General features: G+C 37.4%; 1 pseudogene; it reads left to right on the forward strand.

The window, feature by feature from the left end:
• The first annotated feature begins 11,431 nt into the window (after positions 1-11,431).
• Positions 11,432-53,611, forward strand: LOC110145321 (phosphatidylinositol transfer protein alpha isoform pseudogene; annotated as a pseudogene).
• Positions 53,612-72,089: the final 18,478 nt, after the last annotated feature.

Genomic DNA, 72,089 nt, shown 5'->3' on the forward strand with positions numbered 1-72,089 from the left:
ATGGAAAAGACTAGAGATCTCTTCAAGAAAATTAGAGATACCAAGGGAACACTTTATACAATGATAGGCTCAATAAAGGACAGAAAAGATATGGACCTAACAGAAGCAGAAGATATTAAGAAGAGGTGGCAAGAATATAGAGAAAAACTGTACAAAAAAAGATCTTCATGACCCAGATAATCATGATGATGTGTGGACATCCTGGAATGTGAAGTCAAGTGGACCTTAGAAAGCATCACTATGAACAAAGCTAATGGAGGTGATGGAATTCCAGTTGAACTATTTCATAACCTAATATATGATGCTGTGAAAGTGTTGCACTCAGTATACCAGCTAATTTGGAAAACTCAGCAGCGGACATGGGATTGAAAGAGGTCAGCTTTCATTCCAACCCTGAAGAAAGGCAAAGTCAAAGAATGATGAAATTACCACACAATTGCCCTTATCTCAAACACTAGTAAAGTAATGCTCAAAATTCTCCAAGCCAGGCTTCAACAATACATGAACCGTGAACTTCCAGAAGTTCAAGCTGATTTTAGAAAAGGCAGGGAAACCAGAGATCAAATTGCCAACATCTGCTGGATCATTGATGAAGCAAAAGAATTCCAGAAATCATCTACTTCTGCTTTATTGACTGTACCAAAACCTCTGACTCTTTGGATCACAACAAACTGTGGAAAATTCTGAAAGATATGTGAATACCAGACCGCCTAACCTGCCTCTTGAGAAACTTGAATGTAGGTCAGGAAGCAACAGTTAGAATTGGACATGGAACAACAGACTGGTTCCAAATAGGAAAATGAGTACATCAAGGCTACTATATTGTCACCCTGCTTATTTAACTAATATGCAGAATATATCATGAGAAACGCTGGGCTGGAGGAAGTACAAGCTGGAATCAATAATGCCGGGAGAAATATCAATAACCTCAGGTATGAAGATGGCAGTACTCTTATGCAGAAGGTGAAGAAGAACTAAAGAGCCTCTTGATGAAAGTGAAAGAGAAGAGTGAAAAAGTTCTTAAATTCCATATATATGTGTTAGTATACTGTAATGGTCTTTATCTTTCTGGCTTACTTCACTCTGTATAGTGGGCTCCAGTTTCATCCATCTCATTAGAACTGATTCAAATGAATTATTTTTAATGGCTGAGTAATATTCCATGGTGTATATGTACAACAGCTTCCTCATCTATTCGTCTGCAGATGGTAATGATAACCCTATATGCAAAACAGAAAAAGAGATTCAGAAGTATAGAACAGACTTGTGGACTCTGGGAGAAGGCGAGGGTGGGATGTTTCAAGAGAACAGCATCGAAACATGTATATTATCTAGGGTGAAACAGATCACCAGCCCAGGTTGGGTGCATGAGACAAGTGCTCGGGCCTGGTGCACTGGGAAGACCCAGGGGGATCGGGTGGAGAGGGAGGTGGGAGGGGGGGACCGGGATGGGGAATACATGTAAATCCATGGCTAATTCATTTCAATGTATGACAAAAACCACTGCAATGATGTAAAGTAATTAGCCTCCAACTAATAAAAATAAATGGAAAAAAAAAGAAAAAGTTTACTTAAAGCTCAACTCTCAGAAAACTAAGATCATGACATCAAGCCCCATCACTTCATGGCAAATAGATGAGGAAACAGTGGCTGACTTAATTTTTTTTAGCTCCAAAATTACTGCAGATGGTGATTGCAGCCATGAAATTAAAAGAAGCCTACTCCTTGGCAGGAAAGTTATGACAAACTTAGCATATTAAAAAACAGAGATAAAGCAGTTGACCTTGTCAACAAATGTCCATCTAGTTAAGGCTATGTTTCTCCCAGTAGTCATGTATGCATATGAAAGTTGGACTATAAAGAAAGCTGAGCACCAAGAAATTGATGCTTTTGAACTCTGATGTTGGAGAAGACTCTTGAGAATCCCTTGGGCTGCAAGGAGATCCAACTAGTCCATCTTAAGGAGATCAGTCTTAGGTGTTTATTGGAAGGACTGATGTTGAAGCTGAAACTACAATACTTTGGCCACCTGATGTGCAGAGGTGACTCACTGGAAAAAACCCTGATGCTAGGAAAGATAGAAGGTGGGAGAAGAAGGGGAAGACAGAGGATGAGATGGTTGGATGTCATCACTGCCTCAATGGACATGAGCTTGGGTTGAGTTGGTGGTGGCCAGGGAAACCTGGTATTTTACAGTCTTGAGATCTCAAAGAGTTGGACCCGACTGAGCGACTGAACAGATAGATTAGTCCAGAGGCTAAGTGTGTGGTCACAGAGTTGAGAAACTTAGCACTACACAGATTTATTTGAGGTTCTGCTCATGTTTTTCTATTAAAAAGTACTTCTAATACTTTTATTGAATTTACATGTGATCAAAGTTTCCATATTTTAAGTAAAGATTTTCCTAAGATTTTAGTAATGTATATACCTCTCTAACCATCACCTCAAATCATGATTTACAATAGTTACATAATCAGAGAAGCTTTATTTATTCCCTTTTACTCAGTCTTTTCCCAAACTGTCCAGAAGTAGTCACTGATTTCATTTCTATCATCATGAATTTGTCTATTCTAAAACTTCACAATTGTATGACAGCAACTCTTTGGTGTCAAACATTTTTTTTTTAATGCCATATTTTGAAAATTCATTTGTGCTGATGGATGTTAATTTTAAATATCTTATCAACTTTATTCAATAATACATGAATCAGGTAGCATTCAATCTAGCAAATATTAAGGAGATGCAAGAACTGTACAAAGACAATGGATAAGAATTTCAGTTGCTTCACATTCTAACTTTTAGTAGTGTCAATTTCTTTAAAAATCATTCTTGTAGTTTTGATATACTATCTCTTAAGAATTATGCTTTGTATTTCACTGATGCCCAATAAAAGTGTATATTATTTTATGCTATTTGTTCCTTCCTATATCTTTTGTGAAGTATTTATTTAATTACATTTTCTTAATGCTTGTCTTTAACATAAATCTCTATAAGTCTTTACATATTCTGCATGCAAATTCTTTGCCAGATATGTGTATTGTAATTTTTTTTTCAGTCTGTGACTTGCCTTTTAATTTACTAAATGGTTATTAGAAGAACAGAAGTTTTGCATTTTGATGAAATTATCTTTTTTATATTTTATTTTTTGCTTTTATTTCTATATTATACATAAAGAACAACAAAACTAATGAATTATAGAAAATTATGAAAATGAGATATTTCTTAAAAAGAAAAGACATTTAAAGATGCCATTGAACTCTGTATATTTTGTTAGACATACATTTAGCTTTCAATTTCCTCTAAAACAAAGCAAAGAGGGACTAGCTTACAGTGACTATTCAATAAGGAGAAACATGAGATAAGCAGAGTTATTTCTGATAATGAAACATATAGAAAATTATTCCCAGCAGACTTTCATAAAGATGATACTGTAGCATTATGGTGAGGAGTATTTGCAACAACATTCTTTAATAAATAGTATAACCCTTATATTCACTGTTTTAAGCCTGCTCTGTGCCTTTGAAGGGGCTTCCCTTGTGGCTCAGCTGGTAAAGGATCCACCTGCAATGCAGGAGACCTGGGTTGGATCCCTGGGTAGAGAAGATCCCCTGGAGATGGGAAAGGCTACCCACTTCGGTATTCTGGCCATGAAGAATTCCATAGACTAAGGGATAGACTGCTTGGGTTCCCTTTATAGAAAGCTGTTTCATTTAAAGTGAAATCAACAAAAGACTATGGACAGAGGAGAAATAGTTCAGTGTGTTTATTCATCTTGCTCACAGTGTTAGTGGAAGCACACTGATTGAAACCGCCCACCCTGGCCAGGCACCATAGTAGCCATTTGTATGAGTTGTTTTATGACAGGAGGTCCTGCTAAGGAACATGGAACTAATAAGACATGACCAACCAGAAGAGTTCGGGAAAGGTCAAAACAAGACATCACATGTCCGATCACCTCCCAGAATCCTTCTCTCTGGCATCCATCTTGGCTGAACAAGGTTTGCCCCATAAGGAAGGACTGAGTCAGAATGATTGGCTAAAGAGAACCCGGAAACTGATCCCATCACCATAAAACCCGAGACTGCAAGCCATGTGGCAGAGCTGTTCTCCTGGGTTCCCTTACCCTCCTGCTCTCCACCCAGGTGCCCTTTCCCAATAAAATCTCTTGCTTTGTCAGCACATGTGTCTCCTCAGACAACTCATTTCTGAGTGTTAGGCAAGAGTCCAGTTTCAGGCCCTTTTAGGGGTTACCCTTCCTGCAGCAAATGGTGACTCTGGTGGGAACTCTTCTTCACTGCAACTGACATCATGACCACTCGGGGTACTCAGGGTCCAGCTTGCCTGCCAATGGACCAGACCCAGTGGTGGCCTCAACTGGGACCCTTTTGTCCCTGTCTCCTCCTGACGTGGACAACTGGCCAGAGTCCCCTGACCGGTAAGGAACAAGAGACTTTATTGACCTCGCTCCTCTTCCCTCTCTCTTTCCTCTCCTTAACCCTTCCTATCCTTCCCCATTTTTCTCTGGTCCTGGACTCAGGAATCTGGTTGAAGCGCCTCAGCATGAACTGAGCATTGGAGACTGATCACCTCCTCTTGGCAGAGAGCTCAAATTCTGGTTCTGTTCTGGTCTGATATCTGGTAGGGCCGAGCTCCAGTCCTCCCTTCTCTGGAGGCCCAGGATAAAGGCCCATAATGACTGGATATCTGCAGGTGGCAGGAGACATCTGTAAGGCCACTCTTTTTGTCCCCCTCTCCTGCATCCTCCCCCTTCTTCTTTCAACCTGGCTTCTTCTCCTCCCTTTGAAATCTTTGAAGACCTGAGATATTTTCCTTTACTCTGTTAGTACTTGGATCTGAAGTTCTGTGTCTCTATAGGAGGTTTTCTGAGAGACTGTATTCTTGTATTTAAGGGAGTGCCTGATGAGGACTGCCAGGTTTATGTGTGTGTGTTTTAACTCTGTGTTCTGTGTTGTGATTTTTGATGGCCATTTTGTTTTGTCTGGCCACCATTTAGTTTAGGCCTGCCACCATTTTGTTAGACTTGATTTTCTGGCTCTGTTCTCAGGAACACTTATCTAGACCATCTCTAACTCCTGAGACTGAGGAAAAATGGGAAAAATCCTTTAAAGTTTTTATTCATTCCAACTGTTTTTTTATAATATATAAACTGGTAAATTTTATATTGTAATATCTAATCCATGACTAAACTTAGAAAATGAAGCTAGATCTTGCATTGTGTCTGTCTAAATATGTCTTGGTATGTCTTTGTCTCTGGATAATATTTTTGAGGTTAATTTGTAAATGAGATCTACTTAATTGGCTTAAAGAAAAGTAAGCACTTACAAATCAAATAATTCTAAATTAAACAATAAATTCCAGGTTCATGTTAACTGGAAAATATTCAGTATTAAATACCTGATATTAATGTTTGTCTGTTGACCTATCTAATACAGACACGTCTTAGAGTAATTAACATTAAGCAGAATATTTTCATTGTACCTAGTTTTAATATAAGTGAAATATTATCGTATCTGTTACAGGTTTGTCAACAAGGAAATTACCTCGAGTGAAGAAACTTCTAAAATTAAATAAATAAATGAGATATGAGCTTTTAGATAAGCTCTATTAAGAATAATTATGCATATCTGTCTAAAATAGTCTCTCCAGATTGGGGTAACTTGAATTTCTAAGGGTTGTGCTAAACTAAGTGTTGGAAGTCCATTGAATAGTTAGGTCAGTTCCAAATAAAATAAAATTTTGAAACACTTACTACTAAACACTAATTTCTTTTTACAGAGAAACTAAAGAGATTTGGGACCATAAATAAATAATGTTTGGTGCCATCCTAAAAGGTTCTAAGAAAGTAAGGGTTTTAGAAATTATCACTGGCATTTATGCTCACCAATCTATAAAATGATCATATAAAAGTTAGTTCTTAGTTGCTAAAGGAAAGTAGGGGGTGTGTTTTCAGTAGAAAAAATATATGAAAAATTAATGTGTTATGCATGATCAAGATTTTCTAAACTTGGATTACAATTAGTTAGACAAATGGATTTTGTTAGAAAAGACACAGCCATAAGAGAACTGGTTAGAGCCAACTAAGTCCAAGATGGCAGAGTCGGTTTTCACTAGACCTTGAGCCTCAGTATTTATGCCCATTGTGATATATCAACAAGCTAAATGATGCATCCATCAACATTGACTAAATCTGACCAAATGTTCTAAACTCTTTTAATTGATTTTTGTGACAAAACTTCCTAACTCGAATTCTTTTGAAGTTCTTTTGACCTCTAGCTAACTTTGGGGTGTTTCAGAGGGCCCCTGAAACATCCCAAAGAGATATATTAAATTAATTGTGTTTATTTGGTTGGTTAACTTATATGAAAAATATTATCAAATGAATAATAAATCCTCTCAAGTTATAATATACGGTAAAATTACTAATATAGATATCCTAGAAATTACATGGAGCTCTTAACATTCTCATATGTCCTGGTGTTCTAATAGAAAACCTAATGACTTCAAAAAGTTAACAAAGGGACTGAATGAACCAGCGAATCTGCTTGTAACTTTTATGGTTTCTATCTGAAAAGTTACGGATTTGAATCTTGTGTTTTCCTGGAGTAGGGAAAACCTTCTTCTTTGAGAAGAAAACCTTCTTCTCAAACTAATTTGATAATAGCTTGGTAAAATTATATGTTATAAACAAAATAATTATATTTTCTCTTTATCTGACTTCTCCAAAAATTGGAAACTCTTAGGTTTCCAGTAAGTTTATCAAATAAGCTAGGAAGGTTATCTCACTAAAAGGTACAAAAATCTCAAAGACTTTTTGAGACCTTAAAAAGGGAAGCATTCACCTAGATTTGTTAGGCAAAATCTGTGATAAGCCTTTGGTGTGAATTTCCCAGCCCTGCTTTATTTTAAAAGTTCAGTCTGAGACTCTATAAATGTTTCAGCAAAATAAAAAGTCTATGATCAATTATTGTTATATAAATCATCAGGCCAAAATTAGTGAGAGCAAACCTGTTTTGCAAACAAACTAGCCTTAATTTGGTTATATTTGATAAAAATGAGGGTAATTTTAGGGAGAAAAAATGTTTCAATAAGTGTTAAAACCCTGTTTGATAATGGAGGTCTGCATCTAGTAAGAGTCATTTCTTGGATAGTTCTTTGCTGTCATGTGATATTAATGTAAAATTTAATTGAATTTTTTTCATTTATTTTTATTAGTTGGAGGCTAATTACTTTACAATATTGTAGTGTTTTTTGTCATACATTAACATGAATCAGCCATGGATTTACATGTATTCCCCATCCCGATCCCCCCTCGCAACTCCCTCTCCACCCGATTCCTCTGGGTCTTCCCAGTGCATTCTTAAAGAACACCCTAAGTTTGTTTCTGAAGCTTATCTCAGTAATCTATCTTTGGATGAAGATCAGATGCTTCTTGGCCTGCAACAAGGACTGGAATAAAACAGTTTAAGAGACTGTCTCCAACCTGGATGGAAGGACTTTTTTACCATGTACTCATATCTGGATCATGTACAATGACTAAAGGAAAATTGACTCTTACATTAATTCCCACTTCCAAAGGCCCCTACACTGGACTGGTCTATAGAGAAGACAGCTGACCTGACCTCACCTTAAAATGATGCTCAAACAGAGGATAAACTACACTACACCAGGATGAGAAGAGGAGACATCAGAAGTAGATAGCTTGTCCAAGATGCTGGACCTGATTCATATAATCACATATCATGTTTTCTTGACTTCTTAGACCTTTGCATATAAATCAAATCCTTTTCTATCATAGGCCTGATCCTATGCTAGTTTTAGAAATCAATCCAATTATTGGGTTTGTGGCCAATTACCTGTGTCTAGTTCTGGGTTCAGTTCAGTTCAGTTCAGTCACTCAGTCGTGTCTGACTCTTTGCAACTGCATGAATCACAGCACGCCAGGCCTCCCTGTCCACCACGAACTCCCAGAGTCTACCCAAACCTATGTCCATCGAGTTGGTGATGCCATCCAGCCATCTCATCCTCTGTCGTCCCCTTCTCCTCCTGCCCCAATCCCTCCCAGCATCCGGGTCTTTTCCAATAAGTCAACTCTTCCCATCAGGTGGCCAAAGTATTAGTTTCAGCTTCAACATCAGTCCTTCCAATGAACACCCAAGACTGATCTCCTTTAGGATGGACTGGTTGAATCTTCTTGCAGCCCAAAGGGCTCTCAAGAGTCTTCTCCAACACCACAGTTCAAAAACATCAATTCTTCAGGGCTCAGCTTTCTTCACTGTCCAATTCTCACATCCATACATGACTACTGGAAAAATCATAGCCTTGGCCAGACAGACATTTGTTGGCAAAGTAATGTCTCTGCTTTTAAATATGCTATCTAGGTTGGTCAAAACTTTCCTTCCAAGGAGTCTTTTAATTTCATGGCTGCAATCACCATCTGCATTGATTTTGGAGCCCCCAAAAATAAAGTCTGACACTGTTTCCACTGTTTTCCCATCTATTTCCCACGAAGTGATCAGACCAGATGCCTTGATCTTAGTTTTCTGAATGCTGAGCTTTAAGTCAACTTTTTCACTCTCCTCCTTCACTTTTATCAAGAGGCTTTTTAGTTCATCTTCACTTTCTGCCATTAGGGTGGTGTCATCTGCATATCTGAGGTTACTGATATTTCTCCTGGCAATCTTGATTCCAGCTTGTGCTTCTTCCAGCCCAGCGTTTCTCATGATGTACTCTGCACATAAGTTAAATAAGCAGGGTGACAGTATAGATCCTTGACGTACTCCTTTTCATATTTGGAACCAGTCTGTTGTTCCATGTCCAGTTCTAACTGTTGCTTCCTGACCTGCATGCAGGTTTTTCAAGAGATAGATCAGATGGTCTGGTATTCCCATCTTTTTAAGAATTTTCCCCAGTTTATTGTGATCAACACAGTCAAAGGCTTTGGCATAGTCAATAAAGCAGAAATAGATGTTTTTCTGTTACCCTGTTAAATTTCTCTATTACAAGGCTCTAAGTGGTTGGCCCTGAGAAAATTTACTTTAAAATATATAATATATCTATATAGTCATATTCAGGTCACTATTGATATTACCAGATGGGGTCCCCTCACTGGGCCAATTAATAATGCCTGCTCTGACTCTGGCCATAAATCTAAGATTTCTTTATTACTCAAGCTCAATCAGAGCAACAAGCAAAGTTTCAACAAAGGAGGAAATATCTCCCACAATTATGGGATGGGTTTATATAGATAACACCAGACTGTGGTAATTTAGGTTTAAAGTCTCCTCTATGATGGAAGCAATTAAAACATACTAAGACTAATCATGGTGAAGGAAACGGCAACCCACTCCATTGTTCTTACCTGGAGAATCCCAGGGATGGGGGAGCCTGGTGGGCTGCCATCGATGGGGTCGCACAGAGCCGGACACGACTGAAGTGACTTAGCGGCAGCAGCAACAGCAGCAGCAGCAGCAGCAAGACTAATCAGTCTAGTATCACTAAAAAACTGGGCTTGTGCCTTACAGACAGTGCCAATATATAATTTCCGCTGAAAGATAAAGATTCGTACAGAGTAGACTAAGTCAGATGACCTGGGATATACTGTGCTACATCTAATCGAAGCTCTTAACTTAAATCTTACTTGTGACTTTACTAATACTGCTAGCTATGTTATTCGTATTACACCTGTTTTACAAAATTTCTGTTTCTTACACTGCCAAATGTGCGAGTGAGGTCCCTGATAAAATAATATATAGTTCCACGTGAGATTGATGATGGTAACAGTGTAATTCTAGATATTGAAAGAAGCAACAAGAGGGAATGCTTCCTTGGACCAAGAGGCTAGTAAGACAGGTGGTCCAGATAATCTTGGATACTGTTTTATGACCTAGCCCAGTAACAGCACATTGTCAACACAATCTTTGCCGAATCTGAGAATGGATATTCTCAGCACCATGGGATAAAATGGTCATGAAATGCCCCCCTCAAATCATGGTCAAGTTTATGAGCAAAAAGGAGCTCTGCAAACTGAAAACTGACACTTTCCATCTACGTTTACAAAGATTAAATCATAGCCACTGCCACTGCTGACCTTCAACTCCCCTGAAAGGAATTCAGGGTGAAAATCAGGAAAGAGGCACTCTGTGCTCTGGGAAAAACTGGTAAAACAGGGTTTCCTATAGTTAGATCTTTTCAGGAGAAGATTTTATGAGTTCCAATTCTTGCATCTTCTCATACCTAGAGAAACACTGATATCATTAATGGTGATATCTGCTTTGGCTATTAAGGACAACTTTACAATTAAAAGTCAAAATAAAGTAGCTATGGTTCAGACATTCTGGGAAATAACTAGGTGATACTATGGGTGTAATTTCAGACTAGACCTTCTATTGCTAAACACTTGAGTTTTCTGAGTTGTGTCAGGCTTAGATGCCACCATTCTCAAACAATGTCTGTTGGAAGCTACTAACTGCAACCTTGCTTTTTATAAAACTAGGCAACTGACTCCCTGACTACAAGTCTCCCTGAAGTGCCAGGTCCAGACTGGGCTTCAGGCCTATTCTTCTAAAAAGAAATGAGATTTATTTTGTCTATTAAAATTCTGATTATCCCTCCTTCAGCTACTTCTAATTTGGTCTGTTACAACAAAACGACAGACCATGGGATTGAGATTTTAATCCTACAAGGCTCAGATCTAGGACTTGGAACTCAGGAATACTTCCACTTCAGTGTCTATTCTCCAAGCAGAGGCAATCCTATGACCCGTTTTGAAAGGAAATTAACACAGTCATAGTTGTCCAGTTCCCTAAATTAATACTGAGCAGGACCCTGTGGGGCTTTGGAGTACAGATCTGTTCTGTGTTCTCCGTTTCTTTTCTGTAGGATATAGGCTTCCTTCCGCCTCCTTGATCTTCCCTGAGTTCCAAAGAGTGGATTCAAACAATTGCTAATCAGAGAAGGGAGGGGATACAGAAACAGAGGAGAAACAATCAAGTGGTGGTACAGCCTTGAGACAGGGTCCTGGTTCCTACTTTAAAAAAAAAAAAAAAAAAAAGCATAACAGTGACTTTGAGTTCTTCTATTGAACTGGGGTCCCCACCCAGGTAGAGGATGGTAACTTCAGACTGAGCACAAGATTCTTAGAGCACAGCTCTGTTGCCTCACCACCAACCAATCAAAGTCATAAACTCTACAGACCTCACTCCAAATGTTGCCTTCTGCTTCTGGGGACCAGTGATAACCATCCTGTTAGGTCTCCTATTTGGATTCTGTCTGTTTCATCTCTGAGAGGAGCCAACAGCTTCAAACTAAATTGCTGTTATTACAAGGGTGAATGCTGTTTTCAAGCAAAATAAATACCTTGACTTAGATCAGGTAAAGAGGGACTTCTGCTCTGCTAGGCAGGCCTACACCCATGTACAGCAGGAAGAAGTTACAGAAGAAAGAGACCTCCGCCCGAATTTCCAAGAAGTGAGTATGAAGCCTCTCAGGTGGGAGTTGTTAGTGGAAGCGCTGATTGAAACCGCCCACCCTGGCCAAGCACCATAGTAACCATTTGCATGAGTTGTTTTATGACAGGAGGTCCTGCTAAGGAACACAGAACTAATAAGCCACCACCAACCAGAAGAGTTTGGAAAAGGTCAAAACGAGACACCACATGTCCGAACACCTCCCAGAATCCTTCTCTCTGGCATCCATCTTGGCCGAACAAGATGTACACCATGAGGAAGGACTCTGAGTCAGAATGATTGGCTAAAGACAACTCAGAAACTAACCCCATCAACATAAAACCCGAGACTGCAAGCCATGTGACAGAGCAGTTCTCCTGGGTTCCCTTACCCTCCTGCTCTCCACCCAGGTGCCCTTTCCCAATAAAATCTCTTGCTTTGTCAGCACATGTGTCTCCTCAAACAACTCATTTCCGACTGTTAGACAAGAGCCCAGTTTTGGGCCGTGGAAGGGGTCCCCTTCCTGTAACAACACCATGCAGCGCTGATGGTTTCAGCATTGGTTACATGTCTTCACTTCATACAAGAGCTTCTGTCGGGTTGGTGTCTCCCACAGTTACAGCTGTGATTCTGATGACACCATTCCTCCTATTGCTTCTTCAGATCCAATGATGCATCACTGTTCTTTGTTGGTTCTTTTAACAACGACCACTCTTAATCATTTATTTTCCTGGCTGTCTTCCATTAACCCTTTGGATTTACCATTTCTTTTCTGTCAAAAGTAAGAGACAGCCATAAAAAAAGAGCCAGGACATTTCTCATAATGTGCTTCAGTGTACGGCAAGTGTAATTCACCAAAACCAAATCTTCAGTGTTATGCATGGATTTCTGATAGTTTGCATTAATCAGTGGATATAATTTACCTTATCTCTAAAAATGACTTGACTCCTCTTTTTCAAAGTAAATACAAACAAAACACAAAGCAATATTTCAGAGATTCAGATGCCACTGGACAACAAACTATTCCAAATATGTTCTCTCTCAAGTGTGTGTGTGTTTAAAATTTTTACATATCTTCAGCTATGTGTAGAGGTAAGCTATTTTTATATTTTCATGCTGTAATAACATTGGGAGTATCTTTTCTTTTTGGGACGTCCCTTGTGGCTCAGCTGGTAAAAAAAAAAAAAAAAAAAAAATCCACCTGCAATGTGAGAGACCTGGTTCAATCCCGGGTTTGGGAAGATCCCCTGGATCCAGAAAAGGCTACCCCCTCCAGTATTCTGGCCTGGAGAATTCCATGGACAGTATAGTTGCAAAAAGTCTGACATGACTAAGCGACTTTCACTTTCATTGTTGTTATAATTCAGAGGCGGTTACTGGAAATCTTTGTGCATTTGTATCATATGGAACCTGATTATCATTTTGATGATTAGTTCAGTTCAGTCGCTCAGTCGTGTCTGACTCTTTGCGACCCCATGAATCACAGTACACCAGGCCTCCCTGTCCATCACCAACTCCCGGAGTTTACTCAAATTCACGTCCATCGAGTCAGTAATGCCATCCAGCCGTCTCATCCTCTGTCGTCCCCTTCTCCTCCTGCCCCCAATCCCTCCCAGCATCAGGGTCTTTTCCAATTTGCATGAGGTGGCCAAGTTTTGGAGTTTCAACTTCAGCATCTGTCTTTCCAATGAACACTCAGGACTGATCTCCTTTAGAATGGACTGGTTGGACCTCCTTGTAGTCCAAGGGACTCTCAAGGGTCTTCTCCAACACCACAGTTCAAAAGCATCAATTATTCGGCACTCAGCTTTCTTCACAGTCCAACTCTCACATCCATACATGACTACTGGAAAAACCATAGCCTTGACTAGAAGGATCTTTGTTGGCAAAAAAAAAAAAAAAGTCTCTGCTATTAAATACACTATCTAGGTTAGTCTTAACTTTCCTTCCAAGGAATAAGCGTCTTTTAATTTCAAGGCTGCAATCACCATCTACAGTGACTTTGGAGCAATCAAAAATAAAGTCTGACACTGTTTCCACTGTTTCCCCATCTATTTCCCATGAAGTGATCAGACCAGATGCCATGATCTTAGTTTTCTGAATTTTGAGCTTTAAGCCAACTTTTTCAATCTCCTCTTTCACTTTCACCAAGAAGCTCTTTAGTTCCTCTTTACATTCTCCCATAAGAGTGGTGTCATTTGCATATCTGAAGTTATTGATATTTCTCTCGGCAATCTTGATTCCACCTTGTGCTTCTTCCAGTCCAGCATTTCTCATGTTAGTTTCAGTTTCAGCAATTGTTAGTTTCAGTTCAGTTCAGTTTAGTCACTTAGTCATATCCGACTCTTTGTGACCCCGTGGACTACAGCACGCCAGACCTCCCTGCCCGTCACCAACTCCCAGAGTTTACTCAAATTCATGTCCACTGAGTTGGTGATGCCATCCAAACACCTCATCCTCTGTAATCCTCTAATCCTCCTGCCTCAATCTTTCACAGAATTAGGGGCTTTTCCAATGAGACAGTTCTTTGCATCAGGTGGTCAAAGTATTGAAGTTTAACCTTCAGCATCAGTCCTTCCAATGAATATTGAGGACTGATTTCCTTTAGGATGGACTGCTTGGATCTCCTTGCTGTCCAAGTGACTCTCAAGAGTCTTTTCCAACACCACAATTCAAAAGCTTCAATTCTTTCATGCTCAACTTTCTTTATAGTCCAACTCTCACATCCATACATGACTATTGGAAAAACCATAGCTTTGACTAGATGAAGCTTTTCTTCTAAGAAGTAAGCTTCTATTAATTTTATGGCTTCAGTCACCGTCTGCATTGACTTTGGAGCCCCCCAAAATAAATATGTCACTGTTTCCATTGCTTCCCCATCTATTTGCCATGAAATAATGGGATCAGATACCATGATCTTAGGTTTCTGAATATTGAGTTTTAAGCCAACTTTTTCACTTTCCTCTTTCACTTTCATCAAGAGGCTCTTTAATTCTTCTTCACTTTCTGCCATTAGGGTGGTGTCAACTGCATATCTGAGGTTATTGATATTCCTCCTGGCAATCTTAATTCCAGCTTGTGCTTCACCCAGTCCAGTGTTTCTCATGATGTACTCTGCCGTTAAGTTAAATAAGCAGGTTAACAATATACAGCCTTGATGTACTTCTTTTCCCATTTGGAACCAGTCTGTCATTCCATGTCCAGTTCTAACTGTTGAGTCCTAACCTGCATACAGATTTCTCAGGGGGTAGGTCAGGTGGTCTCGTGTTCACATCTCTTTCAGAATTTTTCACAGTTTATTGTGATCCACACTGTCAAAGGCTTTGACATAGTCAATAAAGCAGAAATAGATGTTTTTCTGGAACTTCTTGATTTTTTGATTATCTATTGGATGTTGGCAATTTGGTCTCTAGCTCCTCTGTCCTTTCTAAATCCAGCTTGAACATCTGGATCTTCACAGTTCACGTACTGTTGAAGTCTGGCTTGGAGAATTTTGAGCATTACTTTGCTAGTGTTTGAGATAAGTGCAATTGCACTGTAGTTTGAGCAATCTTTGGCATTCCTTTTCTTTCAGATTGGAATGAAAACTGAACTTTTCCAGTCCTGTGGCCACTGAGTTTTCCAAATTTGCTGGTATATTGAGTGTAGTACTTTCACAGCATCATCTTTTAGGATTTGAAACAGCTCAAGTGGAATTCCATCACTTCCACTAGCTTCGTTCATAGTGATGCTTCCCAAAGCCCACTTGACTTTGCATTCCAAAATGTCTGCTTCTAGGTGAGTAATCACACCATCATGATTATATGGGTTGTGAAGATCTTTATTGTATAGTTCTTCTGTGTATTCTTACCACCTCTTCTTAATATCTTCTGCTTCTGTTAAGTCCGTACCATTTCTGTCCTTTATTGTACACCCTGCTTTTATTTTTTTTTTCCTCATTATTTTCCTCTTGTTCATTAAATGACTTCCTTATGTATAACAGGAATACAACTGAGTACCTGTCATAAAATATTGATATTTCATTAGTAACCTCCTGTAATATATGTGTTACTTTTTTCTTTTGCTGTCATGATAAGTATCACAAACTGAGAGGTTTAAATAATGCAAATTCGTTGTCTCAGAGTTCTACTATCTGTGAGACTGAGATCATGGTGTCAGCAAGACCATTTTCATCCTGAAAGATGTAGGCAAATATTTGTTCCAGACCTTTCTCCTTAGCTGTGACAGCATAACTTCATCTTAACATGGATTCCTACAGTGTGTGTGCATATATTCAAGTTTCCCCTTTTTATAAGTAATATTGGATTAGGACCCCCCCCATATCATTATGATCTCATTTCAACTAACTCTATATATCTGTAATAATCCTATTCTCATATAAAGACCCATTCTGAGATACCTCAAGTTAGAAATTCAACACATACATTTTGGTGGGATATAATTTAACTCAGAGTAGCAAAATATCAATTTAAACAATTTTATTTACACAATCTGTTCATATGGAACTATGCACTAATGAAATACTATTTGTATTTTATTTGCATTTGTTAGCTTTGAATGACAATATTGTGATACCTCTTAATTTTTTATAATACAGATATTTTAATGAAAAGATAATTTAGTCTTATTTAAATATTTGATAACTGTATCTTTTTTTGAAACTAGAAATGGAGATATTAGGTTTTGGGTTGCATAAAGCACAGTTATCTGTAATTTGCCTCAAGGAGCAATTAGCTATATCAAATGAATTATTTAAATAAATGGTATATCAATTTCTACTATCTTAAGTTTTATTTTGAGACTATGAAAATATTTAATGTTTCTTAAGTCATTAAGTTACTAGAAATAAATTAATAGTTCAGCACTCTAAATAACATCCTTCTCCTTTGTAAGAGTGTCTGATATCATTCCTAATGTGCCAGATGTATCCCGTTTGGAATCTATCAAGGCTTTATTTGCCTTTGAAGAAATTCTGAGAATAAATTAAAATTCCATGATCCCTTTGATTTTCTATTATAAAACTCGTGGTGATATGAGCTTTTCTGGGAAAAAAAAATAAATAAAAAGAAAAAAGAACAACCTAGGTCACTACAGTCTTTTACTTTTTGATTCTTTATTGAGCTAGCTGAAACAATGGTAGGTTATTTACTATTGTCCTTACTGCTTTTAAACAGAGTTTAAAATAATGGTTACTTTATTGAGTTTTTAGAAAACTGAAATAGGGTTATTTAGTAAGAATTTCAGCAAAACAGATGAACAAATTAAAAAATAAACAAATAAAAAAAATAAAACAAACAAAAAAGAAAATACAGGATGAAAGGAAAGAATACAGTAGATAGATGATGATAGATAAATAAGAAAGAAAGATATGGAGAAGAAACCATTGTATGTAGGGATTAATTAGACAAAGTCATCATTTAAAAATTAAAAGCAAAAGCCAATGCTGAACTCCAGATTGGCACCATTCCTTTTCATTTTGGAAAGGGCAATATTTATTATCTTTATCATTATATGGATAGACTTTTTTACTCTCCAGGTACAGATTTACTTTCCCCCTTCACAGCAAATAGTGTTGAAAATAGTGTTCTTACAATGCTGCAGGAAGGAAATCAGTGTTTAATTCTCACATTTTATTCTAAATCCAACTAAATATTGTCCTCAAGTGCTTGTAAAAATACTGAAACCTACCTCCTTCTCTTTATTTAATTAACTCATGCCTCCCATTTTCTTATATGATTCATATATTTAAAAAAAAATACTGCTCTAAATGTGCTTTAATTTATTTTTATTCTTATATGCATTAGTTTATGCCTGAGCCTGCCGGCAAATGAACCAGTCACGGGCGCAATTGCCGAAATACCTAAGAAATAAAGACTCGGAAAGATGGGGTTGAGAGGGACGGAGTCAGCTCTCGACTGAAACCGACAACTTTATTGAGGAGTAACATGCATATATATGCTAACAGGACTCACTAAATTTAGATCAAGGACATGTATACGTGCAGAATCGCAGGCATTAGTCTTCGCTCAGGAATTTTATCTCAACTCTTTAAGACTATCAGAGCAAGGGACTGGCGTCTTAGTATGATTACAATCAGTTAAAAGATTATCATGATTACAATCAATTAAAGATTATCTAAAGATTACCTAGATGTAAACCATACACAGGAGCCTGACAATTTCGTCAGGAAAATGGGTAAAAGGTCTCTACAGCAATTTCCTTGAGGGAGGTGAGAAAGGCCAACCTGCACTTTAATAAATCAGGGGTGGTGGGACAGAGAGGGACCTCTTGATCTCTCTCAGGGCCAAGAAGGAGCCTGAGCAGTCAGGCTGGCTCCCCACAAGTTTAACTCTGTTAAAATATAAACTGAGGTATAATAAGCATTTTGAGTTTATTTGAACAAAAATTGATTTGAATCAGACAACATTTGATATAACTGGTAGAAATAAGCTCCCAAGGCTTTCATGTGCAAAATGAAATGAATTTTATAGACAAAGGAGTAGGAATAAGGAAGTTCTATTAGGAAAAAAAATAGTGATTCCAAGTTTACTTTCATTTAGAGGATGTTAGGGGTATATCTGGTAGATTATCCAACTAATGTTGACCAGGCAATTCTTGACTAACTGCTTTAAGATTCCATTTTTTCTTGGAGATCCAAAGCTACAAATAAGTTATAAATAACTATAAATAAGCTTAGTGATGCAGTTCACTCTAAGCAACTCCATTTTGGACATGTTGTCTTGTTTTTTTTTTAAATTATTCTCTTTAGATCAAACTCTCAGCCTAACTGAAAGATATAAACTAAGAAACAAAAACAAAAATATAAGCACTACTCTCAACTACTATGCTGGAGTTCTCCCAATTTTAACTGAATCATTGTGTCATTCAAAGGTTGTGATATCAGAAGATAGTTGTTTTCAGACTTTAGCCTGCCATCTTTTCGGTCAGCCAGCTTTCCAAATAAAGCCCTATTCCTTGTCTCAACACCTTGTCTCTCAGTCAGTCGGCCTGTCATGTGACAAGCAGATGGAGTCTGAACGTGGTAATAAATTTGATAAGCTAGCCACAGCTAGCCCTACTGCTTGTGGTTAGCTGGCCCTGGTCATGGAACAATGAAGCAAGGTCCTAGCAGCTTCTGGAAGCATTTGTTCTGAGGATACTTTCATTCAAGATTGCCTGACATGGCATCAGCTGCTCCAGCACTTGGCAGTTAAAGCAAGTGACCAACAAATTATGAGTCAATGGATTCAAGTTTAAAGGCAAGTCTGTGTGTTCTTTTGTGTTGTGAGTCAATAGGGACTCAATTTCATAGGGTAAGTCACTCCAGTTTGTGTAACAGGAACATATCCCTCCTTTGATTTGTGGAGAAGGGAATCATTGAACTCTACCTGGGTTGGAACTAGTTCATTGGAAGAACTAGTTTTTGTAGGGGTAGGCTATCTAGTTGGAATTAGTTTATTTGTTTTGTAGGGTAAACTTTATTTACCTGAATTGGGAACTGGTTTATCTGTAGTGTGTGTTATTTTTGTTGTGAATCTACAGACTTGATTTTGTAAGGTAAATTGCTCTGGTGTGCACCAGGAATGTATCCCCTCCTCAATTTGGGCTTTTTTTTTACGGGACAAGCCATATTTGGGGTACCTTTTGAAAATGGGAATTACTGTTGGACTCTGAGTAGGGACTGGTTCTTTCGGGAACTAATTGTTGTGGGTGTAAGCCTATCCTAGTTGGAATTAGTTCATTTGTTTTGTGGGGGAAAGTTTATTTGCCTGAGTTGGGAACTCGTTATTGTTGCATCAATGCTGGAATTTGTTTGTGCTGTTTCTAATGGAATTTGTCTACATCTTTTGTGTTCTGGAGGGATTAAGCTTATAAAAATGGAAATTACCCCCATCAATCCCAACGGAGAGCCTTGCGGAGCATAGATTAGATAAATGGGCAAAATATAGCTGCTAGCTTATGACTAGACTATTGCAAAAGGTTGTGGACCCAAAATACGTTAAGATGAGAAGAACAATGGATCCTGAATGGCTCACTCAACTAATATACAATCCCACAGTAGAAGTGCTTTGCAAAAGAGTAAGAAAGACATGAAATTCCATACATGGAAATATTTATGCTATTGCATCAGGAGGAAAGGGAGTCAGAGAACTATCACGTTATGGTGCAGATGTCTGAGAGAAAATCCAAGGAGGTATAGAGACAAAGGAATTTACAAAATGAAAACTAAATGTGTGCTCATTAGAGTTTCTAGAAAGGATTTATCAAACTTATAGGCACTACATGAATACAGACACTGAGGATTCTGAGAATATCAGGATAATAAATATGACTTTCATCAAGCAAAGCATCCTAGAGATTAAAAAAAAAATACAGAAATTAGGTGATGTATTTGAAAAGAACAATTCCTAATAAGTAGATATTGCTTCTAAAGCATTCAACAACAAGGAACAATGACAGAAGAAAGGGGATGTGAAACAAGATGCATTTTTTTTTTCTTTTCCTGGCAGCAATATTGAAAGTGAGTAATCTAAAGGAAGATAGGCTATCACTGGGGAAGGAAAAATGTGCTTACTGAAAGGATGAAGGAAATTGGAGAAGAGCTTGGTCTAAACTCAAAGAAAAATAGAAGGAAGGCAGGAGTCCTGAGTAACTTTGACAATGGTAAGCAAATTAATTGACTTTCTAATAAATATGCATGCCACAGGTGCTACAAATACTGTGGTAAATACCAACGTGGCACAGTAAACATCCCAGTTTATTCCAGTTATGGGAGTTTCTGGAGAAATGCAAAACTTTATTCTTACAGCTTCTAGAATGGCAGCCAGGGGACTTCACTCTGAAATATAGCTTTGATATGCCAGAGTGTCAAATCTCCCTTTGTGGTTAAGATCTCCTTTGCAACTAAATGTTCAAGCAATCTTTTTGTCAGAATAGCTTGACATCAGGGTTCCATGGGGACCTTTCTATCTTGTCCATTTGGGCACATGGCCCCAGGTGGGGAGTTTTCAGCCCCATTTGGGGTGGGGGGGGCACTGTGGCTCTAATTTGGGATCCTTTCCCTGTGAATGGAAACACCATGTATAAGGTGCTTTGGAAAAAAGTCAGGTCTAGTGGGACTGGGAAGTCACATTGGGCAGTTTTGCCATTTGACTTTGAATGTAACATTCTGGATGGTGAGGTTTTGGTTTGATTTGATTATTTTATTTGAGCATACAGACATCTAATACTAACTGTTCAAGCTAAAAAAAAAAAAAAAAAAAAAAGGAAACTCTTCCTCTAAGATTTCATCCCCACCTAGGAGCCCCTTGGGAAATTTGAAATGACTGGCTGAAATTTAGGGAAGATCCTCAAAAGTGTTCATAAGTAATTACCAAAAGGGAGGCCATGGATCTGGCTAAACTAGTCAGAGCTGATATTCAGAGCTTAATGTGAATTTTGGAAGAAACCTTCTCCCCTAAGCATCCAATGCCCACCAATCCTTTTACCATTTCCAAAAGCTTCCCTGTTTATCTTGACATCTATAAGTATTAAAAGAAGGGGAAGCAAAGTCATCCTAGGAAAAATTGCCAGTGACTTTGAGTTGCAAATGTTCTACCTGATCTTCTAAGGAACCTTTATCTCCACCATCTTTTAAAATACAAATTTTGAAAAGGAGGGTAAAATAATTTAGAACTTAACTTGTTTCCCATATACATTAGTAAAAAGGGCTTAACCTTTTAGACAAGTGAGCTTGATTTATTCCATCTGCTAGAAACCCAACTTTAATCCAATAAACTAATGTGTTTTTACATTACTGTACCTGTTCCAAAAGCTAAGGTCATGACATCCAGTCCCATCACTTGATGACAAATAGATGGGGAGACAGTGGGAACAGTGACAGACTTTATTTTCATGGGCACCAAAATCACTGCAGATGGTGACTGCAGCCATGGAATTAAAAGACACCTGCTCCCTGGAAGAAAAGCTATAACAAACCTAGACAGTGTATTAAAAAGCAGAGACATTACTTTGCCAACAAATATCTGTATAGTCAAAGCTATGGTTTTTCTAGTAAGCATGTATGGATGAGAGAGTTGGGCCATAAAGAAAGCTGAACACTGAAGAATCAATGCTTTTAAACTTTCAAAATTTTCAAGACTCTTGAGAGTCCCTTGGACTGCAAGGATACCAAATCAGTCAACCCTAAAGGAAATTAACCTTGACGATTTATTGAAAGGACTGGTGCTGAAGCTGAAGGTCCATTACTTTGGCCACGTGATGTGAAGGGCTGACTAAATGGAAAAGGCGTAGATGCTGGGAAAGATTGAATGCAGGAGGAGAAGGGGTGACAGAGGATGAGATGGTTGGATGGCATCACCAACTTAATGGACATGAGTTTGAGCAAACTCTGGGAGATGGAGAAGGACAGCAAAACCTGGCATACTGCGGTTCATGGAGTTTCACAGTCAGACATGACTGAGCAACTAACTGAACAGCAGCAACCAGTTTCTAGGGCTGGAATCTTGGAATGGGAACTGAGGCCTTTCTGTTTGTTTGTGTATTTATTTATTTATTTTTTTTGTCCCTGGATAACATTGCCAAACATTTGACTTGTAAAAGACCTTTATATTAATTGGCATAAAGAAAAGTAAACTGGAGAAGCTTGGCTTACTGCAGTCCATGGGGGTCCCAAAGAATCAGACATGACTGAGGGACTGAACGACAACAAAAAAAGTAAGTGCTTACAAACAAAACAATTATAAATAAAAGAGAAATTAAGCTAAAATATGTTCCAGGTTCATGTGAACTGCAAAATACTTAATATTAAATAGCTGGTATTACTGTTTATTTGTTGTTACAAATTTGACAGCAAAGGAAATAACTTGATGTGAATAAAATAAAGGAAAAAAATGCAAATTAGATAAGAGCTTTCTGTAAACTTTTAGAAATAATCATATTTTAAGATCTCTCCAGGTAGTCTACAACTTGAAATGTAAAAATTGTGCTAAAGTAAGTTTAGCACAGGATTGTCAGCATCAGTCAGGATTGACTGAGCTTAAAATAAGTAATTGAGTGAATGAACTTAGAAGTTTGTTCATGCAAAACTTAAAGTTGGCTTTACTTTCTCTTACAAAGATGGTTTTCTTAAGATGCCTTTGATAACAGATTTTAAGGTTATTTACCCTTTAAGTGACCTGTTCAACATTTGCCTTTGAAAATCTTTTTTTTTTTTTCCTTTGAAATCTTTTATTTTCACTTTGGTTAAGTGTATAACTATGATTTCATAGTGACCTATGATTTGATGTTCTTTTGACAAAACTTCCCAAATCAAATTGTAATAAAATTTATTTGACCTTTATTTAACTAACTTGACGATGCTTCAAAGGGCCCTTGAAACACTCCGAGTTAAGTGAGTTCAGTCATTCAGTCATGTCCAACTCTGCGACCCCATGGAATGCAGCACATCAGGCTTCCCTGTCCATCACCGACTACTGGAGCTTGCTCAAATTCACGCCCATCAAATTGGTGATGCCATCCAACCATCTCATTCTCTGTCACCCACTTCTCCTCCTGCCTTCTATCTTTCCCAACACAGAGTCTTTCAAATGAGTCAGTTCTTCACATCAGGTGGCCAAACTATTGGAGTTGCAGCTTCAGCATCAGCCCTTCAAATGAATATTCAGGGCTAATTTTCTTTAGGATGGACTGGTTGGATCTCCTTGCAGTCCAAGGGACTCTCAAGAGTCTTCTCCAACACCACAGTTCAAAAGCATCGATTCTTCAGAGCTCAGCTTTCTTCATAGTCCAGGTCTCACATCCATACATGATTACTGGAAAAACCATAGCTTTGATTAGATGAACCTTTGTTGGTGAAGTAATGTCTCTGCTTTAGACACACCCCAAAGAGGCATATTAAACTAACTAGGTTCATTTGGCATGTTAAATTATATGTGAAGTTTTATTGAATGAATAATAATACTTCTTGCTTTATATTATATGGTAAAGAAAAGATATTCTAGAGATTATATGGGATTTTGATGTGTCCTGATAAAATATTATTGGCCATAATTGTATTAATAGTTATTATCTGAAACTCTTGTGTATCAAAGCAGTAACTGGGCTGCTTTGTTAATTGCATTGCAACCAGATTTAAGCATGTTTTGTTAAATCTTTCATCATTTGCAAAAATGTCTCCCCTTGAAGAAGGCATTAATCATTGTTTTAATCTGTTCTTTGTTTTCAAATTATTTGTGGTTTGTGCCTCTCTTCTGCACAATGTTTTTGTCAATGTCACTAGCTGCATTACTTGTATCTTTTCTAATTTATAAGATTGTTGTCTCTTTCAATACCTAATGTGTAACCAGGCCTTCAACAAAACTTATATGCCTAAAAATATTAAATAATTCTAATGGTGTAATACTAGGTATAGAAAGAAGCAACAAGGGAAAAATGTCTCTTGAATCATAATTACAAACAAGATTCAGAGAATCTTTAATTATTGATAGGGATCTAATCCAAACTTCGGCACCTGTAATGGAATATCAAGAATTTTCTTCTAAACCGGGATGGGCCTCCCAGCACCATGGGGCAAAGTTTAATCATGAAATGCCCCCCAAATATTGCTCAAATTCCTGACCACCAGTGGGGAATCTGAGAAATCACATATTTCCTGCCATACAGCCATCAGCGATTGCAGCCCTTCGACATGAGGCTTCAACAGTCTGTGAAACATGAACTTCCAGATGTACCAGCTAGACTTAGAAAAGACAGAGGAACCAAAGGTCAAATTGTCAATATTCGCTGAATCATAGAAAGAGCAAGGAAATTCTAGAAAAGCATCTACTTCGGCTTCATTGACTATGCTAAAGCCTTTGACTGTGTGGATCACACTATACTGTGGAAAATTCTTAAAGAAACATGAATACCAGACCATCTTAGCTGCCTCTTGACAAACCTATATGCAGGTCAAAAAGCAGCAGTTAGAACTGGAACATAGAATATCAACTGGTTCAAATTTGGAAAGGATTGCATCAAAGCTTTATAATGTAACCCTGCTTGTTTAACATATGCAGATTGCATCATGCAAAATGTTAGGTTGGATGAAGCTGAATCAAGATTGCTGGAAGAAATATCAATAACCTCAGATATGCAGATGACCCCACCCTTATGGCAGAAAGCAAAGAAGTAAAGAGCCTCTTGATGAAATTGGAAGTGGACAGTGAAAATGTTGGCTTAAAATTCAGCATTCAAAAAATGACAATCATGGCATCTGGTCCCATCACTTTATGGTGCATAAATGGGGAAACAATAGAAACAGTGATAGACTTTATTTTCTTGGGCATCATTATCACTGCGGGTGGTGACTGCAACCATGAAATTAAGATGCTTGTTCCTTGGAAGGAAAGATATGACACACTAGAGAGTGTATTAAAAATCAAAGACATTACTTTGCTGATAAAGGTCTGTCTAGTCAAAGCTATGTTGTTGTTGTTGTTGTTGTTTTCATTCTCCATGTATGGATATGAGAGTTGGACCATAAAGAAGGCTGAACTCCAAAGAATTAATGTTTTCAAACTGTGGTGCTGGGGAAGACTCTTGGAAGTCCCTTGGACCACAAGGAGATGAAATCAGTCTATCCTAAAGGAAATCAGTCCTCAATATTCATTGGAGAGGTTTATGCTGAAGCTGAATCTTCAATACTTTGACCACCTGATGCAAAAAGTCGACTCATTGGAAAAGACACTGATCCTGGGAAAGATTGAGGGCAGGAGAAGAAGGGGACAGTAGAGAATGAGATGACTGTGTGGCATCACTGACTCAATGGACATGAGTTTGGGCCAAGTCCAGGAGACAGTGAAGGGCAGGGAAGTCTGGCATGCTGCAGTACATGGGGCTGTGAAGAGTTGCAAAAGGCTGAGTGCTTGAACATCATTACCATCATGAGCTGCTGAGCCCTGAGGAAACTTAAGAAGCTAAATAGCTGCCCTCATGCATCCGTGGGACTGCAGCCACTCTGTACGGTGACTCCTGAGGATGAAACAAGATTACAGGCCCCAGATAGATGAGGTACATGTCAAGGAAATAATACTAACAAGCCTTGACTCTTGCATCTTCCCATACCTAGAAAAGCAGTGAAATCCTTAAGCTGCATCCTGGGTTTAAAGTTAAATATTTCTAAGTCTACAGGTAAAGTAGACACTTTCTCAAGAGGAGCAAAGGAAGAAAAATCTCAGTATTGGGAACATTGGAACCACAGTAAACACTCTTGGAAAGATCCATCTGATGAAGCAGGTAGAATGGTCATAACTCACTTTCCCCACAAGATTATGGAATGGATATTGGCAGTGGGGAGTTGTTGCAGGGAAGAGCCAATTCTGACTCCATGGATCTGTTTTTTTTTTTTTTTTTTTTTCTTTTTTCCCATTGTGTTTGCTTTGTTCATACATAATGACCTGCCTTGGGATTCTTCTCCTCTGCCTGAAAAGATTAGCATACTCCTTTCCTAGTTATCTGCCTTAGGGAACCCTGCTCCTCTGCTTGAGAAGATTAACATATCCCCTTCCAGAGGTTGGCCATTACAGGAAATATTTGCAAGATAATGTTTTTACTTCCTCAATTCCTCACCCTCTCTGTCCAACAAGAGAACTTGGCATTCAGACCCCAACAAAACTTATTTTGAGATGTTTATCTGCCTTCTTCTCAATCAGCTGGCTATCCAAATAAAGTCTTATTCCTTGCCTCCAAAAAGAAAAAAAAAAAAAAAAAAAAAACCTTGTAATGCAAGGTTCACTTTCTTTAAGCTGATCTTCCTCTTCATTTCTTTTCTGAGATTCTATTTTTAGGGACATTATTTGTTGGTGAGTAGAGACTGCAAACATGCATTTAATGCCATATAGATTATATAAAGCATACCACTATGCTTATGGATGATTATGTATAATCAGGATAATCTCAATGTCTGGAATGTATTTCAGAGCCATGGTCTTGTTGACTAATGTGTGTGTGTGTGTGTGTGTGTGTGTGCACATACATATATACATATATACATATATATACACAACTGGAGAGTTTCAAGTTGATTTATTTGGGGACAAAATGAGGACTGCAGCACAAGAGGCAGTACCTCAGATAGCTCTGAGAGACTGTTCCAAAGCAACAGTGGGGGAAGGTCAATATAGAAGGTTTTGGTGAAGGAGGAGTTCAATACCATTAAACATTCATTTTACAAAAGGTTTTTTGTTAGTCATGAGGATCTGACGTCACCATGAAGGATTTAATACTTTTCTAGATATGAGGAAATGCAAGGATTAAGATAATAAAATCTGTTCCTAAAAACACCCCATTCTCTAAAGACCTGTCCCACCCGATTCCCTGGAGCACAGAGTGCCTCATCCCACACTGAACTCCCTCAGTGGTTGCTGAAGTTCAACAGCTATAGCAGCATCCTGTTTAATCTTCATAGAGGCAGATGGCAAATGCCTTTGTTGTTCAGTCGTTGGCAATGCTCTTGGTAAGTGCCAATCTGTAGTTGACAGTCTCCAAGATCCAAACCAAACAGAATCAAATATGTCAGAAAAAGAGTCCATTGAAAGAGTCACTTTCTTAAGCCAACTGTCCTATGTAGTTAAGTCTCAGCTCCATAAGAAGTGTCAATCTAAGTGTAGCAAGCGATTTTGGCCATAGCATACACCTCTTCTTGTTCACCTAAAAGATAATCAAGAGCTATCTTATTATCAAAGACAACTTTGGACAGAGAGTCTAAGGATTATTGTTGGGCAAGTGTTTCTTCAGTAGCAAATTCTGAAATACTTTCAATAGTTGAGGAGAGGTTTCAGATTATAGCTTCATTTGCACTTACTACTAGCTAGGGGGTAGGGATATGCCAAAAGAAGTGAATTTTGAATAACAAATGCCTTTTGGTAATTCCTGTTTGAGCCTATGGCTCAGAACTGGAAAGATAATAGCCATAGAGGTCAGTAAAATTTAAATTCTGTAGATTGCTCAGGCAGCTTTATTCTTGTTACATGTGACTCATGTCCTTTTCTTTGTCCAGATGCAACTTTCTTTGGGTTTGGAGTTATTAACCAGAAATAGGAAAATGGATCCCTAAGGTTGGGGAGCCAGATGATAGATGGTTGAGTTTATTTTATAATAACTGAAGCATTAGATATTAAGGAGATGTTTATGATGGGCAGAACTGCATGATTAACAGCATCATGGCAAATCCAACCATTATCTGGAGGTTTGGAAATAATAGCTTTGCACTGGCCTGAGACAAGTGGCAGAACAGAGCAAAACAAAACAAAACAAAAATATTAATAAATATCTTCATAACATAAGAATTAGTAAAAGTATAATGAATGGAAAGGAGGAATGGAAATAAATGTCAATTTGATATCTTGTAAGATAGTGCTCTATTTTAATGTCAACTACATCTTTTACTAGGAGATTTGATTTTGATGACTCTAGGATTTGCACAGGATCTGCTGTTTTGTAGAACCTTCTTCAGTTGTGAAATATTCACTCAGGTTTCAATACCTTGTAATTTGGCAGCCATGTGAGTACTCAAGAGTACTTAATAGAGTCCTTTTCATGAATTAGACTTTTGGAAATGAATCAGAGGGGGAAAAAAAGAAAAAAAAAAACTGTCTATAAATGACAAAAAACTTAAAAATGCCCATTGTTAGAGATATGTTGAGAGTTAACTATAAAGAAATTGACAGGGACATTTGGTTGTTTCTGTGACATATAATATTTTAAGATGAAAACTAGAATTACAACTCATAATAAATATGACTGAGATACCAGTACCTAGAAGAAATTTTAGAAATTTCATGTGACTTCTACAATACTTATATTAATAATATGTATCTACACATGTATTTAAGTATATTGCCAAGTATTTGACAATACTCATATGTAATTCAATATGTCAAATAAATCTAATTAGTTTAATATCACTATTGTACAAAGTGAGACAAATATCCTTTCAAATTTTCCAAGGTCCCTCTGGGAAATCTCAAAGTCATTTTAAGGTCAAGAAGATACCATTTAGATTTTGATTTCAGGAAGTTATCACAACATCAAAAGTTTTAAATATTTGATAACAGATCATTATGAAATAATACTGAAGTATTTGTGTAACTAAAGTGACAACAGAAAACGTTACTGGTAAATATGGATGTTATGTAGTTATAAAGAAAACTTAGTTGTTTAAATATTGAGAAGACCTGGTTTTCTATAGTATTCAAAGGCCTAATAAAGACAATATAAAGCACAGTAAATTATTTTGCTATGGCATGAAATCTTTGCTGTCCAGGAATCCTAGATACAAAGTAGAGAAAACCTTTGTTTATAATTTCTTATTAAAAGTAGTCTAAAAATTTTTAAACTTTGTCTTTTTAACAGAGAGAAAGAGAATTTTGAATTTTTCACCAGTGTACAGTTGATTTTAAAACATTAAAAAAAACACAAAAAAACCCTGAAATAAAGCCATTCCAATCTCAACCAGATTGAGCACAAATAAAATTCCTTTCCCAAGTTTTCATTTTTACAAAGTTAGAGTTTTGTTTTTGTTTTTTTTTTTTTAATATCAATTCAGATTTTTTTTCCCCATGCTTGATTCTCTTTCTCATTCTGGATCAATCATTTTACTTTCCTTACCTACTTTTCATACACAGTGAGAGAGTTGCCTTTCACTCTTATTATGTCCAAGAAGTTTTAATTACTTATACTGAATAGAATTCTTAACACTTATGATCCTTTATTCTTAGTGGAAATTACGAAGGAAGCAATTGTGGATTGACCATTATATCAACATTCTGTGGACTGGCAAAATTATAAACACATTTCATAGTTTTTGCAAGTGTAAACTTATTTTTAATAAACTTTTCAATGTGACACTGAGGCACATGTTTTCTAATATGCCCAAAACTCTTTGTTCCTTTGTAATTAAAAAAAAAAGTGATTAAACTTGTGTTCAATAATTCATATTTTAGTACTTTATCTTAATTGAAAATGATCTAGGTATTCAATGAATATGTACCTTTTAACTTAGTATAGCCTTGACATTTCATATTACTAAAAAGATTTTGGAAACTATGTTTAATTAAATATACCATAAACATAATTGTTTTTGTAAAGTTTATAAAATTTGATCATGTATCTGTTAAATTTACTTGTTAACAATCATCTTTGGATTACTCATGAGAAGTGAAACAGACATTAGACAATTGACTATAATCTTTAGTTATCTTTCTTGCTGATAAACTCTGCAATAGATAAAATATGAGCTTATATGACTTAAAACTTGGTAGATTAACATTTGCATATATACAGTACATTTTATATTAATATTTAAATATACACTTGTTTTAAATAACCAACAGACTTAAACTAGCTTTATTTACTGGAGATTATCTTCATTTCAGTTCAGTCGCTCAGTCCTGTCCAACTCTTGGCGACTCCATGGACTGCAGCACGCCAGGCCTCGCTACTCATCACTAACTCCCTGAGTTTACTCAAACTCATGCCCACTGAGTCTGTGATGCCATCCAGCCATCTCATCCTCTGTAGTCCCCTTCTCCTCCAACTTTCAGTCTTTCCCCGCATCAGGGTCTTTCAAATGAGTCGGTTCTTAATATCAGGTGATTACAGTATTGGGAGTTTCAGCTTCAGCATTACTCCCTCCAGTGAATATTCAGAACTGATTTCCTTTAGGATGGACTGGTTGAATTTCTTTGCAGTCTCAGGGACTCTTAAGAGTCTTCTCCAACAACACAGTTCAAAGCATCAATTATTTGGTGCTCAGCTTTCTTTATACTCCAATCTCATGTTCATACGTGACTACTGGAAAGACCATAGATTTGGCAAAACAGACTTTTGCTGGTAAAGTAATGTCTCTGCTTTTTAATATGCTGTCTTGGTGGTTTTAAAGCTTCGTTCCAAGGAGTAAGTGTCTTTTAATATCATGGCTGCAATCACCATCTGCAGTGATTTTGGAGCCCAAAAAAATAAAGTCTGTCACTGTTTTCATTGTTTCCCAATCTATTTGCCATGAAGTGATGCGACCAGAAGCCATGATCTTAGTTTTCTGAATGTTGAGTTTTAAGACAAACTTTTCACTCTCCTCTTTCACTTTCATCAAGATGCTCTTTAGTTCTTCTTCAGTTTCTGCCATAAGAGTGATGTCATCTGCATATCTGAGATTATTGACATTTCTACTGGCAATCTTGATTTCAGCTTGTGCTTCATCCACCCCAGCGTTTCTCATGATGTACTCTGCATAGAAGTTAAATAAGTACGGTGACAATACAGAGCCATGACGTGCTCCTTTCCCTATTTGGAAACAGTCTGTTGTTCCATTTCCAGTTCTAACTGTTCTTTCCTGACCTGCATACAGGTTTCTCAAGAGGCAGGTCAGGTGGTCTGGTATTCCCATCTCTTTAAGAATTTTCCACAGTTTATTGTGATCCACACAGTCAGAGGCTTTGGCATAGTTAATAAAGCAGAAGTAGATGTTTTTCAGGAGCTCTCTTGTTTTCTTGATGATCCAAAAGATATTGGCACTTTGATCTCTGGTCCCTCTGCCTTTCCAAATCCAGACTGAACATCTGGAAGTTCAAGGTTCACTTGAAGCCTGACTTGGAGGATTTTAAACATTACTTTACTAGCATGTGAGATGAGTGAAATGTGTGGTAGTCTGAGCATTTTTTTGACATTGCCTTTCTTTGGGATTAGAAAGAAAACTGACCTTTTCCAATCCTGTGGCCACTGCTGAGTTTTCCAAATTGGCTGGCATATTGAGTACAGCACTTTCACTGCATCATCCTATAGGATTTCAAATAGCTTAAGCGGAATTCCATGACCTCCACTAGCTTTGTTCATAGTGATGCTTCCTAAGGCCCACTTGACTTCACACTCCAGGATGTTTGGCTCTAGGTGAATGATCACACGATTGTGGTTTTCTGTGTCATGAAGATCTTTTCTGTATATTTCTTCTGTGTATCCTTGTTACCTCTTCTTAATATCTTCTGCTTCTGTTAGGTCCATACCATTTCTGTCCTTTACTGTGCCCATCTTTGCATGAAATATTACCATGGTATCTCTTATTTTCTTGAGGCGATCTCTAGTTTTTCCCATTCTATTGTTTTCCTCTATTTTTTTGCATTGATCACTAAGAAAGGTTTTCTTTTCTCTCCTTGCTATTCTTTGGAAGTCTGCATTCAATTGGGTATATCTTTCCTTTTCTCCTTTGTTTTCATTTCTCTTCTTTTCAAAGATATTTGTAAAACCTCCTCAGACCGCCATTTTGCTTTTTTGCATTTCCTTTTCTTGGGGATGGTCTTGATTCCTGTCTCCTGTACAATGTCACAAACCTCCCTCCATAGTTCATCAGGCATTCTGACTATAAGATCTCATCTCTTAAATCTATTTCTCACTTTCACTGTATAGTCATAAGGGATTTGATTTAGATCATACCTGAATGGTCTAGTGGTTTTCTCCACTTTCTTCAATCTAAGTCTTAATTTGACAATAATGAGTTCATGATCTGAGCCATAGTCAGTTCCCGGTCTTGTTTTTGCTGACTGTATAGAGCTCTTCCATCTTTGGCTGCAGAGAATATAATCAATCTGAGCCAGACTAATCTCACTGGAATCGTGTTATGAAAATGGAATCTTTCAGAAGTTAGCATTAACAGAGTTATATACATTAAATGTATGAAGCAAAAAACTTGCTATCATATTTTCCTTTTCTCTTCAAATAGGCTCTTAGTCCCTTTAAGCACTGAGCAAAACGTGGAGGCTGCAACCTAAATTTTTTATATATTCAAACACAAATGAACAAGCCTGTTTCCTTGCTTTCGTACATCTTTTTATCACAAATTATTATCTGTACATAGAGAAATTTCTGCTTTAGGGAGATGATTCATATCTTTTCAACTTTGTGATAGATGCTGCTAACCCTAACCCAACCTTCTCTCTGCTATGCCTAGCCCTAAATATGTCTTTGACTTCTCCCAAATACTTAGCCTCCTTATTTAACTTTTATGAATAGTACATCATGTGAAATGCCAGGCAGGATGAAGCACAAGCTGGAATCAAGTGTGCCAGGAGAAATATCAATAACCTCAAATACATAATAACACCACCCTTATGGCAGAAAATGAAGGAGAACTAAAGAGCCTCTTGATGAAAGTGATAGAGGACAGTGAAAAAGTTGGCTTAAAGCTCCACATTCAGAAAACTAAGATCATGTCATCTGGTCCCATCACTTCATGGCAAATACATGGGGAAACAAAGGAAATGGTGAGGGACTTAATTTGGGGAGCTCCAAAATCACTGCAGATGGTGACTCACACTTGCTCCTTGGAAGAAAAGCTATGACCAACCTAGACAGCGTATTAAAAAGCAGAGACTTTACCACCAAAGGTCCGTCTAGTCAAAGCTATGGTTTTTCCAGCAGTCATGTATGGATGTGAGAGCTGGTCTGTGAAGAAAGCTGAGTCCCAAATAATTGATGCTTTTGAACTGCGGTGTTGGAGACGACTCTTGAGACTCCCTTGGACTGCAAGGAAATCCAAGAAGTCAATCCTAAAGGAAATCAATCCTGAATATTCAGTGGAAGGACTGTTGCTAAGCTGAAACTCTAATACTTTGGTCCACCTGATGCGAATAACTGACTCATTTGAAAAGACCCCGATGCTGGGAAAGATTGAAGATGGGAGGAGAAGGGGATGACAGACGATGAGATGGCTGGATGGCATCACTGTCTCAATCGACATAAATTTGGGTAGGCTCCAGGAGTTGGTGATGGACAGGGAAGCCTGGCGTTCTGCAGTCCACGGGGCTGCAAAGAGGCAGACATGACTGAGGGACTGAACTGAACAGAAATACACAAAAAGAAGCAGAATAGAACTCACCGGAAAGTTTAAGACTTTGGCCCACCCCTTCAACCACATGATCCTCCATCCTAACAAACAGAGAGGGGTCCCAGGACTCTAGGGAATTTGATTCACTTTTCTATGTGTTTTTCAAAGGTGAATTGCAGTACTTATACACTGTTTGCATTTTACTTCCCTTATTGCTTCTCAATTTCCAAATACCCATTCTGTTACTAATAACAGTATATAGATGGGGGCAACAGAGGATGATATGGTTAGATAAGCATCCTGCCTCAATAAACATGATTTTGAGCAAACTTCAGGAGACAGTGGAGGACAAAAGAGCATGGTAGGTGAGAATACATCAAGCCACAAAGAGTTGGATACAACTTAGTGACTGAACAACAACAAAATGAGTGGCAATGGCAGAGCCTTGTGGATGAGAATGAAGTATACAGGGTCAAAGGCCAACTAATTTCCTGCTCTAGCCTTCATTAGCCGTGTAACACTGAGGATATTAATTTACTTCTCTAAGCTTCAGGTTTATCATATAGAAAATAATGAGAAGCAATTAGAATCACACCATAGAATTTATGTGAGCATTAAACATGATAATGCACATAAAATACTTACCACAGTGCATGGAAATAGTAAATTCTCAACAAAAGGTAACTATTGTAAGTCCCAGCTTGGTATATCAGTAGATAAACATTTCTGGACTTGAGCCCTATCCACACTATTTTCTTCACTTTTCCCGTCTGTTAAATTAGAATGATAAAGTTGACAAATTAAGATTTTTAGGTGAAATATTTAGTCTGACACTCAAAATATCAGAATTCATAAGGTTAGGGATGGAAAAGATAAGACATCCTTAAATATTTTTCTTTGACCATACTTAATAAATTCAACTTACATTATCCTTTCAAATATATAAGCAATTTCATTTTTTTCATAACTCTGGAATTGAAGTCCTACTAGTAACCTTGTTTCTTAATGTTTAATGCCTAAATCTGCAAGTTATTGTTTGGATTACAAAAGAGCTGAGACTTACTACTTGGGCCCCAGTCATAGAAAAATAATAAGAGACTTTCAGTGGGGAAAGAGGTAGTTGAGGAAACCTGTGTATATTCTTTTCTCAATTCAGTTGACTTTGTAATTAATTTCAAAATCAATTTTCAATTAGTGGTTGTTTGGCATTTTATATTAGTTGTTAAAATTATGAGAAAAGGTAGAAAGAAAAGCACATGACTTAGAAATTGCTTTTGGCTACATCAAAGGCCTTCTTCCCAGGTGACCCAGTTGGCGAAGAATTCGCCTGCAATGCAGAAAAGCCAAGTTCAATCCCTGGGTGGGGAAGATCCCCTACAGATATAAATGACAACCCACTCCAATATTTTTGCCTGGGAAATTCCATGGAGAGAGAGCCTGGGGGGCTATAGTCCATGGGGTGGCAAAGATTCAGACACAACTTTGTGACTAAATCATACCAAAGATACATTGAAAGCTAAAAGTTGGACACTGTGACTGCTAAAATGATACAATGCTTTGAAGAAACACCAAGGATTGGGATAGATTCACCTGCAGGTAGCATGATATCAGCTGATAAGCCCTGATAGTTACTAATTCCTTCCTTGTGTTTATTTTCTCCCATTCCTCAGCATTTCAGTTCATAACATTGTCTCTTGCTTTTATCCTAAAATTCTTGAGGGGGGGTGGAAGGAGAAGGTATTTTAAAAAGACTCCTAGGTTTTCAAGATATAGTAAGATATATTTGTCTTTAAAAACATCCTTCACACTTTCAGCCATTTTATCACAAAATGCTTGTTCCAACACATGCCTCTAAAGCAGAATAAAGATCCACCTCTCTTTCAGAAGAAGAGCTACCATGTCTGCATATTCAGGCACCATGTTGGTTTTAATCTTAGCAATTTTGCAAAATACTAACAGTGTTGTAGTTTGTATGCCAGATCTTAATCTAACAGATGTGTTTCAGATCAGAGGGATCATGGGAAGTTAGAGGGAATTCCACAGTAACAGTAACTGGACCTTAGATCAAAAAATCTGTTCCTCATGACATCTTTATTTATATGTTGACAGGTTCAGTCCTGACTGGCTGATGAAAAATATAGAAAAAATTATTATGATAAATAAACAAATAAATAAATAAGTATATAACACATATGTATAAACTAAATATTTAAATTAGTAAAGTTTCCCTGTACTTTATATAATAAATATACATTTATCTATATACAGTAAATTATTTCTGTATATATATGTATTATTTATACAAATGCACAAACATATATATGGGATATAAACATACATCTATATGTATATACTTAGTGGAAGAACTGTAGAAAATCACTCCTTACATTGTTTTAAATCTACTCTTTCTTATCTTTCTTTTCCTTCACTTCCAAGCAAGTAAAATTGTGATCATGATAAGCAAAAATTCATCTCACAAAAATTTTAAGCAAAAGCTTCAGTAAACAAAAGAATTGTTTTAGATATTTTTGAAAGGGCAGTTAATTTCTTATGTTATGTTATTTAGAAAACATTATATAGCATCTGACAGTAGATGCTAATTCTCATCAATGAATGAGTAAATTAGTGGATGAATGAAAGTGATATTTAAAGAATTATTGGATCCAACCATCTGTCCTTTGTTTCACTCCACTCATAAGCATATAAACACATTTTGTTTTTTCTATTTCTGGGGAAGGACACTTAGATTCAATACTATATGTCAGGTTTCATGGGCTAATTGTCATTGTGAGGAACATTTTAACTGCAAGCCAAACAGCATAAGCACTTAGCTAAGGACATATCAAACAAGCTCACATTCATGAACATTGAAAAGAGAAATGTGTTTCATGGCTTATGGTCTACCAGTGATTTTATCGTTTTGCACACTATGCTGACCACTCATTCTATACTGGACAGTAGATGGAATTTATGAGAGCTAATGTGTGTTTTGTTGAAACTTTGTGCCAATTTAGTCCATTAAGTGTTCATAGTGGATCATGATCTTGAGAACTAAAAGGATTAGATATGTATGTATATTAATTTTGACAAGCTTGCCACCATATTTTTAAAAATTCAATCACAATATTTCCATTATACAAAGAAAAAATTACCGAGTTAAATAAAAGAAAATACTGAGAAACATTTAACGAGAAAAGCTTATTGAGTTAAATAAGCCCCTTATTGCAAAATTCAGGCCAAGATTGAAGAAAGTAGGGAAAACCACTAGGCCATTCAGGTATGACCTAAATCATATCCCTTATGATTGATACCCCTTATGACTTAAATCATATCCCCTTATACAGGGGAGGTGACAAACAGATTGAAGGGACTGATGTGATAGGCAGAGTGCCTGAAGAAATATGGACAAAGGTTCATAACAGTACATGAGGCAGTGATCAAAATCTTTTCAAAGAAGAAGAAATGCAAGAAGGCAAAGTAGTTGTCTGAGCAGGCTTTATGTATAGCTGAGGAAAGAAGTGAAAAGCAAGGGAAAAAGAAAAGCTATACCCAGCTAAATACAGAGTTCCAGAGATGAGAAAGGACATATAAGACAGCCTTCTTAAATGAATAATGCAAAGAAATAGAGGAAAACAACAGAATAAGAAAATCTAGAGATCTCTTCAAGAAAATTGGAGATCTCAAGGGAACATTTCATACATGGATGGGTATGATACAGGACAGACATGGTAAAGACCTAACAGAAGTAGAAGAGATTGAGAAGAGGAGGCAAGAATACACAGAATAACTGTACAAAAAAGATCTTTTGACCAAGATAGCCACGATGGTGTAGTCAATCACCTAAAGTCAGACATTCTGGGGTGTGAAGTCAAGGGACCTCAGGAAGCATTACTACAAACACAGCAAGTGGAGGTGATGGAATTTCAGCTGAGCTGTTTAAAATCCTAGAAGATTTAAAATCGTAAAAGCTATTTAAATCCTATTAAAGTCCTACACTCAATATGTCAAAAAATTTGGAAAGCTCAGCAGTGGCCACAGGACTGCAAAAGGTCAGCTTTCATTCCAATCTGAGAGAATGGTAATGCCAAAGAATGTTCAACCACCACACAGTTGTGTTCATTTCTCATGTTTAGGAAGGTTATGTTCAAAATCTTTCAAGCTAGGCTTTGGCAGTATGTGAGCCAAGAAATTCCAGATGTGCCAGCTGGGTTTGGAAAGGGCAGAGGGACCAGAGATCAAATTTCCAACATCCATTGGATCATACAGAAATCAAAAGAATTTTAAAAAAAAATCTATTTCTGCTTCATTGACTATGCTAAAGACTCTGTGGATCACAACATAACATGGAAAATTCTTAAAGAGATGAGGATACCTGACTACCTTACCTGCCTCCTGAGAAATCTGTATGCAGATCACAAAGCAATAGTTAGAACCAGACTAGGAACAACAGACTGGTTCCAAAATGGGAAAAAAGTACATCAAGGTTGCATATCGTCACCTGCTTATTTAGCTTATAAGCAGAGTACATCTCCCCAACCAAGGGATTGTGCAAAATTCCAGCCTAGATGAAGCAAAACTTGGAATCAAAGTTGTCAGGAGAAATATCAATAAGCTCAGATATGCAGATGACCCCACCCTTATGGCAGAAAGTGAAGAAGAACTAACTAAAGAGCATCTTGATGAAAGTGAAAGAGGAGAGTTAAAAAGTTGGATTTCAACTCAACATTAAAAAAAAAATTATGGCATCTGGTTCTATCACTTCATGGCAAATACGTGGGGAAACTGGAACCAGTGGCTGACTTTATTTTTCTGGGCCCAAAAATCACTGAAGATGGTGACTGCAGCCATGAAATTAAAAGACATTTACTCTTTGGAAGAAAAACTATGACCAACCTAGACAGCATATTAAAAGGGGGAGACATTATTTGCTGAAAAATGTCAATCTAGTCAAACCTGTTTTTTTTCCAGTAGTCATATATGGATGTGATAATTGGACTATAAAGAAAGCTGAATGCTGAAGAACTGATGCTTTTGAACTGTGGTGTTGGAGAAGACTCTTGAGTCCCCTGGACTGCAAGGGGATCAAACCAGTTAATCCCAAAGAAAAGCAAACCTGGGTTTTCATTGGAAGGACTGAAGCTAAAATGAAACTCCAGTACTTTGCCCACCTGATGCGAAGAACTGCCTCATTGGAAAAGATCCTGTTGCTGGGGAAGATTGAAGGCGGGAGGAGAAGGGGATGGCACGGGATGAGATGGTTGGATAGCATCAGCGACTTGATGGACATAAGTTGAGCAAGCTCCAGGAGTTGGTGATGGACAGGGAAGCCTGGCCTACTGCAATCCATGAGGTCACAGAGTTGGACATGACTGACTGACTGAACTTACTGAATGACTGCTCCTTGGAAGAAAAGTTTTGACAAATCTAGACAGTGTATTAAAAGGCAGGGACATCAAGTTGCTGACAAGGGTCTGAATACTCAAAGCTATGATTTCCCAATAGTCATGTATGGATTTGTACATTTGACCATAAAGAAGGCTGTGCCTGCAAAGAATTAATGCCTTTTAATTGCGAGTCTGGGGTCCCTTGGACTAAAAGGAAACCAAACCAGTCAATCTTAAAGGAATTCAACCCAGAATATTCATTGGAAAGACTGATGCTGAAGCTTCAATACTTTGACTACCTGATGCAAAGAGCTGTCTCATTGGAAAAGACCCTGATGCTGGGAAAGATTTAAGGCAAAAATAGCAGAGGGTAGCAGAGAATGAGATGGTTGGATGGCATCACCGACCCAATGGACGTGACTTTCAGCGAACTGTGGGATACAGTGAAGGACAGGGGAATGTGACATGCTGCAGTCCATGGGGTTGAGAAGAGTTGGAGATGACTTTAGCAAGTGAGCAACAACAAAGAGAAAATTAGTACAATAGAAATATCAATCTTTTTTTTTTTTTTTTTGCTGGGGATGATGCCATTAAATATTGTTCTAAAATTTGTTCAGTAAATATATTTAAGAATATTGAATATAAACCAATAAGATAATGAGTAATGAAGAGTCTTGGGAGATATTGAACTGTAAAGTAAAATCATAATCTCACTTTAACTATAAATATAAATGATTTTAAAGTCATGAGATTCTACCAGAAGGGCACAGGAGGCAAACAGCTTCACAAATTTACATGCATTTTATTTAGTATGTTGTTGTTATTCAGTCACTCAGTCATATCTGACTCTTTGCAACTTCATGGACTGCAGCATGCCTGGCTTCCCTGTCCGTTGCGATCTCCTGGAATTTGCTCAAACTCATGTCTGTTGAGTTGGTGATGCCATCCAAACATTTCATCCTCTGCCATACCCTTCTCCTCCTGCCTTCAAGCTTTCCAGCAGCATCAGGGTCTTTTACAATGAGTTGACTCTTCACACCAAGTGGCCAAACTACTGGAGCTTTAGCTTCACCAGCGGTCCTTCCAATGTTAATTCAGGGTTGATTTCCTTTAGGATTGACTAGCTTGATCCCTTTGCTGTCCAAGGGACTCTCAAGAGTTTTTTCCAGCTTCACAGCTCTAAAGCATCAATTTTTCAGTGTCCAGGCTTCTTTATCGTCCAACTCTCACACCCATACATGACTATTGGAAATACCATAGCTTTGACTGCAGATGTTTGTTGGCAAAGTGATGTCACTCTTCTTAATATGTTGTCTCTGTTTGTCATAGGTTTTTTCTTCCAGGGAGGAAGCATCTTTAAATTTCATGGCTTCAATTACCATCTGCAGTTATTTTGGAGCCCAAGAAAATAAAATGTCACTGTTTCCATTATTTCCCCATCTATGTGCTAGGAAGTGATGGAACCATATGCCATGATCTTAATTTTTGAATGTTGAGTTTGAAGCCAGATTTCTCATCCTCCTCTTTCAGCATCATCAGAAGGTTCTTTAGTTCTTCTTCACTTTCTGCCATTAGGATGGTGTCATCTACCTATCTGAGGTTATTGACATTTCTCCCAGAAATTTTGATTCCAGCTTGAGCTTCATCCAATCTGGGAGTTCAAATGATGTACTATGCATATTAGTTAAATGAGAAAGATTGCAATATACAATCTTGACATGGAACCCCCAAAGATTACCTTGCTATTGTTGAAAACAGCACATTGTTCTAGTTTTAAATTTGCTGAAAGAGACCATATCTTAATCCTACCAAATAAAATATAATAGGACCCTTAATACTTTCAACAGCTAAGTTTTAATCTTCACACAATTATGTAATTTAAGAATCAACATGGTCACATATTTTCAGATAAGATAACTGAGTTGCAGAAATTTTCATGAGCCTGCCAGCTGTGGTAAATTTTCTCATCAGCATCAGTTCACTCACTCAGTCATGTCCAACTCTTTGAGACCCCATAGACTTTAGGACAACTGTCTTCCCTGTCCATCACAAATTCCTGGAGTTTACTCAAACTCATGTCCATTGAGTTGGGGATGCCATCCAACCATCTCATCATCTGTCACCCCCTTCATCTACACCTTCAATGCTCGCCAGAATCAGACTTTTCCAATGAGCCATATCTTTGAATCAGGTTGCCAATGTATTGGAGTTTCAGCTTCAGCATAAGTCTTTCTAATGAATATTAAGGACAGATTTCCTTTAGGATTGACTGGTTGGGTCTCCTTGGAGTCCAAGAGACTCTCAAAATGTCTTCGGTGTTCAGCTTTATGTATAGTCCAACCCTCACATCTGTACATGACTCCTGGGAAAACAATTGCTTTGACTAGATGGGCCTTTGTTGGCAAAGTAACGGCTCTGCTTTTTAATAGGCTGTCTAGTTTGGTCATAGCTTTTCTTCCAAGGAACAAGCACCTTTTAATTTCATGGCTTCAGTTACCATCTGCAGTGATTTTGGTGCCCAATAAAATAAAGGCTCTCATTGTTTCCATTGTTTCCCCATCTATTTGCCATGAAGTGATGAGACTGGATGCCATGATCTTGGTTTTCTGAATGTTAAGCTTTAAGTCTGCTTTTTCACTCTACTCTTACAATTTATCAAGAAGCTCTTTAGTTCTTCTTCACTTTCTGCCATAAAGGTGGTGTCATCTGCATATCTGAGTTTATTGATATTTCTCCCAGCAATCTTGATTCCAGCTTGTGCTTCATCCAGCCTGGCATTTCACATGATGTACTCTGCATATGAGTTAAATAAACAGGGTGATAATATACAGCCTTGATGTATTCCTTTTCCAATTTGGAACCAGTCTGTTGTTCCATGTCCAGTTCTAACTATTGCTTCTTGACCTGCATACAGATTTCCCAGGAAGTATGTCAGGTGGTCTGGTATTCCCATCCCTTTAAGAATTCTCCACAGTTTGTTGTGATCCACACAGTCAAAATCTTTGTCATAGTAAATAAAAGAGAAGCAGATTTTTTTTTTTTTAACAGAACTCTCTTACTTTTTCTATGTTCCAACGGATATTGGCACTTTGATCTCTGATTTCTCTGCCTTTTCTAAATCTAGCTTGAACATCAGGAATTCCATGGTTCATGTACTGCTGAAGCCTGGCTTGGAGGATTTTGAGCATTACTTTGCTAGCATGTGAAATGACTGTAATTGCGTGGTAGCTTGAACATTCTTTGGCATTGCCTTTCTTTCAAATTGGAATAACAACTGATTTTTTCCAGTCTTGTGACTGCTGCTGAGTTCTCTAAATTTGATAGCATATTGAGTGCAGCACTTTCACAGCATCATCTTTTAGGTTTTGAAATAGCTTAACTGGAATTCCATCCCCCTCACTACCCTTGTTCATAGCGATGTTTCCTAGGGCCCTCTTGACTTTTCATTCCAGGATGGCTGGCTCTAGGTGAGTGATCACATCACCATGGTTATCTGGCTCATGAAGATCTTTTTTGTATAGTTCTTCTGTGCATTCTTGTCACCTCTTCTTAATATCTTCTGCTTCTGTTAGGTCCATATAATTTCTGTCTTTTATCGAGCCCATTTTTGCACAAAATGTTCCCATGGTATCTCTAGTTTTCTTGAAGAGATCTCTAGTCTTTCCCATTCTATTGTTTTCCTCTATTTCTTTGCATTGGTCACTGAGGAAATCTTTCTTATTTCTCCTTGCTATTTTTTGGAACTCTGCATTCAAATGGGTATATCTTCCCATTTATCCTTTGCCTTTAGCTTTTCTTCTTTTTTCAGCTGTTTGTGAATCCTCCACAGACAATCATTTTGCCATTTTACATTAGCCAGGATTCATTTTGCCATTTTACATTAGCCAGGATTCAAGTAGTTATATGCAGCAATCACAGATTTTTTCTTCATTTATTTATTTCTTCCTAACCAGTCCATCCTAAAAGAGATCAGTCCTGGGTGTTCATTGGAAGGACTGACGCTGTAGCTGAAACACCAGTACTTTGGCCACCTCATGCGAAGAGTTGACTCATTGGAAAAGACCCTGATGCTGGGAGGGATTGAGGGCAGGAGGAGAACAGGGTGACAGAGGATGAGATGGCTGTATGGCATCCCCGACTCCATGGTCATGAGTTTGAATAAACTCAAGGACTTTGTGATGGACAGGGAGGTCTGGAGTGCTGCGATTTATGGGGTTGCAAAGAGTCGGACACGACTGAGCGACTGAACTGAACTGAAAGTCATACAAACCTTGTCAGTAAGGAAGAAACCATACTGTTTCTTTTTGGGAAACATAGATTGATTAACACACTATTGAATTTTAATTTTAAAACTGTTGCACTGTATCTTTGAATTAGAATGTAGAGACCTAAGAGGAGAATTTCCAAAATGAGCCTTTCCACTAGTAACTGCTTTGAATTCTTTGCTTCTGTTTACTTAGGGAAGTCATTTCTCAATCAAGAGCAGTCTGTTCTAAGTGAAGACACTTAACATGACTATAATAGCCTGATGGGTGATAATCGTAAAATGAAATACTCAAGGCCATGTACATTTTGCTACATTAAATTAAAAACAGATTTCTACTTTATCCCCCAGTAAATAAAAAAGAATGCGGGAAGAATATAAACAAATATTTTTATTAAATAATGCATTGTTTATTGGTTTTCTAATGTTCATACAATTAATAGATATTTACTTTATAAATTTGCATAAAAAAGAAAAAAATTGTATAAATCTTGCCTAACATGCTATATAGAAGTAAGCATCATTTTCATGAATAATGCTTTACTGAAGTCTTCAAAAATTTTCAAAAATCTGAGGTTATACTAGATATGCTCTTTTGTAGTTTGTTTTATCCCAAGCACCAGTGAATTTTCCAATGAGTCAGCTGTTCACATCAGAAACCAAAATATTTCCCCTGATGATGGGAAAGATTGAGTGTGGAAGGAGAAGAGGGTGTCAGAGGATTAGATGGTTGGCTGGCATCACCGATGTAATGGACATAAACTTCGGCAAACTTCAGGAGATGGTGAGGGACAGAGAGGTCTGGCATTTGACAATCCATGGTGTCTCAAAGAGTTGAACACGACTGACTGAATAACAAAAGCTTTGGTTTTTAATTATTAATATAAATTGAGATCTTTGTTTTTCCTTTGTGTTGCATATGTTTTTAAAGAATTATTTCTAATATTTGTCTATTAAAGTACTATATGTATAATGTAATTTAACAATTTCTTCTTATTAGTCATTGTGATGACTAATATTTCATAAAATATCATGAAATTAAAACTGCAGTAAACAAACTTTTGATAAATGATAGATGAGGTATTCATCACCAAAAATGTTGAAGTCCTTTTCTGAAAGAGTTGTGACATATTTTGTCAGACACATAATACCTTCCAGACCTTATAAAGTAATGTCTGTTGCATGTGTGTGATAGCCTATATAGCCTTTCCAGTGCTAGATATTTTCATTAAAATAGTTTTGAAAAGGTGACAGCTGAAAATTCTACCTAATGTCTGAATATATTATATTCACTTAACATTGAGCCTGATTGTTATATGCCTATGTATATAAAATCACATTTAATCCCTTGACAAACACAGTTAAAAAAAGCAGAGACATCTATTTCCAAAAAAGGTCCATACAGTCAAAGCTATGGCCTTTCCAGTAGCCATGTACAAATGTGAGAGTTAGGCCATAAAGAAGACTGAGCACTGAAGAGTTTAGAATTTTGACTTGTGATGCTGGAGAAGATTTTTGAGAGTCCCTTGAACAGCAAGGATACCAACCCATTCCATCCTTTTTTAGTACTGCTTCAAAAAGCTGCTACCCCACATCCAAGGTCAGAAGCGGCAGCCAAGAGGAGATACCCCACGTCCAAGGTAAGAGAAACCCAAGTAAGAGAGCAGGCGCTGAGAAAGGGCACCAGAGGTCAGACAGACTGAAACCATAATCACAGAAAACTAACCAATCTGATCATATGGATCACAGCCTTGTTTAACTCAATGAAACTAAACCATGCCACGTAGGGTCACCCAATACAGACTGGTCTTGATGGAGAGTTCTGACTAAACGTGGTCCACTGGAGAAGGGAATGACAAACCACTTTAGTATATTTGCCTTGAGAAGCCCATGAACAGTATGAAAAAGCAGAAAAATAGGACACTGAAAGATGAGTTCCCCAGGTTGGCAGGTGCCCAATATGTTACTGGAGATCAGTGGAGAAATAATTTCAGAAAGAGTGAAGGGATGGAGCCAAAGCAAAAACAACACCCAACTGTGGATATGACTGGCGATGCTGTGGATGTGACTGGTGATGTAAGGTCCGATGCTGCAAAGAGCAAAATTACATAAGAATCTGGAATGTTAGATCCATGAATCAAGTCAATTTGAAAATGGTCAAACAGGAGATGGTAAGAGTGAACGTCAACATTGTAAGAATCAGCAAACTAAAATGGACTGGATTGGCTGTACTAATTTGCATTCCCACCAACAGTGTAAGTGGGTTCCCTTTTCTCCACACACTCTCCAGCATTTATTGCTTGTAGACTTTTGGATAGCAGCCATCCTGACTGGCGTGTAATGGTACCTCATTGTAGTTTTGATTTGCATTTCTCTGATAATGAGTGATGTTGAGCATTTTTTCATGTGTTTGTTAGCCATCTGTATGTCTTCCTTGGAGAAATGTCTGTTTAGTTCTTTGGCCCATTTTTTGATTGGGTCATTTATTTTTCTGGAGTTGGGCTGGAGGAGTTGCTTGTATATTTTTGAGATTAATCCTTTGTCTGTTGCTTCGTTTGCTATTATTTTCTCCCAATCTGAGGGCTGTCTTTCACCTTGCTTATAGTTTCCTTTGTTGTGCAAAAGCTTTTAAGTTTCATTAGGTCCCATTTGTTTATTTTTGCTTTTGTTTCTAAAATTCTGGGATGTGGCTCATAGAGGATCCTGCTGTGATTTATGTCGGAGAGTGTTTTGCCTATGTTCTCCTCTAGGAGTTTTATAGTTTCTGGTCTTACATTTAGATCTTTAATCCATTTTGAGTTTATTTTTGTGTATGGTGTTAGAAAGTGCTCTAGTTTCATTCTTTTACAGGTGGTTGACCAGTTTTCCCAGCACCACTTGTTAAAGAGGTTGTCTTTTTTCCATTGTATATCCTTGCCTCCTTTGTCGAAGATAAGGTGACCATAGGTTCGTGGATTCATCTCTGGGCTTTCTATTCTGTTCCATTGATCTATATTTCTGTCTTTGTGCCAGTACCATACTGTCTTGATGACTGTGGCTTTCTAGTAGTCTGAAGTCAGGCAGATTGATTCCTCCAGTTCCATTCTTCTTTCTCAGGGTTACTTTGGCTATTTGAGGTTTTTTGTATTTCCATACAAATTGTGAAATTATTTGTTCTAGGGAATGCAAATTAGTACAGCCACTATGGAAAAGAGTGTGGAGATTTCTTAAAAAGCTGGAAATAGAACTGCCATATGACCCAGCAATCCCACTTCTGGGCATACATACCAAGGAAACCAAATCTGAAAGAGACACATGCACCCCAATGTTCATCACAGCACTGTTTATAATAGCCAGGACATGGAAGCAACCTAGATGCCCATCAGCAGACGAATGGATGAGGAAGCTGTGGTACATATACACCATGGAATATTACTCAGCCATTAAAAGGAATTCATTTGAATTAGTTCTAATGAGATGGATGAAACTGGAGCCCATTATACAGAGAGAAGTAAGCCAGAAAGATAAAGACCATTACAGTATACTAACACATATATATGGAATTTAGAAAGATGGTAACGATAACCCTATATGCAAAACAGAAAAAGAGACTCAGACGTATAGAACAGACTTATGGACTCTGGGAGAAGGCGAGGGTGGGATGTTTCAAGAGAACAGCGTTGAAACATGTATATTATCTATAGTGAAACAGATCACCAGCCCAGGTTGGGTGCATTAGACAAGTGCTCGGGCCTGGTGCACTGGGAAGACCCAGAGGGATGGGGTGGAGAGGGAGGTGGGAGGGGGGACCGGGATGGGGAATACATGTAAATCCATGGCTAATTCATTTCAATGTATGACAAAAACTACTGCAATGATGTAAAGTAATTAGCCTCTAACTAATAAAAAATAAATGGGGAAAAAAAAGAAAATAAAATGGACTGGATTGGGTGAATTTAACTCAGATGACCATTATATCTAATACTTGGGCAGGAATTCTTAAGAAGAAATGGTGTAGGATTCATAGTCAACAAAAGAGTCCGAAATGCAGTACTTCGATGCAATCTCAAAAACAACAGAATGATTTCTGTTCATTTCCAAGGCAAACCATTCAATATCACGGTAATCCAAATCTATGCCTTGACCAGTAACACTGAAGAAGCTGAAGTTGAATGGTTCTATGAAGACCTACAAGGCCTTTTAAAACTAACACCCATAAAAGATGTCCTTTTCATTATAGGGGACTGGAATGTAAAAGTAGGAAGTCAAGAAACCCCTGGGAGTAACAGGCAGGTTTGCCTTGCAGTACAGGGTATAAAGCAGGGTGTGAAGCAGGGCAAAGGCTAATAGAGAACACATTGGCCATAGCAACCCCCCCCCCCTTCCAACAACACAAGAGAAGACTCTACACATGGGCATCACCAGATGGTCAACAGCGAAATCAGATTGATTATATTCTTTGCAGCCAAAGATGGACAAGCTCTATACAGTCAGCAAAAACAAGACCAGGATCTGACTGTGGCTCAGATCATGAACTCCATATTGCCAAATTCAGACTTAAATTGAAGAAAGTGGGGAAAACCATTAGACCATTCAGCTATGATGTAAATAAAATTCCTTATGATAATATAGTGGAAATGAGAAATAGATTTAAGGGTGTAGATATGATAGAGTGCCTGGGTGAGCTATGGACAGAGGTTTAGGACGTCATACAAGTGACAGGGAACAATAACATCTCCAAGAAAAAGAAATACAAAAAAAGCAAAATGGCTGCCTGAGGAGGCCTTGCAAATAGCTGTGAAGGAAGAGAAGCCAAAAGCAATGGAGAAAAGGAAAGATATACCCATTTGAATGCAGAGTTCCAAAGAATAGCAAAGAGAGATAAGAAAGCCTTTCTTAGTGGTCAGTGCAAAGAAATAGAGGAAAATAATAGAATGGGAAAGACTAGAAATTTCTTCAAGAAAATTAGAGATACTAAGGGAACATGTCATGCAAAGATGGGCTCAATAAAGTACAGAAATGGTATGGAACTAACAGAAGCAGAAGATATTAAGAAAAGATGGCAAGAATGCACAGAAGAACCATACAAAAAGGATCTTTACAACTCAAATAATCACAATGGTGTGATCACTCACCTAAAGACAGATATCCCGGAATGTGAAGTCAAGTGGGCCTTAGGAAGCATCACCACAAACAAAGCTAGTGGAGGTGATGGAATTCTAGTTAAGCTACTCAAAATCCTAAAAGATGATGCTGTGAAAGTGCTACACTCAATATGCCAACAAATTTGGAAACTCAGCAGTGGCCACAGCACTGGAAAAGATCAGTTTTCCTTCCAGTCCCAAAGAAAGGCAATGGCAAAAATTGCTCAAACTACCACACAATTACACTCATCTCACATGCTAGCAATGTAGTCCTCAAAATTCTCCAATCCAGGATTCAGCTATACATGAACCGTGAACTTCCAGATGTTCAAGCTGGCTTTAGAAAAGGCAGAGGAGCAGAGATCAAGTTGCCAATATCCGCTGGATCATCGAAAAAGCAAGAGAGTTCCAGGAAAAAAAAAAGAAATCTGCTTCTGCTTTATTGGCTATACCTATGCCAAAACTTTGACTGTGTGGATCACAATAAACTGTGGAAAATTCTGAAAGAGATGGGAATACAAGACCACCTGACCTGCCTCCTGAGAAATCTGTATGCAGGTCATGAAGCAAGAGTTAGAAGTGGACATGGAACAACAGAGTGGTTCCAAATTGGACTAGGAGTACTTCAAGGCTGTATATTTTCACCCGCCTTATTTAACTTATATGCAGAGTACATCATGAGAAATACTGGACTGGATGGAGGACAAGCAGAATCAAGATTGCTGGGAAAAATATCAATAACCTCAGATATGCAGATGATACCATCCTTATGGCAGAAAGTGAAGAACTAAAGAGCTTCTTGATGAAAGTAAAAGAGGAGAGTGAAAAAGTTGGCTTAAAGCTCAACATTCAGAAAACTCAGATCATGGCATCTGGTCCCATCACTTCATGGGAAATAGATGGGGAAACAGTGGAAACAGAGACTTACTTTATTTTTCTGGGCTCCAAAATCATTGCAGATGGTGATTGCAGCCATGAAAATAAAGATGCTTACTCCTTGGAGGGAAAGTTATGACCAACTTAGACATCACATTTGGAAGCACAGACATTACTTTGCCAACAAAGGTTTGTCTAGTCAAGGCTATGGTTTTTCCAGTAGTCATGTCTGAATGTGAGAGATGGACTGTAAAGAGAGCTGAGCGCCGAAGAATTGATGCTTTTGAACTGTGTTGTTGGAGAAGACTCTTGTGAGTGCCTTGGACTTCAAGGAGATACAACCAGTCCATCCTAAAGAAGATCAGTCCTGAGTGTTCATTAGAAGGACTAATGTTGAAGCTGAAACTGCAATACTTTAGCCTCCTGATATGAAGAGCTGACTCATTTGAAAAGACCCTGATGCTGGGAAAGATTGAAGGTAGGAGCAGAAGGGCACAACAGAGGATGACATGGTTGGATGGCATCACTGACTCAATGGGCATTAGTTTGGGAAAATTCTTGGAGTTGGTGATGGACAGGGAGGCCTGGCATGCTGCAGTCCATGGGTTTTCAAAGAGTTGGACACGACTGAGCAACTGAACTGAACTGAACTGAAAAAGCTGGTCATATATTAGAACAAATGCTCCTTGGATTGTCTTTATATTGCAAAGATTTCTTTATTGTTTTAAATTTACTTTTATGTATTAGTGCATTACTTTTTCCTTGTTTTAACTCAAAGTTTTTTTTTTTATAAGTATGATACACAAATATACAGGAACACACAAACATACAGAAAAGTAGAAAAGATATTGCAATTTTAATGTCCATATTATTAGCTGAGAATTGTTCTTAACATTCCTTATTATTATTTTTTTGTCTGTAAACTATGTAGGGTGTCACCTCAATTATTCCCATAATTGATAACTTGCCCTTTCTTTCACTTATTCCTGATATAACTTTCTTTGAGGTTTCATCAATTTTATTGATCTTATAAAAAAATTTAGGTTTGGTTTCAAAAAGCAAGCACTAGAGGAATTATTAATGGATGGATAATATATGTAATATAATGCCAGTAAGCATGCACACACACACACACACACACACACACACACACACAACTGCACCACATACAAAATAATAGCACAGTTCTATAAAAATTATGTTGGTTTTCTAAAAAGAGTTTTATTGTGCCATTTCATGCACTATACAATGCATCCATTCAAAGTGTACAATTCAATGTTTTGTTTTGTTTTTGTATTTCACAGATATATGCAACCATCGCCACAATCAACTTTATTTTGTTTTATGTTTTTTAAATTATAGTATGTGTGTTTTACACTGCTGTATCAGTTTCTGTTATATAGCAAAATGAATCAACTATATGTAAACATTTATCCCCTCTTTTCTTAAATTTCCTTCCCATTTAGGTTACCACAAAACACTGAGTTCCCTGTGCTATACAGAAAGTTCCCATTATCCATTTTACACATGAAGGTGAAAGTGAGAGTGTTATTCTTCCAGTTGTGTCTGACTCTTTGTGACCCCATGGACTGTAGCCTGTCAGGCTCCTCTGTCTTGGAATTCTTCAGGCAAGATTACTAGAAAGAGTTGTCATTTCTTTCTCCAGGGAATCTTCCCAACCCAGGGATCAAACCTGGGACTCCAGCATTGCAGGCAGATTTCTTACCACTGAGCAACTAGAGCAGCCCATTTTATACATAGTACTGTCTATAAGTCAACTCAAATCTCCTAATTTCTCCCATCCCCTCTTACCCATATATTTGTTCTGTACACATCTCTATTTCTACTTTGCAAATAACATCACCTATACAAGGTTTTTCTAGATTCCACATATATGTGTTAATATGTTATATTTGTTTTCTCTCTATCTGGATTCACTTTATATGTTGGTCTCTAGGTCTATCCACTTGTCTGCAAAAGACACAATGTTTATTGCCTTTAATGGCTGAGTAATACTCCATTGTAGATATGTATTACATCTTCTGTATCCATTCTTCTTTTGATAGACATTTAGGCTGCTTCCATGTTCAGATTATTGTGAATAATACTTCAATGAAAGTGCAGCTTTTTGAATTATAATTTTCTCTGGGTATATATCCAGGAGTGGGTTTGCTGGGTTATATGGTAGCTCTATTTTTAGCTTTTTAAGGAATAGCCACACTTTTCTCCATAGTGGCTGTATCAATTTACATTCCCACCAATGGCATAAGATGATTCCATTTTCTCCACAGCCTCTCCAGCATTTATTGTTTGTAGATTTTTTGATGATGGCCATTCTGAGAAATGTGACTTTATACCTTATTGTAGTTTTGATTTGCATTTCTCTAATACTTAGAAATGTTGAATATTTCTTCATGTGTTTGTTGGCCATCTGTATGTCTGCTTTAGAGAAATGTCTATTTAGGTCTTCACCCATTGTTTGATTCAGTTGCTTTTTTTGATATTGAGCTGCAGGAGCTGTTTGTATATTTTGGAGATCAATCTCTTATCAATTGCTTTGTTTGCAAATATTTCCTCTCATTCTGAGGGTTGTTTTTTCATCTTGTTCATGGATTCCTTTGGTGTGCAAAAGTTTTTAAGTTTAATTAGGTCTCATTTGTCTATTTTTATTTTCATTACTCTAGGAGGTGGATCAAAAAAGTCTTTGTGTTGTGTATGTCAGAGTGTTTTACCTATGTTTTCCTCTAAAAGTTTTATAGTATCCTGATTTACATTTAGACATTTAATCAATTGTGTGTGTGTGTGTGTGGGAGGGTGTTATGGAGTGTTCTAATTTTGTTCTTTTATATGTAGCTGTCCAGTTTTCACAACACACTTATTAAAGAGGCTGTCTTTTCTCCCTTTCTCCTTCCTTATAGATTTGGTGACTTGGGTGGGTGGGTTTGTTTCTGGGCTTTCTATCCTATGCTGTTGATATATTTTTTTTTCCCTTTGTTTCTGTTTTTGTGCTAGTGCCATACAGTCTCAATTACTGCAGCTTTGTAGTATCATCTGAAATCAAGGAGCCTGATTCATCCAGCTGTGTTTTTCTTTCTCAAGATAGTTTTGGCTATTTGGGGTCTTTTGTGTTTCTACACAAATTGCATTTTTTTAAAAAATTCTAATTCTGTGAATAATGCCATTGCTAATTTGATAGGATTGCATTGAAACTATGGGCTGCTTTGGGTATTATAGTCATTTTCACATTATTAATCCCTCTAATCCCATAACATGATATATCATTTCATCTGTGTCATCTTTGATTTCTTTCATCAGTATCTTATAGCTTTCTTTCAACTGGCATCTGGGCTTGTTTTTAAAAGAAATGACTGATGGAAAGGCAAGGCAGGGGTGGCAGGGGCTTGAGTGGTGATCACAAGGGTGGTGGAGACAAAGCAGGCCACAGGGAAGTAGCACAGCAGTCCAGTTAAGCCGCGAGTGTCACTGCTGGGTGGAGACGGCAATAGCGCCCCACTCCAGTACTCTACCCTGGAGAATCCCACGGATGAAGGCGCCTGGTGGGCTGCAGTCCATGGGGTCGCTGAGTCAGACATGACTGAGCGACTTTACTTTCACTTTTCACTTTCATGCATTGGAGAAGGAAATGGCAAGCCACTCCAGTGTTCTTGCCTGGAAGATCCCAGGGAGGGGGGAGCCTGGTGGGCTGCCATCTATGGGGTCACACAGAGTCGGACAAGACTGAAGTGACTTAGCAGCAGCAGCAGTCACTGCTGGGAAGATCACTGGGAGCTGGGCAGGCAGTGGGTAGCTCTGTATCTTGGAAGAAACATAATCCTGCTCAAGGAGTATGGGGTCATTCATCTGTAGAAGAATATCAAGTCGGACAGCTGTATTCCGTGGCTGAGGCCAGTGGAAATGAAATGGGTGGTGGTGAAAATGTGAAGGTCTTGGCAAACAAGACCTATGAAAAGAACAGTGAGAAAGGCCACTACACACACACACAGTCTACAAACTTACAGAGCAAATTGTCCATGTTTGTTCAAATGCTGGTCCAAGAGGGAACCTTGAATGTATATGAAAAATCATGGCATGCTAACTCTTATTGCAGACCTGTTAATACAAGTGAGTACATGAAAGAAGGCTTTTTGATTAAAATTGAAACACAGCAAAAAACAGATCTTGGCACCCAGGAGAATGTACATTAACTGGAGACTCAGTCATGGAAATATGTGGAAGCCATTATATAGACATTGTAGATTGAAACAAAGTACTTTGTAAGCATTACAAAGCAGAAGAAGACCCAGAATAATTTAAATCTTTCAAAACAGGCTGAGGACTATTGGGCCCTAATTGGAAGGAAGAACTTATAAATCAGAGAGATACTCCATACTTGTGTGCATACAAACAGGATACTGTAAAGTTCAAGTTGCGGGGGCGGGGGGGGGTGCTTGCAGAATAAAGTGGAAAAACTTAATAAAAAACAATAATGACATCTGTTTACAACAAATAGACATCTGTTTGGTCTGTTCAATAAGTGGGTTGACCTGACTATGGATAACATTCAAAGGATGGAAGAGGAAAGGGAGAGCCAGCCAGGTGAGATGAGAGAGAAGGACCCAGTGAAACGAATGATGACAAATGACTAAATCAACCCTCTTCTTTCTGTACCTTTTGAAAGACAGAGGTCGACAGGAAGACGTAGCAGCTCCACCCTCCCAAGTGAAAGAGCCTTTCTGTGTCCATCCTCCAGGCGAGTTTAAATCCCTTACTGTAGCTAATTTAAAATGCCACTTAATATTGTGAACAATTAGGCCATCTAATATTATGAAACCCTTTTGTCTGGAAGCCTGAACTTCTGAGATATGTGCCTATATTTACAGTTCCTCCCTTTTCAACCATTGTGTTCTCAACACAAATATGTGCCCACCTCTTTATTTCCAAGTGACATATTTGTTTATTTAATGTGATGACTCTTTTAAAATTAATTTAATTGGCAGATAATTATTTCACAGCTTTGCGATGGTTTTTGCCATGAATCAGCCACAGGTGCACATATGTCCACTCATCCTGAAACCCCCACCCACCTCCCTCCCCACTCTATCCCTCTGGGTTGCCTCAGAGCACTGGCTTTGGGTGCCTGCTTCATGCATCAAACTTGCACTGGCCATCTGTTTTACATATGATAATGTGCATGCTTCAGTGTTATTCTCTCAAGTCATCCCACCCTCACCTTATCCCACTGAGTTCAAAACATGTTTTTATTGTCTGTGTCTCTTCTGATGCCCTGCATTTAGAATCATTGGTACCATTATTCTAAATTCTATATATATGTGTTAATATACAGTATTTGTATTTCTCTTTCTGGCTTGCTTCACTCTGTATAATAGGCTCCAGTTTCATCCTCCTTATTAGAACTGACTCAAGTGTGTTCCTTTTATAGCTGAGTAATATTCATTTTGTATGTGTATCACAATTTCCTTACCCATTCATCTCCTGATGGACATCTAGGTTTCTTCCATGTCTTAGCTATTGTAAACAGTGATGCAATGAACATTGGGGTGCAATGTCTCTTTCAATTATGGTTTCTTTGGAGTATAAGCCCAGCAGTGGGATTTCTGAGTTGAATGCAGTTCTATTCCCAATTTTTTAAGGAATCTCCACACTGTTCTACATAGAGGCTGTACCAGTTTGCATTCCCACCAACAGTGTAAGAGGGTTCCCTTTTCTCCTCATCCTTTCCAGCATTTATTGTTTACAGAATTTTTGATGATGGCCACTCTGAAGGGCATGAGATAATAACTCAATGTGGTTTTGATTTGCATTTATCTAATAATGAGTGATGTTGAGCAACTTTTCATGTGCTTTTTGGTCATCTCTATGTCTTCTTTGGAGAAATGTCTGTTTAGGTCTTTTCCCCACTTTTTAATTAGATTGTTCATTTTTCTGGTATTGAGCTACATGGGCTGCTTGTATATTTTGAAGGTTAATTCCTTGTCAATTGTTTTGTTTGCTATTATTTTCTCCCATTCTGAGGGGTGTCTTTTCACTTTGCTTATAGTTTCTTTCATTGTGCAAAAGCTTTTAAATTTAATCAGGTCCATTTGTTTATTTTTATTTCTGTTACTCTGGGAGGTGGGTCATAGAGGGTCTTGGTTCATTTACATCAGCGAGTGTTTTGCCTATATTTTCCTCTAAAAGTTTTATAGCTTTTGGTTTTACATTTAGGTCTTTAATCAATTTTGAGTTTATTTTTGTTCATGGAGTTAGAAAGTGTTCTAATTTCATTCTTTTACATGGAGTAGACCACTTTTCCTGTCACCATATGCTGAAGAGACTGTCTTATCCACTGTATATTTTTGCCTGCTTTCTCAAATTTAAGGTGTCCACAGGCATGTGGATTTATTACTGGACTTTATATTTTGTTCCATTCATCTGTATTTCTATTTCTATACCAGTACCATATTGTCTTAATGACTGTAACTTTGTAGTATAATCTGAAGTCAGGAAGGTAGATTTCTCCAGTTCCATTCTTCTTTCTCAATATTACTTTGACTATTTGGGGTCTTTTGTGTTTCCATGCAAATGGTGAACTTTTTTTTTTTTGTTCTAGTTCTGTGAAAAATACCATTGTTAATTTGATAGGGATTGTGTTGAATCAATAGATTCAACAGTATACTCATTTTCACTACATAGAGTCTTCCAATCCAAGAACACAGTATATTTCTCTATTTGTGTCATCTTTGATTTCTTTCATCAGTGTTTTATATTTTATACATGTATAGGTATGTTGTTTATTTAGGTAAATTTATTCCCAAATATTTTATTCTTATTATTGCAATGGTGATGGTATTATTTCCTTAATTTCTCTTCCTGATTTTTCATTGCTACTATATAGGAATGCAAAGAATTTCTTTGTACTAATTTTATATCCTGAAAATTTACTGCATTCATTGATTAGTTATAGTAATTTTCTGGTGGTATCTTTAGGATGGTCTATGTAGAAGATCATGTCATCTGCAAAAGTGAGAGTTTTACTTCTTTTCCAATCTGAATTCCTTTATTTCTTTTTCTTCTCTGACTATTGTGGCTAGGACTTTCAAATGATGTTGAATTATAGTGGTGAGAGTGGGCACCCTTGTCTTATTGCTGATTTTAGAGGAAATACTTTGTTTTTCACCATTGAGGATAATATTTGCTGTGTATTTGTTGTATACGGCTTTTATTATATTGTTATATGTTCTTTCTATGCCTACTTTCTGGAAAACTTCTTTTATCAAAAATGATGTTGAATTTCATTAAAAGTGCTCTCTGCATCTATTGAAATAATCATAAGGTTTTCCCTTTCAATTTGTTAATATGGTGCATCATATTGCTTGTTTTGCAAATATTGAGAGTCCTTGCATCCCTGAAATAAAGTCCACTTGCTCATGATTTATAATCTTTTTAATATGTCATTGGCTTCCGTTTGCTAGAATTTTGTTAACGATTTTTGCATCTATGTTACTCAGTGATATTGGACTGCAGTTTTCTTTCTTTTGTAGCATCTCTGTCTGGTTTTTGTATCAGCATGACTGAGAATGAGTTTGGGAGTTTTCCTTCCTCTGCAATTTCCTGAAACAGCTGGAGTAGGATATGTGTTAACTTTCTCTAAATTTTTTGGAGAATTCCCTGTAAAACAATCTCATCCTGGCCTTTTGTTTGTTGGAGATTTGTTATTGCAATTTCAATTTCCATGCTTGAGATTGGTCTGTTCAAATTTTCTATTTCTTTTTGGTTCAGTTTTGGAAGGTTATACTTTTCTAAGAATTTGTCCATTTCTTCCAAGTTGTCCATTTTATTGACATATAGTTGCTCACAGTAGTCTCTTAAGGTCATTTGCATTTCTGTGTTATCTGTTGCAATTTCTCCATTTTTATTTCTAATTTTTTTTATTTGTGATTTCTTCCTTTTTTTTCTTGATGAGTCTGGCTAGCTGTTGGTCTATGTTGTTTATCTTCTCAAAGAACCAGCTTTTAGTTTTGTTGATCTTTGCTTTGGTCTCCTTCATTTCTTTTTCACTTATTTCTGCACTGATGTTTACATTTTCTTCCCTTGTACTAATTTTGTTGTTGTTGTTCCTTTTTTCTAATGTAAGGTTTGGTCATTTATTTGATGTTTCTCTTCTTTCTTGACATGGAATTGAAATGTTATGAACTTTCCTCTTTGCACTGCTTTAACTGAATCCAGTAGGTTTTGGGTTGTTGTGTTTTGATTATCATTGGTTTCTATGCATATTTTGACTTCCTTTTTTTATTTCTTCAGTGATTTGTTGGTTATTTAGAAGCATGTTGCTTAGCCTTCATTTGTTTGTGTTCTTTTTTTTTTTTTTTTTAGTAGCTTGTTTCCTGTTGCTGATATATAATCTTACACCATTAGAATCAGAAAATGTGCTTAGAATTATTTCAATTTTTTAAATTTACCAAGACTGGATTTGTGGCCCAGGATTTGGCCACATCCTGGAGAATGTACAATGTGCACTTGAGGAAAAAAAAAAAAAAGTGAAATCCATTGTTTTGGTATGAAATATGTTGTAGATATCAATTAGGTCTAACTAGGCCAATGCATTCTTTAAAGCTTGTGTTTCCTTGTTAATTTTCTATTTGGATGATCTGTCCATTGGTGTGAGTGGAGTAGAATTCCCCACCATTATCATGTTACTGTCAATTTCCCCTTTAATAGTTGTTAGCATTTGCCTTATGTATTGAGGTACTCCTAAGTTGGTTGTATATATATATATATTGTTTATCTTCTTAGATTGTTCCCTTGGTAATTATGTAGTGTCCTTCTTTGTCTCTAATTACAGTCTTTATTTTAAGTCTATTTTATCTGAGATGAGTATTGCTACTCCCACTTTCTTCTGTTTTCCATTTTCATGAAATGCCTTTTCCAGACCCTTACTTTCAGTCTGAATGTGTCTCTAGGTTTGAGGTGGGTCTCTTGTAAGCAGCATAAATAAGGGTCTTATTTTTGTATCAATTTGGCTAGTCTTTGTTTTTTGTTTGGAGCATTTAAACCATTTATGTTTAAGGTAATTATTGATAAGTATGATCCTGTTACCATTTACTTTATTGTTTTGGGTTCATTTTTATAAAACTTTTCTGTGTTTCATGTCTAGAGAAGATCCTTTAGAGTGTCTTGAAGACCTGGTTTAGTGGTGCTATATCCTTTTAGATTATGCCTGTCTGTAAAGCTTTTGATTTCTCCTTTTAATCTGAATGAGATCCTTGCTGGATACAGTAATCTTGGTTTTAGGTTTTCCCCTTTCTTCCCTTTACCTATACACAGCCATTCTTTTCTGGCCTGCAGAATTTCTGTTGAAAGATCAGCTGTTATCCTTATGGGGATCCACTTGTATGTTATTTGTTGCTTTTTCCTTGCTGCTTTTAATATTTGTTGTGTGTGTGTGTGTGTGTGTGTGTGTTTAATTTCTGTTAGTTTGATTAATATGTGTCTTTGTTTGTTTCCCCTTGGATTTTTCTTGTATGAGACACTTTGAGCTTCTTAGATTTGGGTGGTTACTTCCTTCACCATTTTAGGGAAGTTTTTTACTATCTGCTCATGTTTTCTCATGCTCATTCATTTTGTCTTCTTCTTCTGGAATGTTTATGATTTGAATGCTGGGGAAGTTAACAATATTGTCCAGAGGTCTCTGATGCTATTCTCTTTTCTTTGTATGCTTTTTTTTTTTTTTTCACTTTTCTTTTTACTATTTTTTTCTTTTTCTTTTTCCAGTCTCCTCCATTTATTTCCATCTTCGATCTTTCAGCTCACTTAGTTTTCTTCTGCCTCAGTTACTCTACTGTTGGTTCCCTCCTAAAGGGTTTTTAATCTCAGTTATTGCATTTTTCATTACTAATTGATTATTCTTTATTTCTTCTATGTCCTTGTTGAAAATTCATTTCATCTTCTCAATCTGGGTCTCTAGCCTATTTACAGTCAGGAACACCCAAAGGGCTTCACAGAGTTATACAGATAAAGGAAGACAGAAGAAGGAGAGAGGCAACAAGGAAGTGAGTGATCAAGCTGGTAATCAAATCCCTAAGTGAAAACGGGTACTAAAAATCAGGCTCAATGGTGCAAAATTAAAAACAAAAGGTTAAAAATTAAAAACCTACAAGAAAAATTAGACTAAAAAATACAATAAAAAAATCAAACACACACAAAACAATACAGAATTTACGTTAAAATTGTTTTTTTTTTTTAAGAAAGGTAAAAGCAAGCTATGAAAAATAAAAGTTAAAGAAGTAATGAACTATATTATGACAATAGGAGTGGAAAAAAAAGAGTAGGGGAAGAAAGGAAAAACACAGAGAAAAAAACAAATAAGAATACAAGTTAAAATAAATTAGAAAAATTACATTTAAAAAAATTAAACAATAATGATAAAGAAAAATATATCTATGATTTCTCTGGAGCTGTTGTGGGCAGTGTGGGGGCCGGTTCAGTGTCAGATATTCACCTGTCCTGACTTGTACTTTTTCTCAAAGTCTACAATGGCCCCTCAAATGCACAGTCTCAGCCTCACTGCAGGATTGTATTCTGTTGCACTGCCACTTCTGGGGCAGCCCCCCCTTCTTTTCTTTCCTTAGGTTCGTCTCTTCTGCTTGCAAGTCTTTTCAGTGTGTGATCTCTGCCCTGACATAAGGGGACAGAAGTGGCCACTTATTTGGACTCACTTGCCCTGTTGTGTTGTGGAGAGTGAAGGACACTGCAAACACTGCTGGCACGTGTGGGGAGACCTGGCAGTGGTTGGAGCCCACAGCAGTTACCGCGGCCCAAGGCATTGTGCCCCCCCTCCCCCAGGCTCCCAGGTGGGCCACGAGGGCACAGTCCCACAGGGGCCGTGCGTCCCCTCAGGGAGCTGATCTTGGGCTGTGACATTCTCAGTAGATGTGAACTGGCCCAGATCCCAGGAGGACATGGTTAGTAATAAAAGTTTTCTCATAGCTTGGGAGGAGAAGCAGTCTCTGAGGCTGAGACTGCAGCAGCGCCTTGCCTTCCACCCCTGGCTGTTGCACACCTGCCTCTCTGTGGAGAGCCAGAAAAGGCAGATGGCTTGCTTTGCTTTGGTATCACTAGGGTGCAATCCTTTGTTCTGTGAGCTCACCAATGATCACAGCATGGCATTAGAGCTTTTCTGCAGGGAAGGCCCTTTCTTTTACTTTGTCTCTCTGGCATTCCCATGGTTTGGGTTTTCCCCACTTTGTCCTGCTGTGTCACATCAGTTCCTTCAGAGTGTCCCCACGGCATTCAACCCCCACTCCTTTCCCTTAGGACCGATGATGCAGCCTGCGCCTCTGTACCTAGCGCCCACTCACTAAGGGTGGATGCAAGCGTGTGAGCCACTTCTCAGCTGGTAATTGCTATTTGGCATGATTTATGTGTTTTTTGTTTGGTTGGTTGTTGGTTGGTTATGCTGCCATCTGTGATTCCAAAGCTCCCCACTCACCCGCCTGTGAAAGGAGTTGCTGTTGTGTGGAAACCTCCCCTCTCAAGATTCCTTCCCCAGGATAGGTCTATGCCCAAATCCTTTGTCTCCCTTTTCGTCTTTATTCTTTGTCCTACATTATTTAGAAGAGATTGATTTGCATTTGGGGGTGTCTGGAGTCCTCTGCCAGCATGTATATGCTGTTTTGTGGAAGGTGCACCACATGACATTTTGATGTATTTGTGGGGGAGAAAGTGGTCTCCCCATCCTAGTCCTCTGCCATCTTATGACATCCCTATACTTAACTTTTTTAAGTAAGCCATATGATATCTCTTTTCCTCAGTCTCCTCAGTTTTGAGAAATGAAGGATAATATCAATGTTACATCATAAGAGTAATTGTTTTGTTAAGGGTTAATATATATAAAATATTTAGAACTGTGCTTGAAACAAAAGAAACACTCTTTGGATAATAGCTATAACTTGAATGATGGTGATGTGTACTTCTGAATTGTATTTTATATTTTTAATCATTAATATTATGTATATATAATGCAATCACAAAAATAACTAGTAGAGTTTTATTTATCAAAAATTTCTGAGTTTTTTTTTTTTCATTTCCAATTCAGTGTGTGGAAGGCCAAACCTAGAGATTTCCCTTTCTAAATTTAGCTCCAATGGTAAGAGGATTTAGATATTTTATTCTCAACTTGACAGAATTGCTGAATACTCCTTCTCCATTTGTGTGGTATGCTTTCTTTTTCCACAAGCAACTGCTACATTACCGAACAGAATTGAACTTTTATAGATTCACTTATGTTGATTATTTTCTTAGTTTATACATATCAAAACTATTGAAAAAAGCTAAGGAATTAAATTTAAATTGCTTGGGTTTAATACATTTCAGGCTCCCCAGTGTTTCAGGAGTAAAAAATCCACCTCTGATGCAGAAGGTGAAGGAGACGCATGTTCTATCCCTGGGTCAGCGAGATCCCCTGGAGGAGGGCATGGCAACCCACTCTAGTATTCTTGCCTGGAGAATCCCATGGACAGAAGAGTCTGGTGGGGTCTACAGTCCATAGGGTCACAAAGAGTCAGACACAACTGAGATAATTGAAATGACATGCATGCCAAGTACATTTTGACCGTGATTTGTAAAATATTTAATAACTCTTAAGAGTAACTTTATCTATGGAGTGAAATACACTATCATGCATAAATTTCTCATGCCTACAAATTATAAAACAATATGCATATTTAATGAATAGGCCACTTTCATTTCTACTGTTGCCACTACTTAATGCTTTTCCTTGACAACCATCATCCAGGTTAATGTGAAACTCCTCAACTTTTAAGGAGGATATTGCTAAGAATCATTTTAATTGCAAATAGGAAAAATCCAGCTCAAACTGATTTAAAAAGGAATCTATCAATTTAGGTAGCTTAAAATTAAAGAATTAGTTTTTATTTCAGCCATGCTTGATTCCAGGGTTTCAAACAATCTATCAATGAGCAAGAAATTTTTCTTCTGCAAAATTTTGCTATACAGTTCTACACATTTTTATATCCTTAGGCAGGCTATCTTCAAATAGTCACAAGATAACTCTTAGAAGTTTATGCTGATATTCTGTTAGTTTCAACTCCAGTGAACAAATATTTATTTTTCCAAATGATAATTCCCTCTTATTGGCTATATTTGGTCTTTGAGTCACATGCATATTATTAAATAATTATTGTGGACAAGATTAGAGGGAATATATTGAATGGATAGGTGTAGGGCACCATCCAACCGTGGAACTGGATAACATCCAACGTATGCACCTTTTAAAGACAAAGAGTAGATAAGGGATGCTTCTGCATGGAAATTAGGGTGTGGTTATGAAGAAACAGCAATAAAAAGAGTACATCAATATATTAAAAGTTCTATCGTAAGATACGAAATTACATGCACACACTGTCTATGGGTGCAAATATACATATCCATGCACATATATTTTTAGATAGGTAGGTAGATAGATAAATGATATAGACAAGTTTTTGTACATATATTAATTGGACTGAACTTGTTAATTAGGATACAACTTTATACTTTTCCCATTAGTGCCTTCAGGCATGGACTATTGAATCTTGTCCTTGTCTCTCAACTCAAAACTTCTCAAATATAGTCTAATTTTTAGATTTTTAAAATCCAGTCTAAAACACACTAAATCACCACTTCTGTTTTGTAGCCAATTCAGTGATCTTTACACCTCCTCTGCTCAGGCCTGAGGCTTGGTTGTCTGGGGTGAGAAAACAAGTTAAGGTTACTCCACTTCTTCCCACCTCTTCTGTGTAGTTTCATTAGAATTTGAGAGACAATTGAGGAGACAGGATTAATGATACATTTAGGAGTCAGGCATTTCTTGGCTATCATGCTTTCTGTTACTCTCATTAACATTAATGAGATTAATCTCATTAATCTCTGTTAATGTCTGTTAACTATTCCATAGGAACCAGAAAGATTCTAAAGAGACCTTATCCCCAAGCATACTGCATCCTTTCCTAATAAGAGGGACACTTTTACCTAATCCCTTTTAACCATTGCAAAGTCAACACCACAGTTCTTGCACACTGCAGGGGATCAACTCTAGTTTTCTTCTGCTGGAGTTACCTTACTCTGTAAAGCAATCCAAAAGGATTATAGGAATCCTCTTTGAGAGATCTCACAGTTACTTCCTCAGTATCTTCTTGGTCTGTGGAAAATATTGTACATTCCTGCTCTGCAAAGAAGATCTTGGCTGTTTTTCCACTGTTCTCCCTGCTTCTTGTCTTACCTCACTCTGTGTCTACTCCAGCCAGTTCCTGAATTCAACCTTTTCTAGGTAAGAAGCAGCTACCTCATGTACCTTTCTGCCCCAGAATCTCTCCAAATCTTGGAGATATATGTTACCTTGTCCAAGTAGCAATAAACTGTGCTTCACTCCCTTAGTGCCACAAGAGTTTACAATGGTCCGGTTTTGGAATAAGAGGATGGTATATTTCTTGCAACCATTCCCACCCCTATCAATATTTCTTTGAGACTCATTGACTAGAGGTTGTAGTGGGAAATAATTCTGCCCCCAAGTGTAGGGAAGAAAAGGTGACACAGATTTTCATGCATTTTCCTACTTGAATGAATTCCTCTCCAAAAATTTCATTTTATTCTTTCTTATTTTATTCTTTTGGAGAAATGATGTGACCAGTGGTCAAAAGACTTCTTTTATTTGATTGTAGTAAATCTTGTCTAAATGTGTCCAGGATTTTTATTTAGAAATGGGGAGAAGAAGCATTTATTTTTAGTCATTTTCAGCTTGGGTGCTTCAGAGGAAATTTTAAATAACAAGAAAGTAGTATTTCACATCACAATACTTATAACTTTCACATTTTTTAAGAGAAATGCAAAAGATTTCACATTGCAATAGCACTTTGAAGGCAAGGACTGTTAGTCCTCTCTATAGATGAGAATATAAGTCACAGAGAGAATTGCTGCTTTACTCAAACTATTTCACTGGAAACAGGGTCAAAGCCTTGGTTTACTCCATTTTTAACTTCTATTTTCCTCCAGTAAAATGTTTTTGATATCTTTTATGTATGAACTTAATGGCAATGTGTTTATGATGTGAATACTACCAATATGTTTGTTTCTAACAACTTAGTCTTTAAATGATTTGATGTCTGGTGTGTGTGTGTGTGTGTGTGTTTATGCAGCTAATTTGCTTTGTGTTACTTTTTACCCTGCTGTTCAGAAAACTGCGACTAAAACCACAGTATACTTAGTACACATGTAATGGGGATTCTGTAGAAAATCACTAAAATTTAAATATAATTGTAACTGCTTTTTTTTTGGTTTTGTTTTGTTTAATACACACACACACACACATGCACACACACACACATGCACACACACACACACACACATATTTGGCTTAGCCGCTAAACATATGGGACCTTATTGATATTACTTGACCAGGGATCTAACCTATGCCCTCTTCAGTGGAAGCACAGAGTCTTAATCAGGGAAGTCCCCAGTTCTTCTATTTTTAATCAGACTTGGTTCATAATAGTGCTAAGTGAAGAAGTCCATAATTAAAAGACATATCTCCTGTCTAGTGGGAGCCAAGGCAAAAAAAAACTGTTGCCTGTATTATATGGATTGTGCTTCTCTATTTTAAAGGAAAGACAACAGGGAACTACCCTGCCCAACATAATACAGGGCAGAATTCCATCTTAACCCCTCTCCTCAGAGATCTGTAGATAGTGCCCTGAAGTCAACAGAGGCCAGGCTGACCATGCAAGTCAGCAGTCTGGAAGGCTTCAGTGTCAGAGTGCCAAGGGCTGACAAAACCTTCCAGGGGACATCCTTCATTTGAAAGGGGGTGGAAACACTCCTGTCACAAGAAGGATCTGTAAGTCACAGGTACAGTCACAAACCATAGCTTGTGTTCCCATAAACTTGATATTTCAGATATTGCTATGTATGCATACCACTCATATCCCTCTTCACTATACCCATTAATGGAACAATTGTCAAGCAGAAGTGAAGGATTCTAGGTTTAGTATTTTTGTCTTTTGTTCTGAAGCATCCGTTCTATATAAGCTAACAAATCTATTACTGGCTGCTTTCTACCACTGGCTTTATATTGGGGCCGTACTGGCCCAATACAAGTACATTGTACTTCTCTGGCTGGACTTGTCTCAGGAAAACTTAGAACTGTCTTATGCATGGATCACTGTTTTCTCTATTAAAGGGTGATATGACTCTATGGGAAACACTGGAAAATGTTGAACAGTAACTGTGTCCTCTGAGCCATGGACACACATACACACAAACATACATTTATGATTTAAGTGTATTAATAATAATTAGAATAAGAGTGAGCTCAATGTTAAGAAACAAAATAGAATGAGTGGTTACATACATATGGTGCACACTGAGGACAGAGAAATGAACTAAAGGAAATATATGTTAGTGAAGGAGGTAAAAGCTGAGTTGAGTGATTATGGCAGGAAACTGGAGGAAATAAAAGATAGACTGAGATTACTGAGAGTCTAAAACAATCTGCCAGAGTAACATGATGCCTCGCAGAGATAACTTTCATCTACAACTAAGGTTGTGTGGCAAAGTACTAGGGTGGTAGTTTGAGAAGCCCCACTAAAAAATTAAACCCTGAACTCCATAGTTCTGACCCAGTAAAACATCTCTAAATTTTTATGAAATGACATATAAAATTCCAAGATTGTCAGTATATTTTTGACTCTGCTGACACCTTGGCTGTTGAAATCGATAACATTTGTGGCAGTGATCTCAAAGTCTCTTGAAGACATATTGCTATCCTTACTTTTTTTTTAAAAATAGTTGTCTCTAATATACATTGCATATATTTATAAATTATGTATATGTTCTTTTAAACTATTAGTATATTAAAATGCATAAATTGTTCATGTTAAAGAATAAAATGGCTTCCCTGATGTCTCAGCTGGTAAAAGGCCTGCAATGCGGCAGACCTGGGTTCGATCCCTGGGTTGGGAAGATCCCCTGGAGAAGGGAATGACTACCCACTTCAGTATTCTGGCCTGGAGAATTCCATGGACTGTATAGCCCATGGGGTTATAAAGAGATGGACACAACTGAGTGACTTTCACTCACTCACTCAAAGGACAAAATAAATAAACACCAATTTATTTCAAATTTTTCTTAAACATTTTTGTGTCATCCTTCTCATTCCACTTTGAAGACCACTGGCCATTTTCCTCAATTTCCATTGAAATCATTTCCAAACCCATTATCTCTGACATCCATTTGGGTAAGACCACTGATTTTTCCCTTTTACATATGTGATAATAATGATGTGGGCAGTTCTAAAATACTTTATCCTTGTTGCTATACATAAATATATTTATCTAGCCTGGTCAGCCTAGCATAAGGAATAATAAATAGATCTCAGCATGTCAAATCTAGAATTTCTACAGGATATCTCACATTTGCTTATTCAATAGTACCTCTTTTAATGCACTTTCCAAGAGGACCTCACTCTAAAATTAACTATTGATTTGCAGACACATGGAAATTGCCCTTGCTATTCAAGCTGACTCCTGTTCTCTCTCCTTTGGTTTCCCACACTACATCAAAAACTTTTGGCTCCTTAAAAATTAACAGGTGAATTGGACACCTGTCCTATTTCATATTATGCAGAAAAGAACTCTCATATAATAGTCTTGCCTAGGATTTCAGTTTCACATACGAGTGCAACCTTTTGCTGTGTAGCTATTTGGTGATATGTTGAAGTTGTGTGCAGCCATAATCGAGTTTTATATAACATATATGTGTATACACACACACATACACACATATATATATATATATAAAATTTAGTTTTTATACTTTGTTCAAAATGAATGCTGTCTCTGATCACTACATCATAAAACTGGTCACTCTGATTTTATTTTCAAAGCTGTTTATCATATATCTTTTTTTTTTTTTTCTCTGACCTGGATTTCTGTATGAACTCTACACATCACATTTTTCCTTATTACTATCACACTTTGGGATGCTCTAGAGCAAATTACCAGGTACTCAACTGCATTTGTATTTTATTTTACTATATTTTATTTTACTCAGTTGTATCTTCAAAAAGTTTTAATCTTGGTTTGATTGATGGGCCTTTAATAAACTATGTCAGAATTTACTTATTTATTTATTGTTTGTATGCTGTAAATTACCACAAAGAATTATCTTTGTGTTTTCTCATTTAATCTTAAAAATAGCCCTAAAATATTTTTATTAAAATGCACATTTTAAAACTGAACACTGAGGTTTACAGAATTATCTTACTTGCCTAATATGTGAATAAGGCAGTATGGTGAGGGAGAGAGTTTGATGTTCAAATTGAGATCAGACTGACTTAGTTGCCCACCATTTTAATTCTTTGCCATAGTAGCTCTAAATAGGTTGAATTTTTTTATTTTCACATTTGATACTTGACTTTGCTTTTAATTGCTGAGTATGGTCCTAATAAAATTCCATTGAAAATATATCATAAACATTAAATGAGTCAATTAATATAATTAAGATGTAAATATTAGTGTATTTGTGTATCAGCACCTTCTTGGATAATGATTCTCAGCTGATATCCTAGCACTGGCAGTATCCAGAAAATGAGTCATCTCCTTGCTACTACTACTATTAATACACACACACACATGCCCACACGTGCACACATGTACACACATACTCTAGAAAACTTAATGAATCCCAGAGTAGAAATAACTATGTTTATCAGGCACAAAGCATTTACTATATAGTAGAGAGAAAAGAGGAGAAGGCAATGGCACCCCACTCCAGTACTCTTGCCTGGAAAATCCCATGGATGGAGGAGCCTGGTGGGCTGCAGTTCATGGGGTCACAAAGAGTCGGACACGCCTGAGCAACTTCACTTTCACTTTTCACTTTCATGCATTGGAGAAGGAAATGGCAACCCACTCCAGTGTTCTTGCCTGGAGAATCCCAGGGACGGGGGAGCCTGGTGGGCTGCCCTCTATGGGGTCGCACAGAGTCAGATATGACTGTAGCGACTTAGCAGCAGCAGCAAAAGCAGCAGCAGATGCAGAGAGAAAAGATCCATAGAGTTGTTTTGAAAGTCATCAGGGGATAGTGCCTTCTAAATTGGCATGTCATTGGACATTTATGAGAGGTAGTGAGAAATATGCTGATTAAATTATTGACAATGCAAAGATTATAAAGATTAGACCTAGTTCCTATACTCAAGGGACCTATTGGGGTTTAACTCTCTTCATTTAATGCTAATGCAATGCTATGCTAATTTTATGATTGATCACATTTTTTTCTAGCTTATCATCTTGTTTCAACTTTAAAACCCTAGTTATCATCCTTTTAAATGATTTGTAATTTGTTGCATACATCTTGTTTTCCCAGGAAAACCCTCACTTGACTGAGGGCAATGGAACATCTTCCTATTTCTTTGTTTTCTTCACAGTGGTTGGCAAAAAAGTTATGCATGAAGTAGACTGTAACCAAATATCCTTTGAGTTGTTGAAGTAAATTTCAGTAGTATTTTTGGAAGGTTGAGGGGAAAGAGTTTTCAGAGGATGTTGTAACATCTTGTAAGTTCACAGACACACATCATCTCTTTTAGTTTGAATTGTATTTGTAAAATTTATACACAAAATGCTTTCAAAAATCCATGTAGGTGAATTAACTGCATCAGATTTTGATTAAACAGGAACATTTTAAGTAAAATTGGGTGCCATTAAAAATTACACCAAGAAAACAGGCCAAACCCATTATTGTTGTATCCCAACTAGGTTTATAGGCATACTACTTCTAATTCATAAATTTAAAGTTTGGTAATTTTCCACTTTATTCATGTTGGATTATAGTGAAGAGTGTTTTAATGAACACTTTTGAAAGCTTCTTTTGAAATACACTTTCTTTTGTACTTGTTTCAAAAGATTTTATGAAAGGACTTCACCAATTGTTTTAGCAGAGCTAATTTTGGGCCTTTTTGCCTAGTTGTGGCCTAAGTCACAACTGAGTAGTGAAAGATTATATACTTTGGATTAAACTATAGTTGTATGCCTGTATAAATATTTGCAGGATCCCACACTGGTACCAAAATCCATGAATGTTTAAGTCCATTATATAAAATGGCTTAGTATTTGCATATGACCTATGCACATCCTCCCATATACTTTGTCATCTCTAGATCACTTATAATACCAAATACATTGTGAAGAAGTGAAAGTCACTCAGTCGTCTCTAACTCTTTGCAACACCATGTACTATACAGTCCATAGAATTCTCCAGGCCAGAATAGTGGGGTGGGTAGCTGTTCCCATCTCCAGGGGATCTTCCCAGCACAGAGATTGAACCCTGCTTGCATTGCAGGCAAATTCTTTACCATCCAAAACATTGCAATGTAAATAGTTGCCAGTGTGTGGAAAATTTCAAGTTTTGCTTTTAGGAGCTTCCTAGATCTCTTTTTTTTGTTTTTCAAATATTTTCAATCTACAGTTGGCTGAATCCATAGATTCCACAGATACTGAGGGCAGGCTATGGTAAAAAGGAAATGCAAATCTAGCTAATAGACACAAAGAACTCAAACCCAGCACTCTGTGACAACCTAGAGGCATGCGATAGGGTGGGAAATGGGAGGGAGATTCAATATGGAGGAGATATATGTATACCGATGGCTGATTTATGTTGATATATGTCAGAAACTAAGAGAATATTATAAAAGAATATCTTCCAATTAAAAATAAATACATTTATTCGAAAAAATATAATAAAGCAATGATGGAGGAGATGACTAACATGTAAAATGCCTCACCTTTTATTGAAAAGGTAACTTCTAGGAACTAGCTTTTGTATGAAACAGACTTCAAAGAGAATTTTGTAAGACAAAACTTCATAAAAGAAAAATCCTCCAAACATCAATTGTGCAGAAGCGATGTATATTTCTTATAAAAATTTATGGTAGCTGATTTTGTTCTTTATTATAACTTCAAGGGTGCTGAATTTCTCATTGTTGGTGCTGTAAATTTCAATAACAAGAAAGAATATCAGTTAATAAAAATTTAACAACATTATAGCAAGCCTTGGGGTCTCAAAGAGTCTGACATGACTGAGTGACTGAACAACAACAGCAGTATAAATTACATATGACAGAAAAAGTGAGTATTGCAGAGAAGTCATAGACTAATGAACCTGATTACAGAATACTAAAAATATTCAACAACCTGAGTATGTACCAGTTGGGGTACATTAACTAAGAAATTTATTTCATTATTTTATTATTTAAAAACTTACCATCTTACATTTCGAGAATGATTTTTGATAAGTCAATGGGTGATACCTGTGAAATTCATTTAGTAAGTCTAATCAAAATGCCCATAAGTGTATTATATATAATAAAATAATCAATGCAACACAAAGACATAGTAAATAATAAAGGATTTCCAAGGAAGCAATACTATAGGTTGGGAGCTTCTAAGGTGGCACTAGTGGTAAAGAATCTGCCTGCCAATGCAGGAGATGTAAGAGATGGGTTTGATCTCTGGGTGGAGAATACCCCTTAGAGGAGGATGTGGAGAGAGATCAAATTAGCCAAGGTAGCCTGTTCCAGCTCTCTCACCCTGCATTTTGTAAATCATGACTGTGTAATAGCCGAAACAATGCACGTGCGCGTCGGGGTACTCGCTTGGTTATGGGCTATTTTGCGCACTAGCATGTGTGCGCTCCACCCAAGGATGCAGCAGCATTACTGCTGTGTCAGGGCTCTCTCTGTTGGGTTAGCCACGAGAGGAGAGAATATAGTGTGTCTGCTGTTAGGGCGGCTGCATCAGCCAGGAGAGAGTAAGTGTGTATGCAGTTCCTTCAGCTCCTCGAGTCTCCTTCCAGTTTCTTAGCACATGCCTTGCCTACCCTGGATTCAGCGAACAGTGTGAACAGTGTAAACTGCAAGGCAATGGCGCTGTGAGCAGGATCAGTGAGGCATAGGGCATGGCAGCCCACCCACGTATTCTTGCCTGGAGAATCCCATTGACAGAAGTCTGGCAGGCTTTGGCCCTTAGGGAAACAGAGTCGGGCACGACTGAAGTGACTTAGCACGCACTCACACAATACTATAGGTTAGTGTTCACTTCTATCTATAAAGTGTGAGGGACATCTAGGTTGCTTCCATGTTCTAGCTATTGTAAATAAGGCTTCAATGAACATTGGGACATATGTTTCTTTTTCAATTTTGGTTTCCTCAGGGTATATGCCTAGGAGTGGGAATACTGGGTCATATGGTGGCTTCATTCCTAGTTTTTTTTAAGGAATCTCCATACCATCTTCCATCTTGATAACAGCTGTATCAATTTACCATCTTGATAGTGGCTGTATCAATTTACAATAGTGCACCAATAGTGTGAGAATGTCCCCTTTTCTCCACACACTCTCCAGAATTTATTGTTTGTAGAATTTTTTGTTGATGACTATTCTGACTAGTGTGAAGTGTTATCTCATTGTAGTTTTGATTTGCCTTTCTCTAATAATGAGTGATATTGAGCATCTTTTCATGTGTTTCTTAGCCATCTGTATGTCTTCTTTGGAGAAATGTCTGTTTAGGTCTTTTTGACACTTTTTGATTGGGTTGTTTGTTTTTCTAGTATTGAGTTGTATGAGCTACTTGTATATTTGGAAATTAATCCTTTGTCATTTGTTTCATTTGCTATTATTTTCTCCCATTCTGAGAATTGTCTTTTCACTTTGTTTACAGGTGAAAAGTCCTAAATATAAGACCATAAACTATAAAACTCTTAGAGGAAAACATAGGCAGAACATTTGATGACATAAATCAAAGCAAGATCTTCAATGATCCACCTCCTAGAGTAATGGAAATAAAAACAAAAATAAACAAATGGGACCTACTTAAACTTAAAATCTTTTGCACAGCAAAGGAAAAATAGCTTTTTTTTTTAAGAAAACTAATTTGAAAAACCTGATTTTTCAAATTTTTTGAGAAATCAAAGCAGATTTCTTAAGTCCTGATTTCAGCTCCTACTTCCTGATCCATTAATCCTTGTGCTCTAACTTAGGTAGCAGAGGATAAATCAGGCTTCTCACACAACTGATTACAGA

The sequence above is a fragment of the Odocoileus virginianus genome, chromosome 17 (assembly GCF_023699985.2).
Source record: "Odocoileus virginianus isolate 20LAN1187 ecotype Illinois chromosome 17, Ovbor_1.2, whole genome shotgun sequence".
Lineage (NCBI taxonomy): Eukaryota > Metazoa > Chordata > Mammalia > Artiodactyla > Cervidae > Odocoileus > Odocoileus virginianus.